At 34.4% G+C, this 69,869-nt stretch overlaps 9 protein-coding genes and 2 pseudogenes across 13 annotated transcripts in view; 7 read left to right on the top strand and 4 right to left on the bottom strand.

The window, feature by feature from the left end:
* The window catches only part of LOC115978866 (26S proteasome non-ATPase regulatory subunit 10-like), a 3,879-nt gene extending 1,051 nt beyond the window's left edge, over positions 1–2,828 (top strand). Inside the window, exons 3-5 of the mRNA XM_031100745.1 lie at positions 664–788; positions 949–1,095; positions 2,451–2,828. Coding sequence (XP_030956605.1) covers positions 664–788; positions 949–1,095; positions 2,451–2,585 — 407 coding nt within the window. The 3' untranslated portion in view covers positions 2,586–2,828. The remainder of the gene's footprint in view (positions 1–663; positions 789–948; positions 1,096–2,450) is intronic.
* Positions 2,829–2,932: 104 nt separating this feature from the next.
* On the top strand, positions 2,933–5,112 carry LOC115978864 (UDP-glycosyltransferase 13-like). Its single transcript, XM_031100744.1, has one exon. The coding sequence runs from the start codon at positions 3,564–3,566 to the stop codon at positions 4,995–4,997; it is 1,434 nt and encodes a 477-aa protein (XP_030956604.1). The 5' UTR covers positions 2,933–3,563; the 3' UTR covers positions 4,998–5,112.
* A 9,543-nt stretch (positions 5,113–14,655) lies between these two features.
* Positions 14,656–16,052, top strand: LOC115981388 (annotated as a pseudogene). Its single transcript, XR_004089356.1, has one exon. The product of XR_004089356.1 is annotated as a UDP-glycosyltransferase 13-like (transcript).
* Positions 16,053–17,010: 958 nt separating this feature from the next.
* LOC115978867 (UDP-glycosyltransferase 13-like) lies at positions 17,011–19,543 on the bottom strand. Of its 2 annotated transcripts, none has more exons than XM_031100746.1 (2): positions 18,917–19,543; positions 17,011–17,549 (listed from the first exon to the last, which is right to left on the bottom strand). In XM_031100746.1, the coding sequence occupies exons 1-2, from the start codon at positions 19,445–19,447 to the stop codon at positions 17,427–17,429; spliced, it is 654 nt and encodes a 217-aa protein (XP_030956606.1). In that variant the 5' UTR covers positions 19,448–19,543; the 3' UTR covers positions 17,011–17,426. The 2 variants fall into 2 exon arrangements, with proteins under 2 accessions (XP_030956606.1, XP_030956608.1); XM_031100748.1 differs by having other exon boundaries at positions 19,082–19,543.
* Positions 19,544–20,948: 1,405 nt separating this feature from the next.
* LOC115978868 (26S proteasome non-ATPase regulatory subunit 10-like) lies at positions 20,949–23,052 on the top strand. Its single transcript, XM_031100749.1, has 3 exons — positions 20,949–21,266; positions 21,426–21,571; positions 22,709–23,052. The coding sequence occupies exons 1-3, from the start codon at positions 21,155–21,157 to the stop codon at positions 22,841–22,843; spliced, it is 393 nt and encodes a 130-aa protein (XP_030956609.1). The 5' UTR covers positions 20,949–21,154; the 3' UTR covers positions 22,844–23,052.
* Positions 23,053–23,372: 320 nt separating this feature from the next.
* LOC115978865 lies at positions 23,373–25,089 on the top strand (annotated as a pseudogene).
* Positions 25,090–28,453: 3,364 nt separating this feature from the next.
* On the top strand, positions 28,454–30,304 carry LOC115978863 (UDP-glycosyltransferase 13-like). Its single transcript, XM_031100743.1, is given in 2 exon segments — positions 28,454–29,662; positions 29,664–30,304. Coding segments are annotated over 2 exon segments (1,395 nt in total). The 5' UTR covers positions 28,454–28,718; the 3' UTR covers positions 30,115–30,304.
* Positions 30,305–31,215: 911 nt separating this feature from the next.
* On the top strand, positions 31,216–34,415 carry LOC115978862. Its single transcript, XM_031100742.1, has 4 exons — positions 31,216–31,638; positions 32,907–32,996; positions 33,085–33,181; positions 33,995–34,415. Exons 1-4 carry the CDS (start codon positions 31,404–31,406, stop codon positions 34,131–34,133), a joined length of 561 nt encoding a protein of 186 aa, XP_030956602.1. The 5' UTR covers positions 31,216–31,403; the 3' UTR covers positions 34,134–34,415.
* Positions 34,416–36,830: 2,415 nt separating this feature from the next.
* Positions 36,831–44,735, bottom strand: LOC115982380 (CSC1-like protein RXW8). 2 transcript variants are annotated; one of them, XM_031104959.1, is made up of 9 exons: positions 44,378–44,735; positions 42,972–43,106; positions 42,825–42,888; positions 42,503–42,700; positions 41,383–41,705; positions 40,504–40,792; positions 39,904–40,182; positions 37,434–37,667; positions 36,831–37,347 (listed from the first exon to the last, which is right to left on the bottom strand). In XM_031104959.1, the coding sequence occupies exons 1-9, from the start codon at positions 44,638–44,640 to the stop codon at positions 37,258–37,260; spliced, it is 1,875 nt and encodes a 624-aa protein (XP_030960819.1). In that variant the 5' UTR covers positions 44,641–44,735; the 3' UTR covers positions 36,831–37,257. The 2 variants fall into 2 exon arrangements, with proteins under 2 accessions (XP_030960819.1, XP_030960820.1); XM_031104960.1 differs by lacking the exon at positions 42,972–43,106.
* Positions 44,736–55,839: 11,104 nt separating this feature from the next.
* On the bottom strand, positions 55,840–56,361 carry LOC115981387. The gene has a single exon (XM_031103527.1). It carries the CDS (start codon positions 56,359–56,361, stop codon positions 55,840–55,842), a length of 522 nt encoding a protein of 173 aa, XP_030959387.1.
* Positions 56,362–60,831: 4,470 nt separating this feature from the next.
* LOC115978861 (probable LRR receptor-like serine/threonine-protein kinase At3g47570) lies at positions 60,832–65,646 on the bottom strand. 2 transcript variants are annotated; one of them, XM_031100741.1, is made up of 4 exons: positions 64,844–65,645; positions 62,876–63,229; positions 61,553–62,029; positions 60,832–61,162 (listed from the first exon to the last, which is right to left on the bottom strand). In XM_031100741.1, exons 1-3 carry the CDS (start codon positions 65,571–65,573, stop codon positions 61,554–61,556), a joined length of 1,560 nt encoding a protein of 519 aa, XP_030956601.1. In that variant the 5' UTR covers positions 65,574–65,645; the 3' UTR covers positions 60,832–61,162; position 61,553. The 2 variants fall into 2 exon arrangements, with proteins under 2 accessions (XP_030956601.1, XP_030956599.1); XM_031100739.1 differs by having other exon boundaries at positions 62,876–65,646.
* Between the last annotated feature and the right edge of the window lie 4,223 nt (positions 65,647–69,869).

Below are 69,869 nucleotides of genomic sequence, written 5' to 3'. Positions count from 1 at the left end.
TGTATGTAAGGGGATAAGATTGCTGGCAAAGAAATGAATTGAATTTGAATTAATGTAAATTGGCGGACAAAGGACCAAATTGCATCAAATTTTCTTTAGTTTCCACTTTATTTATACACAAAATGGATTTCATGTATGTATTGGCACTGGCATGGTATACAGTTCTTGTTCCCAAATTCTTTTCCCCCTTATCTTCTTCATGTATAGGCCTAAATTTGTAAGCTTCTGAACCAACATAGCATTTCATCTAGGAGGAAGATATGTGGGGCAGTTTAGGCTGTATTAGAGGCGAGTGGATCACCATTCCACCCATCAATCTGCACCATTTGATCGATCAAGAATTTTTGGTTTGATTTATTGGCAAAAAATAACCTGGGCTTAGGTAACTGTGCCATTACTTTGCTCACTCTAAATCTTAAACAAGCATATGTGCTATTATTTTATAGGGAGATAATATGGGGAGCTATTTAGTTGGTAAGATTTTGTTTAATACCTAAGATTATATCCTTCTTGATAATAGCGGTAGCAAAAGAATAAGTTAGCACATTTTAGGGGCTAGTGCCTTATACTGTTTACCTCTTTTTATTTTTTAACCTTCCTGTTTGCATTTTGGGAAATTGCAAGATGTAGAATCCCATATGTTCTGATTTTTGCATTTTACAGGAGCTGATATTAATATGAAAACTGATGGTGGTCGCACTGCCCTTCACTATGCTGCCAGTAAGGGATGGATGAAGATTGCTGAAATTTTGATCTCTCAAGGGGCAAAGATTAATCTGAAGGACAAGGCTTGTAACTTCACACTAGAGAATTTTACTTGATATCTCAGAGCTCTGTTTTATATATATATCTTCATCTTCACGTGCGCATATCATGCAAATAACATCATTTTTAATGTTTGTGCATTTTCCCTTATAACACTAGTTGTATGACATTCATTGCCTCCAGGTTGGTTGCACCCCATTGCATCGGGCAGCTAGCACAGGGAACTCAGAAGTGTGTGAACTTTTAATTGAGGAAGGAGCAGAGGTTGATGCTGTTGACAAAGCTGGTCAAACTCCTCTTATGAATGCAGTTATTTGCTATGACAAAGAGGTAAGCTTTGTCGGAGTTGCCAGGGAAGATATCTTTGTAATATTCGCCGGAAAATATTTTTTTTAAGTAAAAATTAATTTATTAATACCTTCACTTTTGCGTGTTTGAGGCCTATCTTTTTCCTCTTCTCTGTGTTGGGACAATGCATTGTTGAGTGGCTTGAGCCTACTTTGCCTATGCTGTGTCTGAGGCCTCATCATTTTACTCATAGTTAATATATAGCTTTCTTGCTTTTCCTAGCAAAAAATAAAGCTGAAAGAAGGATGCTTGGGAAAAGGATTAATTTTAGCAAGTGAATGCTTGGTGTTTAGTTTAATCGTTCACATTGGCCAAAAACTTCCTGGATGAGAAGAAATTTCATTTTTCCCCTCTAGAAGAACATCTATGCAATGTTTTTTCTTAGATTGAGCTTGAACCAAGCTGTTCTTTCTCTTATAAATCTTCGTTTGATTTGGTTTTATCTAAGCTTAAGCTCCTTCATGAGCTTTGCCAAGTTCAATGGATCTTTGTGTTAGAATGAACAATCTTACATGTTGACATACATATATAATTGGAAAAGTTCTCAGTTTGTTAAATCTTGCTGGTTTCTCTAACATCTGAATCTTTTAGAAGTATTTTTGTGGTTAAAAACTCAAGTGGTTTTTCTAAAAATAGCCGCATTATGCTTATGGGAACTGTTTTCAAGCTTAAGCCAAGCATGGTGTTGCTCTTCATTGACTTATTATATTATTGATTTGAATATTGAGCTTTGGCCTGGTTTGTAGATCCTGTTGAAAAAAGTATTGAATGAGCTAGGGTTGAGCTGTTAAGTAACAGTTGGTATATACTTCATCATTTAATAGTCAGTAGCTGCTTCTCCATCTTTTTCTTATTATTTTTCCTGTCTTTTCTTTTGTGTGTGGGTTGATAAATTTTTAGTTCTCATAAAAGTGGCATTTTGTCTGAGGTTTTATTAGACATATCCCCAATGTACCAAGAAACTGAGTAACCTTCTCATTTTATTTATATATATAAATAAAGATATTGTCTTTTGATCAGGGAAGTGAGATGGATTTTTCATATTATCGATGAACTTTTACCATTCATAATTGTCTAATTAAATTCTTTCCTTTGGGGTGGATATATTTAGAATTGTATGCTTCTTTGTGCAGTATTATTTGTTTCTTTAAGGTGTCTATTTGAAGTCATGTGCATAATAAACTTGTTGATTTACTTGAAGCTCTTGTATCTGATTTCCCTCTCATTTCAAATGCATCACAAAAGATGATTTAAAAATCATGTAGCTGATATGAGGCAGAATGAATCAATGCAATTTTTTCTTCCCTGATAAATTTTGATCTGTGTTTGTTTAACAGGTAGCTCTACTTTTAATAAGGCATGGAGCAGATGTTGATGTGGAAGACAAGGAAGGATACACTGTGCTTGGTCGAGCTTCAGCTGATTTTAGGCCAATTATAATTGACGCTGCCAAGGCCATGCTAGAAGGATAAACTTCAGAATAACTAGCAAATTAGAAGGGGGAATCCTTTAGGTGAGGCTGAAGTGCGCTTTGTTGAAGAATTGTACTGTGGTTAAATTCCTATCAAGTCATGCAAAAAGTGTGAAATTCACTGTTCAGAGATGTAAACAATCATCATCGTAGTCATCAAGAGCCTATAGAGACAATTGAAGGATCTATAAATTTTTCTTGATTTAATCATAACAGGGACTATGTTGCTAGCTATATTTAGGTAGAGATTACTTGCAGTTTGATTAAATCAATGACAGCAGGGCTTAGTAAGTAGAATTTCAGCAAACATGTGGATTTTGTTCTATCTGGAGATCACAAAAAAGAAAAAGAAAAGCATTGATCTTAAAGCGGTTAATGGTATTGTTTATAAATTGTTGATTCCATGTGACTTTTCAGAATTAATATATTTATACAATCCGCTCGTATGCTGTGCTTGAAGGCACACACACACACATGGCCCGGGTGATCAAATTGAAGGATTGGTGACCTTCCTTTCTTAATTGCTAACCAACAACCATTCTTCACTTGATTATAAATCAGTTCCCAAGTTCCTCCTCGATCTGGAATTTGTGCCATTAATTTTGTATAATCAATTTCTGAATGAGAGATACATATTCTGCATTGGATGCTAGTTGTTATTAGTGTCAGTGTGTTGGTTGTTCTCTAACTGTGAATATATTGTGGTTACGCCTGTGCTTTTGCCAATTATGGTAGAGGATAGTTATATCTGTACTTGGTAGACTTGTATGATTGTATCTCCCTCTCATAAGTGATGAAACTTGTGCGGGGTAAGTTAACTAAAAGTTCTCAAAATAATAGAGTATTGGCACGCTGTAGCACTAGCAGATACGTAGGACAGAATGGGTAGGTAAAACTGTAGCACGAGCCTTGAGAGTTGACTCTCTCTTTTAAAGTTTCATCGTCTAGAGTTTAGATCACCTCCACTGCTCTGCCAAACATGTCAGCTTGTGATGATCTTCTGCATCCTCATCCTCATCCTCATGTAGCTCTTCTCCCTAGTGCGGGCATGGGCCACCTCACACCCTTCCTTAGACTCGCTACACAGCTTGTTCACCACCATTGCAATGTCACCCTCATCACCACCCACCCAATTGTCTCACTTTCTGAGTCTAAGCTAATCACCCACTTCCTCACTGCTTTCCCTCAAGTCAACCAAGTGAAATTCAATCTTCTCCCTTCGGATCACACCACTGCCAACTCCACTGACCCCTTTTTTCTTCATTTTGAAACAATTCGTCGCTCAGCTCATCTCCTCTCTCCTCTCCTTGCTTCACTTTCACCAGCACTTCATGCTCTTGTTTGTGATGTGACCTTGATTTCCTCTGTTATTCCTGTTACTGAAAGCTTACATCTTCCTAACTACATTCTTTTCACTTCATCAGCTAAAATGTTATCCTTCTTTTCATACTTCCATATTTATGCATCCAAAGCTGGTGATGATGATCCTGCTATGCTTGGTGATGTTGAAATTCCAGGCCTTCCTTCAATACCCAGATCTTCAATCCCTCCATTACTTCTAATACCAAATAATATTTTTGCAAATATATTCAAGGTAGACAGTCCCAAAGTTACCAAGTCAAATGGGGTTTTGATCAATACCTTTGAGGGGCTTGAAGCACTGTCACTGGAGTTGCTTAATGGTGGAAAAGTAGTTGAGGGGATGCCTCCTGTGTTTGCTGTTGGTCCTCTTGTGCCATGTGATTTTGAGAAGGGAGAGTTGGGTAATAATCAATTGAAGTGGCTCAATGAGCAGCCAGTTGGGTCAGTGGTGTATGTCAGCTTTGGTAGCAGGACAGCCATGTCCAGGGATCAAATAAGAGAGATAGGACATGGGTTAATTAGAAGTGGGTGTAGGTTTTTGTGGGTGGTGAAGGACAAGAAAGTTGACAAGGAGGAAGACGAGGGTTTGGAAGAGGTGGTGGGGCATGAACTCATGGAGAGTTTGAAGGCAAAGGGATTGGTGGTGAAGAATTGGGTGGACCAAGGAGAGATACTTGGTCACAATGCTGTGGGAGGCTTTGTGAGCCATTGTGGTTGGAACTCGGTAATTGAGGCTGCTTGGCATGGTGTGCCAATTTTAGCATGGCCACAGCATGGGGATCAGAAGATTAATGCAGAGGTGGTGGAGAGAAGTGGGCTTGGGATGTGGGTCACAAGTTGGGGGTGGGGTGAAAAGGATATGGTGAAGGGGGATGAGTTTGTGGAGAGAATTAGAGAGATGATGGGTAGTGAATTGTTGAGAGGGCAAGCTACACACATTAGAGAAGAGGCAAGGAAAGCTCTTGGAGATGGTGGAAGTTGTGAGATGACTTTTAAAAGACTTGTTGCAGAGTGGAAGATGAAAAGTGGTTGTGTTTCTGGTTCTAAATGACAGCTTTGTGCTTTGATAGACTATTCTCCAAATTATGTTTGGAGGTGGAATATTAGAGTTGTAATTTGGAAATTTTTATTGTTAATTTTCATTGTTTGGATTTACAGGACAACAATTTCAATAAGTCAATAAAATTTAGAACCTTGGAATTTTAAAATACTAAAATCTCAATTTTTTTCAGATTTTATCAATGTTATCATATAAACAAATCCACAATTACTCTTCACATAGACACCATCCATCATCATTACTATTAGTTGCCGCCAACGTTTTCATCACCACGACACCACCACAATCAGCATCATCATTGTCATCGTTATATGTCACCACTCATTGTTGCACCACCACCACTTTTACCATGCATCACAACCGCTACCACCAGCACATGTTATGACCATCTTTACCACCGAGCTTTGCAACCGTTACCACCATTTTCACCGTTACAATATTTTACAAACACCATTGGGCGTAGCCAGGAATACATACTTGGGGGGGCCGGGTTGTAGTGCAAGGTAGACAATATAACGCATCCATTGAAGGTGAGTATTCCAACCAATCCTTATGTGAAACAAACCATGAAGGTTGAAATCGACGACGATGAGTATCATCATTGTATGGATAGACTATATTTTTAGGTTGGGATGGACCTTCTATGAGATAAGCTCGTCGGATTTTATCTTGTTTGTTGATAGGAAATTCACATATTTGTTTACATGTTCCTAGATCACGATCTATCTCTTCACATATTTATTCATCAGGCATCGAAGTATTAACATTTGTTTCTACAACTACAGGTGTCCTAATTTCTGAATTGCTAACATCTTTTTTCTTAAAGAATGCATCAATTGTTTATCGTTTGCTCATAATTTTTTTAGCTTTAAGAATATGACTCAAAAATTAACCTAAAAAGAATTTTAAAAAATAAAATATTAATTAGAAATTTTTATTTAGTTATATGAATGTTATTCATACTCAAGAAAAAACAAAATTTCCACTATAATTTAAACAGTCAACCCATTTTTAATACAACTTTAATTAATAATAACCCCTCAAACAAAAACAAAAATAATTTAATTAATTTGTCTTTTATAATATATTGGTTAATTTAATTATATAGGTTTAATTATTGTTGTTTAGTGTAACAATAAACTATATTGCTTTAATTTATTTATCATTAATTATACTGTTTTAATTTGTTATATTGTTTAGCCCCTTGTACATATTACATTAAAAGAGCTGAACATTATACATTCCATGTGCAGCACAATAATTAAAGCAGTGTAATATGTTTCACATTATATTGCTTTAATTATTGTTTACCTGGCCCCATGAGCCCATCTACCCCCTCCCCACCCCACTCAACAGACAACAGACAAGCACAACATGCGCCCCAATCACAATAGCCAGCTATAATCAAAAAATTTCGCAATGCCAATCACAAATCACAACACAATAAACACACGTTACACTAAAGACCAACACACTGACTTTTAGCAAAAAAAAAAAAAAAAAGACCAGCACACTGACCAACAAAAAGGGAAAAGATAAAGCCAAATTAAAAAAAAAGAAAAAAAAAAAGAAAAAAAAAAGAAGGAAAAGCCAGCCAATAAGAGGCTGTTCAAAAGAGAGAGAGACTTGCTGAGATATGAGATCAGATAGTTATTAAAGTTAAATAATAAAGAGAGAAACGTTCATAAATTACCTTTCATTTTTTCATTCAGTATTTCAGTGGGATAGAGAGAGAGAGAGACTGAGAGAGAGTCAGAGAGAAAAACCTTGAGGGAGGGCCGGATTGCCAGAGGGAGCAACCGGCAACGAGCACCGCTGCACCGGAGTAGAGGCAGAGTCGATCTCTGATGACGATCTACGATCTGTGGCCGTCTGCAAAAATTTCATATCATATTCTCATTTTTTCATTTCAGTGAGAGAAAAAGAGAGAAATATCTTGAGGAAGGGCCGGAGGGAGAGCACCAAGCACCGGAGCAGAGGCAGAGGCGCAGAGCGATCTCCAATCTGCGATGAGGGGCGAGTGACGACGAGCTGCGGCGTCGCGGCAACGTGACCGTTGGTTTCTGGGTTTGGTTTGCTGGGGCTTGGTTCTGGTTTGTGTATTGGGGATTTTTTTTTTTTTTTTTAGATAAACACCTCTGTCACTCTGTGAGTCTGTGTTTGGTTTTGCTTTGCTAGAGTTTGATTTAGTTTTGCTAATTTGCTCTGTATAGGCAATAATATTGGGGTTTGATTTCTCTGGCAGGGACGTGACCAGCGACGTGATGGGTATTTTCTGATCCTCTGTATTGATTTTTTTTTTTTTTGTCGAGAATCCGTGGGCTTGCCATGAGCGAGCCAACTCTGTCATCTATTGGGCTCACCGTGGGCTTTGCTTGCCGTGGGCTGGGCTGGGCTTTGTTAAATTTTTTTTTTTTTTTTTTTTTTTTGCTTGAAAGTAGAACAGATAATATTATTATTATTTTTTTTTTAATTTGAGGGTGTTCCTAATTTTTGATTGAGGGCTGGGAGAATGGGTGAGAAATGGGTAGGGGGGCCGGCTGTCTAATGTTGGGGGGGCCTATTTATTTTTTCTTCATAGTCTAATGGGAAAAAAAAAAATTGCAGGGGCCACGGCCCCCCCAAGCCACTATGTGGCTCCGCCCCTCACACCAATACTTTACCAATATACCGGTATCCAGAAGGAATACCATTAAAAAAAAAAAAAATTAGTCATGGCCAGAAGAACCTCATGAACGCTAAATAACTACTAAAAAGTCTTGCATGTTTAATTAAGTTATGAGCTATAGCATTTCAACACCATCTTGTTGTTTAAATTTTATACCCAAATAATGAAAACTATTGTTAAAATTCTCCTTTCCAAATAAATACAACTTTATTATAGTTTGCACAATTCACGGCTTCAAGGAAATTCAAATTCTACCACTTTTTTTTTAATTAAAAAAAAAAAAAAAAAAAAGCCGCCACTTGTTTGAAAAAAAAAAAAAAAAAAAAAAAAAAAAGGCCGCCTCTTGTTGGTCATTGCATTTAAAAGTCTCCACCTGTTTATGACATTTTCCAATAATTGCTTATGGGACCAACCAAGTGCCAACCCCCTTTCCCATTCTTTAATAAGGACCTCCTAACTCACTCCTTAAAAAAAAAAACCAATCCTATATATTGTGGACCTGAGTTTAATACTTATTTATTAAAATGGAGAAATATGGTTTGCTCAAGAAACATTATTGTATACCCTCAAAAAAAAAAAAAAAAAAAAAACATGATTGGATATGAAAAGTCATAGCAGAAGCTTCGCAAGATTGTGAGGGAACAAGCTCCCAATTTGTGTTTTCTTATGGAGACACAGCTAGATAAGGATGGTTTTGAAAATTATGTATGGTGATTATTGCCTTGATCATAGCAGAAGCTTCGCAAGATTGTGAGGGAACAAGCTCCCAATTGTGTTTTCTTATGGAGACACGGCTAGATAAGGATGGTTTTGAAAATTTGTATGGTGATTTTCCTTATCAAAATAAAATCATTGTGAAGAAACCTGATTCGGGTGGAGGGTTGGCTTTATTGTGGAAGGATGATATTAGGATGGACTTGATCAATTTCACCAATAATCATGTGCTGACAAAAGTGAAGGAGGAAAACGGGTTTGAGTGGTGGCTGACATGCTTTTATGGATGGCCGGAAGCGCAGCAAAAACATAAGTCTTGGGAGTTACTAAACCATTTAAAGTCTTTTGTAGAGGGTCCTTGGTTATGTATCGGAGATTTTAATGCTTTTCTCCAATCTTCTAAAAAGCTCAGTAAACGGCCAGCACAAGTATGCCAAGTTGAAGATTTTCGGGCTGCAATGGAGGAGTGTCATTTGGAGGACTTGGGCTTTAAGGGATATCCTTATACTTGGAATAATAAGCGACCAGGAGAGGCAAACACCAGAATCCGGTTAGACAGAGCTGTTGCAACGAGGGAATGGAAAGAAAAATTTCAGCTAAGTTCAGTGGTGCATTTGGCTCCTCATGCTTCAGACCACTTGCCAATTGTTCTCCACACACAGAAATTTGAGAAGAATAGTAGTCAAGGAAGGAGAGGATTTAAGTTTGAGGAAACATGGCTGCTTTGGGAGGAATGTGAGGCTATTGTTAAAGAAGCATGGACATTGGAGCATAATGGAGGGCATGGGTTGGTAGATATCAAGCAGAAAATTCAAAACTGTGGGGATCACCTACGAGCTTGGGGATCTTCTAAGGCTAGGCCGAACAATGAAGACATCAAACAGCTCCAAAAAAGATTGGAAAATTTGAACATGGGGGTGACCACGGAAGCTTCAAGGGCAGAATTCTTGGAGGTGAGCAAGGAGTTGGATGATTTATTGATGAAGCAGGAGATTTTTTGGGCACAGAGATCTAGAGTTTCTTGGCTTAAGCATGGAGACAAGAATACAAAATTTTTTCACTCTAAAGCGTCACAACGACGGAGGAGAAATTATATTCAGGGTGTAAAAAATTCTGATGGTGATTGGGTGGAGGAGGTGGAAGATATTTCTCAGGTAGCAATAAATTATTTTGAACTTGTTTCATGCAGGTACTTGTACTCAGGTTGTTGATTGTCTTAGCACAGTGGAGCATAAGGTGATCCCAGATATGGAACAGATATTGTCCAGTGATTTTACTATTGAGGAAATTAAGATAGCGGTTTTCCAAATGGGACCAACAAAGGCGCCTGGACCTGATGGTATGAATGCTCTTTTCTACCAAAAGTTTTGGCATATAGTGGGTGATAATGTAGTTAGTGCAGTGTTAGACTATTTACATTCTGGTGTTATGGAGCCTGATATAAACCACACTAATATTGTTCTGATACCTAAAATTAAATCTCCTAAGAGAATGTCTGATTTTAGGCCAATTAGCTTGTGCAATGTAATTTATAAAATTATTTCCAAAGTTCTGGCTAACAGGTTGAAACAGATTCTGCCATTTGTTATATCTCCCACACAGAGTGCTTTTGTGCCAGGGAGGCTTATTACTGACAATGTGCTGGTGGCTTATGAAGTTTTACATTCTATGCATTCTCGAAAAAAAGGAAAAACAGGATCATTGGCATTAAAGCTTGACATCAGTAAAGCATATGACCATGTTGAGTGGAATTTTCTAGAAGGCATGATGATTAAATTGGGATTCCCAGACATATGGATTCAGTGGGTGATGGGGTGTATAACTACTCCCCATTTTCCATTCTTATTAATGGAAAAGAATATGGAAATATCCGGCCAACTAGAGGAATCCGGCAAGGGGATCCCCTTTCCCCATACCTGTTCTTATTATGTGCAGAAGGCTTCACTTCATTATTAGAGAAAGCAGAGCTGGAGGGGCGTATCAAGGGAGCTTCTATATGTTGTAGGGCGCCTAGAGTATCAAATTTAATGTTTGCTGATGATTCAATAATTTTTTGTCGAGCCACTAGTGGAGAGGTTGGAGTGATTAATGAAGTTTTACAAACATATGCTAATGCTTCTGGTCAATGCATTAATATGGAGAAATCCTCGATCTATTTCAGTAGTAACACTCAAGAAGGGAAAAAAGCAGAGATTGTGTCATTGTTAGGGGTAAAGGTGGTGGACAGATTTGAATCATATTTGGGGCTACTTACACTGGTGGGAAGGGCAAAGTATCAAACTTTTTCCTATCTAAAGGATAGAGTTTGGAAAAAATTACAAGGGTGAAAGGGCATGATGTTGTCAAGAGCAGGCAAGGAAGTATTAATAAAGGCAGTTATACAAGCAATTCCTACATATACAATGGGGGTTTTCCAGTTGCCAGTTAAATTGTGTGAGGAACTGAATGCTTTGTGTGCTAGATTTTGGTGGGGATAAGTAGGTAATGGAAGAAAGATTCATTGGAAGAATTGGGGTAGCCTAACTCAACCAAAGGCGGATGGAGGGATGGGATTTCGGGATTTGAGGTTGTTCAATCATGCTATGCTAGCTAAACAAGGTTGGAGGTTAATGCAGGACCAAAATTCTCTCTTCTTCAAATGTTTCAAAGCTAGATACTTTCCGAGATGCCACTTTTTGGATGCTGCTGCGTCTCCCAATTGTTCGTATGTATGGAGAAGTATTATGGCTGCCATGCCAATTTTGAGAAGTGGATCTTGTTGGCATGTGGGAAATGGTGAATCTATAAAAGTTTTGATGGATAAATGGATTCCTAATTATCCATCAAATAGGGTGCTGCATCCGGTTCATGAGGGTGTGGAGGATGGAGGGTTTCGGATCTTATAGATTTGGAATTACATGGGTGGAGGAGAGATACCATCATGACACTATTTAATAGAGAGGATGCGGAGGCGAAATGTAAAATTCCCTTAAGCCATAGGCGTGTGAATGATGTTGTGGTGTGGTTGCATAATAAAGAAGGTGTTTACACAGTTAGATCCGGGTATCATGTGGCTAGAAAAGTGCTTAGGGAATGGGCTGAAAGTTCAACAAGTTCTGGGCAGCAACTATGGAAGAAATTGTGGAGAGTAAGGGTACCTAACAAATTGAAGGTATTTGTGTGGAGGGCTTGTCATGAGATACTGCCAACCCGAGTAAATTTGGCAAGAAGAAATATTATCAGAGAGAATTTATGCCTTTGCTGTCAGCGAGCTCCAGAGACCGTGATTCATGCTCTTTGGGAATGTCCAGCAGCCCAAGATGTGTGGGCTGGCAGTTCCACTATGATGCAGAAATGTGCTACTAACTTTCATGATTTATGCAGCTTTTTGAGGTTTTGATGAATAGATTTGATGCAACTGGGCTGGAGCTTTTTGTGGTGCAAGCTTGGACTGTGTGGAATCAGAGGAATACGATGGTGCATGGAGGACAGATAAAGAATCCTTGCTGGCTGAACAGACGTGCAGCAGACTACCTGGACGAGTTTAGAAAGGCGCAGGAGCAGCTGGTTATTTCGAATACAGCTTCAAACGGACACCATTGGAAGCCTCCACCTCAGACTATGTATAAGTTGAATTTTGACGCAGCTGTGTTCACGGAGCAGCAGAGTTCTGGAATTGGAGCAATAATCCGAAATGCACAGGGGCAAGTAATGGCTGGAATGTCAGCTAAAGGGCCCTATGTCAGAAATAGTGAAGAGGCAGAAGCTTTGGCGTGTCGACAAGCAGTTGTTTTTGCCTTGGAAGCTGGATTTTTAGAGCTTGTTATTGAGGGTGATAACAGCACAGTAATGAAAGCCATCTCGGGTTTGTCTTACCATAATTCCTTGCTTGGGCATGTTTATGAGGATATTTGTGCTTACCTAAATGGGATGCAGCTGGTCTCAATAAGTTGTATTAGGAGAGGGGGGAATATGGTTGCGCATTCTTTAGCAAAGTATGCAAAAAATATTAGTGATGTAGTCTATTGGTTAGAGGACTCACCACCACCTGCGGTGGAGGCTTTGTACCAAGATTCTTTACATGTTAGTGATTGAATGAATGCCTCGTTTTCAAAAAAAAATATCAATAATATATCAGAATATGAGAAAAGATAAAAGGAAGTGGTAAATTATACTAAATTATTCTCCTTAAAAAATGCTCCTACTAATTTGTAAAAATTACAAGAGGGTAGTTTCATTCCTTCTCACAAATCTTTAAAGGAGAGTGTCATTTCGTCCATGGTTTCAAATTTTTTTTTTTTTTTTTTGAAAAAAAAAAAAATGAAAGTTCTATTAGGATAGTCATAGTGTGAGAGAGTATAGACTTATTGCATGTTGCATTTATACAAACCTTAAAAAGGGAGTAGATGTTTGAGGTAATGTCATTTCATAAAACCTAAAGAAAAAGGTTAGTGTAATTAGGCATAAAATTATAAAACAAATTCAAGACAAAAGGTATTAAAAGGCAAACTATAATTTAGACATTTAATTGGGGGAATAGGTAAATTTTTGATGAGCAATCGGTGCAAGAGTCCCCAATTTAAATTAGATTAAGGCTTAGTTAAGCTGAGTAGGTGAAATGGTTTCATTTGTTTATATGTAGGATTGGCCTAATTTGTTACAATAAGAATAAGGATACAACCATTTTTAAAATTGCTAACATGATTTGTTGGATCGATGCATGCTGAAAGATGTATCAATGGTGGATTTAGATCAAAGTAATATCAATATGACTTCTTCTAATTGAAGCAACATCACTTTTATTTAAGTCAACTACTGACACTACTTTTATTATATATCAATAATAAGAAATGGTAATGTTAATAGTTATGACAAAATTTTGAGTAATTTTTAGGTATTTTTCAAAACACAGTGATATAATACTTCATTTTCTCAAATTTATAATTGACCGTACTAATTAAATTTATGACAAGATTCATCATAAATATGAGAGCAGAAAACGTTACATAAAGGTCATCAATACACTATAAGGAGATGTGGTTTGTCTTAAATTGCTTTACCAGTTTCCTACTTTCCTTGTCTGGGCCACAATGTCGTTAATCATTGATTGATTTTCATGTGACACCCATATTGTGACAACGGTGCAACTTCTATTCTAGATATGGGGTATGCCCATGACTCAATTTTTGTGTGGACAAAAAGGAAGATGGAATTGATGTTTGAATGTAAAACTTTAATTACAACGCAGTATATTTATAGCTCCTGTTTGTAGCGGTGTTGGTCGTTTTCTCAAGGTAAAGTTGACTATAAAAGGTCACATCTTATAATTTCTGTTCCACTTTTCTTGTTCCACTTTATACTCCACCAATAAAAACTCATCATATGTTCACCTAATTAATTAAATAGTAGTTAAAATGTATTTAATGATAGTAGTATTTAATTAATTAGGTGAACATGTTGCAAATTTTTATTGATGGAATATTGAGGGATCAGGAAATGTGGGATAAAAGGTTTGAACTCGTTATGATGAGGTAGGTTAGAATTAGTTTTTTTTTTTTTTTTTTTTTTTTGAGATAGAGTTATCATCAGACCAAGGCATCAATCAGCTTTTGGTGTAAACGGAAATTAAACTCCAGAGCTCTTATTTAACTATCAAAGACTTTACCAGTTGAGCTAACAAGAACCCACAAGTTAGAGTTAGTTTTCGTAAAATATTCTCTTACACTCATTTTACATTATATTCATAATTTATGTATATATTTTAAATGGCAAAAAAAAAAATCACATTTAAAATATGAGAGTGAATGTAAGAATATCATTACCCTATTAGCATTAGCGTAGGTCAATAATTTCAAGGCCTTCCGGCCTAGTGCCCATAGATACTGATAACACTTCATTGTCCATATAGATTGGATCTAAGACTTAACATATGCACATTTTACTTCACACACACACTCATACACTTGAATCCAATTCAATGTAATTGGATTCATTCAATTTGAGGAATCACATAAGTCATACAAAGCTCCACCAACCATGTTAAAAGCTTAAAGACTGAAAAAAAAATGAATGTAAGAGTATCATTATCCTGTTAGCAACTTAACAACCATGTTCAAGGCCTACTAGTGTCCATAGAAACAGGTAACACTCTTTATTGTCCATAGATATTGGATCTAAGACTTAACATATACAATTTCACACTTATACAGTCCAATTTAATCTAACCGGATTCATTCAATTTGAGGAATCACATACGGTCATACACCACAGCTTCAAGCTCAACCAACCATGTCAACTTGTAATGAGCTTTCACAGCCTCATCAACCTCATGTAGCTCTTCTCCCAAGTGCTGGTATAGGCCATCTCACACCCTTTCTTAGACTCGCTACAAAGCTTATCCACCATCATTGCCATGTCACTCTCATCACCACTCACCCCACTGTGTCACTCACTGAGTCTCAATTCATTAGCCGCTTCCTCTCAGCTTTCCCTCAAGTCACACAATTGCAATTCCATCTTCTCACTTTAGACCCTTCCACAGCCAATTCCAATGACCCTTTTTGGCTTCGTTTTGAAGCTATTCGTCGCTCAGCCCACCTCCTCTCTCCTCTCCTCACTTCACTTTCTCCACCTCTTGATGCTCTCATCTATGATGTAAGTTTGATTTCCTCTGTGATTCCAGTCATTGAAAGCTTACATATTTCCAACTATATTCTCTTTCCTTCATCAGCAAGAATGTTCTCTCTGTTTTCACACTTCCCAAATTTTGCATCCAAAGCTATATTTGGTGATGTTCTTGAAGTTATTCCAGGGCTTAAGCCAATACCCAGATCGTCAATCCCTCCTTTGCTTCTTATCCCAGATAGTCTTTTTGCTAATATAGTCAAGGAAGACAGTCCTAAACTCCCAAAATCAAATGGGGTTTTGATCAATACTTTTGAAGGACTAGAATCAGAAGCACTAGAAACATTTAGTAATAGAAAATTAGTGATTGAGGGGTTGCCACCTGTGTTTGCTGTTGGACCTTTGGTGCCATGTGAGTTTGAGAAGGTAGAGTGGGATGAGCCATTGAAGTGGCTCAATGAACAAGAAGATGGTTCAGTGGTGTATGTTAGCTTTGGTAGTAAGACAGCTATGTCTAGGGACCAATTAAGAGAAGTAGGACATGGGTTACTTAAAAGTGAGTGTAGATTTTTGTGGGTGGTGAAGGATAAGCAAGTTGACAAAGAGGATAAAGAGGGTTTGGATGAAGTGGTAGGGCATGAGCTTATAGAGAAGATGAAGGAGAAAGGGTTGGTGGTGAAGAAATGGGTGGACCAAGGAGAGTTACTTGGTCACAGGGCTGTGGGAGGGTTTGTGAGCCATTGTGGTTGGAATTCAGTGATTGAGGCTGCATGGCATGGTGTGCCAATTTTAGCTTGGCCACAAGGTGGGGATCAGAAGATTAATGCAGAGGTGGTGGAGATGAGTGGGGTTGGGATTTGGGAGAAGAGTTGGGGATGGGGTGGAAAAGATGATCAAATGGTGGTTAAGGGGGAAGAATTGGGAAGAGAATTAGAGAGATGATGGAGAAGGAATTTTTTAGAGTGCAAGCAGCTCACATAAGAGAAGAGGCAAGGAAAGCATTTGGTGTTGGAGGGAATTGTGAGAGAATGTTCAAGCAATTGGTTGAAGAGTGGAAGTGAGCAATAGGAGCTTTGAGCTTTGATTATCAAAGATCAGTCTTCTTCCAATTGTAACAATGTCTGCAGTTTCAACTGTTGCTTGGAAGTCCCATTAATCTGCCTTTCATGTCATTGCAATTTAGTTTAGTTGGTTTTAATTGAGTATCTTGTTATCTTCAATAATGGACAATTAGTAGAGTTATAGCTATTGTTTTTTTTTCCTTATATGATACGAATAGCAATTTTCATTTCATTTGTCGAAAGGGTGTACATCACTGAGAATTTGATGGGTGATGCCTGGAGGAATCTCTGTTAACATTTTTGTTGTGATTTGTAACTTTGTATTTCAAGGTTTTTCCTACATTGATAGTTTACAAAGCCTCTTTTGGACCTCTAGAAAATTATTAAGTATTTTCAGAGTATGGTGATATGGTGTTTACTCAACTTACATTCATGATAAACTTCACCATAAATTTAATTAGTAGAATTGATCACAATGCTACTAGAACAGTGAGAAACAATCTTTTACCCTATATTTGGTTCGAGGAAAATGAATGGAAGAGGAGAAAAAGAATAAGGGAGAAGGCCAAATGATAGATTTCTTAACAAATTTAGTTCATTTTCTTTTATCTCATGTTATCCAAACAATGGAAAAGATTAAATTTATCTTCATTTCCTTCCTTTTCCTCTCCCTCCTCTTCCTCTCAAACCAAACATAGTGTTAGTGAAGCTTGAGAGACAGAGACATAGACAGAGACAGAGAAGTGGGTTGGCTTGTTTGAGATTGGGCTTGAAAGGGCTGAAAAGGCTGCTGTTTAAGTATTTTGTAACTAGAAAGTTGGGCTTTCTTGTGAAAGAATTGCATTTGAAACTTTTGTGAGTTTTTTTTTTTTTTTTTTGTGGATTGTGGCCTGATTTGATAAAGCCCTCAAACCACAAAAGTTCCAACAAAAAGATGCAAAAAAGCACAAGGTTCAACTTCAACATATCTTTTTGCTTGATTGCTTGTCTTTGAAACACGCACAACTCTTTACTGTTTTATATCTATAAAGTTCCTACTTCCATACATTGACATGTTTTACTTATTATTAACTTCCACCTTCGGTCTTAGACACTCTTGACCATTCAAATGCAAATCGTAACAAAACATGTAACCAATAAACGCATGCCACGTATGAGAGCATTCTTACAGCATCTCTAACCGATTGTTATCCACCGTTAGTTGCAGCAAATTCTATCTCCCTCCCTCTCTTCAGCAAGGGAGTGTGAGAGAGAGAAAAATGGTTTCCTCTGCATTTTCTCCTCTCTCTCAATTTTCATTAAGCAGCTTCAATGTCTGTGAGAAACCCACTAACCATAAAATTAACAAAATCCCAATTGGGTGCACTATGAAACTCACACGTTCCTCTGGTTCTTCAACTTCTTCACCATCTTGTCAAGTTCTTCACAAGTCTCTTCCCTTGGCTGCTTCAGTTGTTTTTCTTCTTTGGTCAAATCCAGGTAATCATCGTAGATCACCTTTAACAAAAACCATGATAGATAATTGGCATAATGCAAGGAATAGTGCAATAGAAAACTGGCATGTAAATAATAGTAGAAAAGATGATAGAGAACTAAAAGCAACTGAAAGACCTATAGCTATAACATATAAAGACAATAAGAAAGACTTTGAGAAAGATGACTTAAAGAAAAAAAATTTGAAGACACTAAAAATTACTCCGATAGAAAAGAAAGAAAGTAGTGCTATAGAAATAATGTAACAAAATAATGACATAGAAAGACAAAAGAGTAATAATAAGAAAGATGGCCTAATAATGGAAAAAACAACACGTATAGAAAATAACGGAAAGAATCTTAGTGCTATAGAAACAATGCAAAAGAAGAAGTTAGACATAATGGATAAAGACAAAGAAAAAGGAATGATAAGGAAAGGCACAGTAAAAGAAATGTTAGAGAAAATTGAAAAACAAAATGATGAAAAGATAAAAGTCATTCGTAGGAAGTTAGATATAAAAGAAGAGATAGAAAAAGAAAGACAAAAGAGCACTCTTGTAGAACTAGTCAACAAAGGATGGAAAAATAATAATAATGATAGTTTAAAAGAAAAAATTGATGAAGGACTAAAATCAATTGAAAGATCCATGATATATACCCAAAATGATAGTTTGGCAGAATTAACTAAAAAGATAGAAATTTTAAATACACCTTTAGATATTGATAGAAAAAGAGATAAAACAATTTTAAATACTACTAAGTCATCAGATAATGAGAAAACTGACAGACATATTAGAAATACTATTTGTCATAAATGTAAAGAATATGAACATACTAAAAAACAATGTGATAGACATAATAAAGCTGTTAAACAAATCAATCAATTAGAATTTGAAAAAGATATAATAGATGAATTAATGGGAATATTTAATGTTCATAAAAAAGAGATAGATCAAGTTAAGAAAAAGACAAAACTAAAATCAACCAACCCACTTAAAGTCAATAAAAGAAAAAGGAAACAAAAAGACAATATAATGAAATTGATAGATAATCTACCCAATCACTTAAAAGATAAAAAAAACTATTTACTAAAATTGAAAGATTCTATAAACATATCTATTGCTTGTATTAAGTATAGGAAACATGGACACCATGTTACGGAATGTGGAAAAGGAGAAAAAGCTAAGAAAGAAATAAGATGGAGTAGATATAAAATCAATACCTCTACAAGACTTAATGACAGAAGCAAAAATAGTAAAACAAGAAAGAAAAGAAATTAAAAAGGATAATTTCACAGATATAAATGAACAAAATATTACAGAAATAATAAACTTGATAGAATTTTCTAAACCCATGACAGACCCCCTTCATTAGAAAAAAAAAATACTCACAATAGACAAAAAATTTTGAGTCAGAACATCACCAAGTATAGCTTTGGATGCAAAATTTGGGAAGTGTGAAAATAAAGAGAACATTCTTGCTGATGAAGGAAAGAGAATATAGTTAGAAATATGTAAGCATTCAATGGCTGGAATCACAGAGGAAATCAAACTTACATCATAGATGAGAGCATGAAGAGGTGGAGAAAGTGAAGAGAGGAGAGGAGAGAGGAGGTGAGCTGAGCAACGAATAGCTTCAAAACGAAGCCAAAAAGGGTCATTGGAATTGGCCATGGAAGGGTCTAAAGTGAGGAGATGGAATTGCAATTGTGTGACTTGAGGGAAAGCTGAGAGGAAGCGGCTAATGAATTGAGACTCAGTGAGTGACACAGTGGGGTGAGTGGTGATGAGAGTGACACGGCAATGGTGGTGGAAAAGCTTTGTAGCAAGTCTAAGAAAGGGTGTGAGATGGCCCATACCAGCACTTGGGAGAAGAGCTACATGAGGTTGATGAGGCTGTGAAAGCTCATTACAAGTTGACATGGTTGGTCGAGCTTGAAGCTGTGGTGTATGACTGTATGTGATTCCTTGAATTGAATGAGTCCAGTTAGATTGAATTTGGATTGTATAAAAGTGTGAAATTGTATATGTTATGTCTTAGATCCAATATCTATGGAAAATAAAGAGTGTTCTCTGTTTTTATGGGCACTAGTAGGCCTTGAAATTATTGACCGAAATTAATGTTGAGAAGTCCCATTAATCTTCCTTTCATATCTTTTCACTTAGTTTAGTGGGTTTTAATTAAGTTTGTTGTTATCTTCAATGATGGACAATTAGTAGACTTACAAGTTACAGCTATCGTTATTTTTTTTTTCCTTATATGATATGAATAGTAATCTTCATTTCATTGGTCAAAAGGGTGTACATTTGTGAGAATTTGATGGGTGATACCTGGAGGAATCCCTGTAAACATTTTTGTTGTGGTTTGTAAGTTCTAACTTTGTATTTCAAAACTTGTCATACATTGAGAGTTTAGTTTACAAAGCCTTTTTGTGGGTCTCAAAGATAGAAAATTATTAGGTATTTTTAGAGTACTATGATTTGGTGTTTGCTACTCTCGAATTCATGATGAACAAAAATAAAAAATAAAATAAAATAAATAAAAAAAGAGAAGTAGAATCGACTGTGATGCTACTAAAAGAGTGAAGAACAGACTTTTAGTGAAGCTTGAGATAGAGAGAGAGAGAAGTGGGTTGGCTTGTTTGAGATTGGGCTTGAAAAGGCTTAAAAGGCTGCTGCTTAAGTATTTTGTAACTAGAAAGTTTGGGCTTTCTTGTGAAAGAATTGCACTTGAAACTTTAGTGAGTTTGTTATTTTGCGGATTGTGGCCTGATTGGATAAAGCCCTCAGACCAAAAAAGCTCCAACAAAAAAGATGCAAAAAAGCACAAGGTTCAACTTCAACATATCTTTTTGCTTGATTGCTTGTCTTTTGAACCACGTACAACTCTTTACTGTTTTATATCTATTAAAGCTCCTACTTTCATACATTGACATGTTTTACTTAGGGTCTGTTTGGATAGAACTTATTTTGTTAAAATTGAAAATTGAAAACTGAAAACACTGTAGTAAAATAATTTTTAAATGTGTGAATAGTACCGTAGGACCCATTTTTAATAAAAAAAGTTGTTGAAAAGTGTAATTTGTGGGTCCGTAAACAGTGCATATATACACGGTTCATGTAAAAAGTCAACATTTGCGGTTACTGTTCATGTAAACAGTAACCGCATAGCTCCAAAACAAAACACGTGAAAAAAAAAAAAAAACAAAAAAACAAAAACAGAAACAGAAACGCAACGCAGAACCCAAACACACACTTTAATAGTAACTTCCACCTTCGGTCTTAGCCACTCTTGAGTCTTGACCATTCAATGCAAATCGTAACAAAACATGTAACCAATAAACGCATGCCACGTAGAAAGCATTCTTACAGCATCTCTAAGTCCCTAACCGATTGTTATCCACCGTTAGTTTCAGAAAATTCTATCTCCCTCCCTCTCTTTCAGCGAGAGAGTGTGTGTGAGAGAGAGAGAGAGAGAGAGAACTATGGTTTCATAATACCATAGGGGCTAGTGCCTTATACTGTTTACCTCTTTTTATTTTTTAACCTTCCTGTTTGCACTTTGGGAAATTGCAAGATGTAGAATCCCATATGTTCTGATTTTTGCATTTTACAGGAGCTGATATTAATATGAAAACTGATGGTGGTCGCACTGCCCTTCACTATGCTGCCAGTAAGGGATGGATGAAGATTGCTGAAATTTTGATCTCTCAAGGGGCAAAGATTAATCTGAAGGACAAGGGTTGTAACTTCACATTAGAGAATTTTACTTGATATCTCAAGAGCTCTGTTTTATATATATCTTCATCTTCACGTGCGCATATCATGCAAATAACATCATTTTTAATGTTTGTGCATTTTCCCTTATAACACTAGTTGTATGACATTCATTGCCTCCAGGTTGGTTGCACCCCATTGCATCGGGCAGCTAGCACAGGGAACTCAGAAGTGTGTGAACTTTTAATTGAGGAAGGAGCAGAGGTTGATGCTGTTGATAAAGCTGGTCAAACTCCTCTTATGAATGCAGTTATTTGCTATGACAAAGAGGTAAGCTTTGTCGGAGTTGCCAGGGAAGATATCTTTGTAATATTCGCTGGAAAATATTTTTTTTAAGTAACAATTAATTTATTAATACCTTCACTTTGCGTGTTTGAGGCCTATCTTTTTCCTCTTCTCTGTGTTGGGACAATGCATTGTTGAGCGGCTTGAGCCTACTTTGCCTATGCTGTGTCTGAGGCCTCATCATTTTACTCATAGTTAATATATAGCTTTCTTGCTTTTCCTAGCAAAAAATAAAGCTGAAAGAAGGATGCTTGGGAAAAGGATTAATTTTAGCAAGTGCATGCTTGGTGTTTAGTTTAATCATTCACATTGTCCAAAAACTTCCTGGATAAGAAGAAATTTCATTTTTCCCCTCTTGAAGAACATCTATGCAATGTTTTTTCTTAGATTGAGCTTGAACCAATCTGTTCTTTCTCTTATAAATCTTCATTTGATTTGGTTTTATCTAAGCTTAAGCTCCTTCATGAGCTTTGCCAAGTTCAATGGATCTTTGCGTTAGAATGAACAATCTTACATGTTGACATACATATATAATTGGAAAAGTTCTCAGTTTGTTAAATCTTGCTGGTTTCTCTAACATCTGAATCTTTTAGAAGTATTTTTGTGTTTAAAAACTCAAGCGGTTTTTCTAAAAATAGCCGCATTATGCTTATGGGAACTGTTTACAAGCTTAAGCCAAGCATGGTGTTGCTCATCATTGACTTATTATATTATTGATTTGAATATTGAGCTTTGGCCTGGTTTGTAGATCCTGTTGAAAAAAGTATTGAATGAGCTAGGGTTGAGCTGTTAAGTAACAGTAGGTATATACTTCATCATCATATAGTCAGTAGCTGCTTCTCCATCTTTTTCTTATTATTTTTCCTGTCTTTTCTTTTGTGTGTGGGTTGATAAATTTTTAGTTCTCATAAAAGTGGCATTTTGTCTGAGGTTTTATTACACATATCCCCAATGTACCAAGAAACTGAGTAACCTTCTCATTTTATTATTTATATATATATATATATATATATATAATGCATCACGAAAGATGATTTAAAAATCATGTAGCAGATATGAGGCAGAATGCATCAAAGCAATTTTTTCTTCCCTGATAAATTTTGATTTGTGTTTGTTTGACAGGTAGCTCTACTTTTAATAAGGCATGGAGCAGATGTTGATGTGGAAGACAAGGAAGGATACACTGTGCTTGGTCGAGCTTCAGCTGATTTTAGGCCAATTCTAATTGACGCTGCCAAGGCCATGCTAGAAGGATAAACTTCAGAATAATTAGCAGATTAGAAGGGGGAATCCTTAGGTGAGGCTGAAGTGTGCTTTGTTGAAGAATTGTACTGTGATTAAATTCCTATTAAGTCATGTAAAGTGTGAAATTTACTGTACAGACATGTAAACAATCATCATCATAGTCATCAAGAGCCTATAGAGACAATTGAAGGATCTATAAAATTTTCTTGATTTAATCATAACAGGGACTATGTTGCTAGCTATATTTAGGTAGAGTTTACTTGCAGTTTGATTAAATCAATGACAGCAGAGCTTAGTAAGTAGAATTTCAGCAAACATGTGGAATTAGTGCCATCTGGAGATCACAAAAAAGAAAAAGAAAAGCATTGAACTTAAAGCGGTTAATGGTATTGTTTACGGTTAAATTGTTGATTCCATGTGACTTTTTAGAATTAATATATCTATATAAGGTATGTTTGGATTGAACTTATTTTTGCTGAAACTGAAAACTGAAAATATTGTAGCAAAATAATTTTTAAATGTGTGAATAGTGTCGTGGGACCTATGAATAGTGTGTGAACAGTACATTAACAGTGTTTTTTGTCCTTGCACAGTAAAATCATGTGATATTACTGTTCACGTGCAGGAAAAAAATAAAAATAAAAAATAAAATAAATAAAAAAGCCAGAAAACGTAAACACCCAATCCAAACCCCACCACAATACACTCATATGCTATGCATGAAAACACGCGCGGGCGCACACACACGGCACAGGTGATCAAATTGAAGGATTGGTGACCTTCCTTTCTTAATTGCTAACAACAACCATTCTTCCCTTGATTTTAAATCAGTTCCCAAGTTCCTCCTCAATCTGGAATTTGTGCCATTACCCAATTTTGTATAATCAATTTCTTAATAAGAGATGCATATTGTGCATGGGATGCTAATTGTTATTAGTGTCAGTGTGTTCGTTGTTCTCTGAAGTGTGAATATATTGGGGTTACGCCTGTTCTTTTGCCAATTATGGTTGAGGATAGTTATATTTGTACTTGTTCCTTTGTTCACTACCGTGAACTCTGTGTTTCTCTTGCTTATCTTTTATTAATAATATTCTCTTCTTACTTATCAAAAAAAATGTTGCTTAATAATATTCTTACTTATTAATAATATTCTCTTCCTAACTACGTTCTTTTCACTTCATCAGCTAAAATGTTATCCTTCTTTTCATACTTCCATATTTATGCATCCAAAGCTGGTGATGATGATCCTGCTATGCTTGGTGATGTTGAAATTCCAGGCCTTCCTTCAATACCCAGATCTTCAATCCCTCCTTTACTTCTTATACCAAATAATATTTTTGTAAATATATTCAAGGTAGGCAGTCCCAAAGTTACCAAGTCAAATGGGGTTTTGATCAATACCTTTGAGGGACTTGAAGCACTGTCACTAGAGTTGCTTAATGGTGGAAAAGTAGTTGAGGGGATGCCTCCTGTGTTTGCTGTTGGTCCTCTTGTGCCATGTGATTTTGAGAAGGGAGAGTTGGGTAATAATCAATTGAAGTGGCTCAATGAGCAGCCAGTTGGGTCAGTGGTGTATGTGAGCTTTGGTAGCAGGACAGCCATGTCCAGGGATCAAATAAGAGAGATAGGACATGGGTTAATTAGAAGTAGGTGTAGGTTTTTGTGGGTGGTGAAGGACAAGAAAGTTGACAAGGAGGAAGAAGAGGGTTTGGAAGAGGTGGTGGGGCATGAACTCATGGAGAGTTTGAAGGCAAAGGGATTGGTGGTGAAGAATTGGGTGGACCAAGGAGAGATACTTGGTCACAAGGCTGTGGGAGGCTTTGTGAGCCATTGTGGTGGGAACTCAGTGATTGAGGCTGCTTGGCATGGTGTGCCAATTTTAGCTTGGCCACAGCATGCGGATCAGAAGATTAATGCAGAGGTGCTGGAGAGAAGTGGGCTTGGGATGTGGGTCACAAGTTGGGGGTGGGGTGAAAAGGAAATGGTGAAAGGGGATGAGTTTGGGGAGAGAATTAGAGAGATGATGGGTAGTGAATTGTTGAGAGGGCAAGCTACACACATTAGAGAAGAGGCAAGGAAAGGCCCTTGGAGATGGTGGAAGTTGTGAGATGACTTTTAAAAGACTTGTTGCAGAGTGGAAGATGAAAAGTGGTTGTGTTTCTGGTTCTAAATGACAGCTTTGTGCTTTGATAGACTATTCTCCAAATTATGTTTGGAGGTGGAATATTGAGTTGTAATTTGGAAATTTTTATTGTTAATTTTCATTGTTTGGATTTACAGGACAACAATTTCAATAAGTCAATAAAATTTAGAACCTTGGAATTTTAAAATACTAAAATCTCAATTTTTTTCAGATTTTATCAATGTTATCATATAAACAAATCCACAATTACTCTTCACATAGACACCATCCATCATCATTACTATTGTAGTTGCCGCCAACGTTTTCATCACCACGACACCACCACAATCAGCATCATCATTGTCATCGTTATATGTCACCACCATTATCACTTCTCATTGTTGCACCACCACCACTTTTACCATGCGTCAAAACCGCTACCACCAGCACATGTTATGACCATCTTTACCACCGAGCTTTGCAACCGTTACCACCATTTTCACCGTTACACTATTTTACAGACACCAATACTATTACCAACACTGTTTTTATGATACATGGTATCCTTTTTCTATATCAATACCATCCCTTTCTTTTTTTTAGAAGGAATACTATAGACTTTCATTAAAAAAAATTAGTCATAATCGGCCAGAAGAACCTCATGAACGCTAAATAACTACTAAAAAGTCTTGCATGTTTAATTAAGTTATGAGCTATAGCATTTCAACACCATCTTGCTGTTTTAAATTTTGAGTAATGCTACAGATACAAATAATTTTACAACATTTTTACAAACTGCTGATGTGACTTTAGTAATTTTCAAATAATTATTGGTAAACATAAATGTGATGTTAGTAGTGGACCCATATTAGAACCAATATGAATTTGTCATATCAATAGTTTGTAAAAATATTGTAAAATAGTTTATGGCTGTACCATTACTCTTAAATTTTATACCCAAATAATGAAATCTATTGTTAAAATTCTCCTTTCCAAATAAATACAACTTTATTATAGTCTGCGCAATTCATGGCTTCAAATAAATTCAAATTCTACCACTTTTTTTTAATTTAAAAAAAAAAAAAAAAAGGCCGCCTCTTGTTGGTCATTGCATTTAAAAGTCTCCACCTGTTTATGACATTTTCCAATAATTGCTTATGGGACCAACCAAGTGCCAACCCCCTTTCCCATTCTTTAATAAGGACCTCCTAACTCACTCCTTAAAAAAAAAAAAACAATCCTATATATTGTGGACCTGAGTTTAATACTTATTTATTAAAATGGAGAAATATGGTTTGCTCAAGAAACATTATTGTATACCCTCAAAAAAAAAAAAAAAAAAAAAAAAAAACATGATTGGATATGGAAATCATAGCAGAAGATAGACCAAATATCAATATATCAGAATATGAGAAAAGATAAAAGGAAGTGGTAAATTATACTAAATTATTCTCCTTATTGAAATTTTTATAAATAGAACAATTAAATATATGCTCAAAATTTTCTCAAAAAAAAAATATATATATATATATATATATGCTCAAAATATTCTATTTTTAAAAAATGTTCCTACTAATTTGTAAAAATTACAAGAGGGTAGTTTCATTCATTCTCACAAATCTTTAAAGGAAATTGTCATTTCGTCCATGGTTTGAATTTTTTTTTTTTTTTTTTTTTGAAAAAAAATGAAAGTTCTATTAGGATAGTCATAGTGTGAGAGGGTATAGACTTATTGCATGTTGCATTTATACAAACCTTAAAAAGGGAGTAGATGTTTGAGGTAATGTCATTTCATAAAACCTAAAGAAAAAGGTTAGTGTAATTAGGCATAAAATTATAAAACAAATTCAAGACAAAAGGTATTAAAAGGCAAAATATAATTTAGATATTTAATTGGGGGCTTAGGTAAATTTTTGATGAGCAATCGGTGCAAGAGTCCCCAGTTTAAATTAGATTAAGGCTTAGTTAAGCTGAGTAGGTGAAATGGTTTCATTTGTTTATATGTAGGATTGGCCTAATTTGTTACAATAAGAATAAGGATACAACAATTTTTAAAATTGCTAACATGATTTGTTGGATCGATGCATACTAAAAGATGTATCAATGGTGGATTTAGATCAAAGTAATATTAATATGACTTCTTCTAATTGAAGCAACATCACTTTTATTTGAGTCTACTACTAACACTACTTTTATTATATATCAATCATAAGAAATGATAATGTTAATAGTTATGACAAAATTTTGAGTAATTTTTAGGTATTTTTCAAAACACAGTGATGTAATACTTCATTTTCTCAAATTTATAATTGACCACACTAATTAAATTTATGACAAGATTCATCATAAATGTGAGAGCAGAAAACATTACATAAAGGTCATCAATACACTATAAGTCGACATGGTTCGTCTTAAATTGCTTTACCAGTTTCCTTGTCTGGGCCACAATGTCGTTAATCATTGATTGATTTTCATGTGAGACCCATATTGTGACAACGGTGCAACTTCTATTCTAGATATGGGGGGTATGCCCATGACTCAATTTTTGTGTGGACAAAAAGGAAGATGGAATTGATGTTTGAATGTAAAACTTTAATTACAACGCAGTATATTTATAGCTCCTGTTTGTAGCGGTGTTGGTCGTTTTCTCAAGGTAAAGTTGACTATAAAAGGTCACATCTTATGGCTTCTGTTCCACTTTTCCTGTTCCACTTTATACTCCACCAATAAAAATTCATCATATGTTCATCTAATTAATTAAATAGTAGTTAAAATGTATTTAATAATGGTAGTATTTAATTAATTAGGTAAACATGTTGCAAATTTTTATTGATGGAGTATTGAATGAATCAGGAAATGTGGGATAGAAGATTTGAACTCATAATGATGAGGTAGGTTAGAATTAGTTTTTTTTTTTTTTTTTTTTTTTTGAGAGAGTTTCAATCTATTACGTCCATTCTTGAAAATAACTCTTTATCATCAGACCAAGGCACCAATTTTTGGTGTAAACGGGAAATAAACCCCAGAGTTTTTATTCAACGTCCATTCTTGAAAATAACTCTTTATCATCAGACCAAGGCACCAATTTTTGGTGTAAACGGGAAATAAACCCCAGAGTTTTTATTCAACTATCAAATACTTTACCAGTTGAGCAAATAAGAACCCACAAGTTAGAGTTAGTTTTCGTAAAATATTCTCTTACACTCATTTTACATTATATTCATAATTCATGTATATATTTTAAATGGCAAAAAAAAAAATCACATTTAAAATATGAGAGTGAATGTAAGAATATCATTACCCTATTAGCATTAGCGTTGGTCAATAATTTCAAGGCCTTCCGGGCCAAGTGCCCATAGATACTGATAACACTTCGTTGTCCATATAGATTGGATCTAAGACTTAACATATGCACATTTTACTTCACACACACACTCATACACTTGAATCCAATTCAATCTAATTGATTCATTCAATTTGAGGAATCACATAAGTCATACAAAGCTCCACCAACCATGTTAAAAGCTTAAAGACTGAAAAAAATGAATGTAAGAGTATCATTATCCTGTTAGCAACTTAGCAACCATGTTCAAGGCCTACTAGTGTCCATAGAAACAGGTAACACTCTTTATTGTCCATAGATATTGGATCTAAGACTTAACATATACAATTTCACACTTATACAGTCCAATTCGATCTAACCGGATTCATTCAATTTGAGGAATCACATACAGCCATACACCACACCTTCAAGCTCAACCAACCATGTCAACTTGTAATGAGCTTTCACAGCCTCACCAACCTCATGTAGCTCTTCTCCCAAGTGCTGGTATGGGCCATCTCACACCCTTTCTTAGACTTGCTACAAAGCTTATCCACCATCATTGCCGTGTCACTCTCATCACCACTCACCCCACTGTGTCACTCACTGAGTCTCAATTCATTACCCGCTTCCTCTCAGCTGTCCCTCAAGTCACACAATTGCAATTCCATCTCCTCCCTTTAGACCCTTCCACAGCCAATTCCAATGACCCTTTTTGGCTTCGTTTTGAAGCTATTCGTCGCTCAGCTCACCTCCTCTCTCCTCTCCTCTCTTCACTTTCTCCACCTCTTCATGCTCTCATCTATGATGTAAGTTTGATTTCCTCTGTGATTCCAGTCATTGAAAGCTTACATATTTCTAACTATATTCTCTTTCCTTCATCAGCAAGAATGTTCTCTTTATTTTCACACTTCCCAAATTTTGCATCCAAAGCTATATTTGGTGATGTTCTTGAAGTGATTCCAGGGCTTAAGCCAATCCCCAGATCGTCAATCCCACCTTTGCTTCTTATCCCAGATAGTCTTTTTGCAAAAATAATCAAGGAAGACAGTCCTAAACTCCCAAAATCAAATGGGGTTTTGATCAATACTTTTGAAGGACTAGAATCAGAAGCACTAGAAGCATTTAGTAATAGAAAATCAGTGATTGAAGGGTTGCCACCTGTGTTAGCTGTTGGTCCTTTGGTGCCATGTGAGTTTGAGAAGGGAGAGTGGGATGAGCCATTGAAGTGGCTCAATGAACAAGAAGATGGTTCAGTGGTGTATGTTAGCTTTGGTAGTAAGACAGCTATGTCTAGGGACCAATTAAGAGAAGTAGGACATGGGCTACTTAAAAGTGAGTGTAGATTTTTGTGGGTGGTGAAGGATAAGCAAGTTGACAAGGAGGATAAAGGGTTTGGATGAAGTGGTAGGGCATGAGCTTATAGAGAAGATGAAGGAGAAAGGGTTGGTGGTGAAGAAATGGGTGGACCAAGGAGAGTTACTTGGTCACAGGGCTGTGGGAGGGTTTGTGAGCCATTGTGGTTGGAATTCAGTGCTTGAGGCTGCATGGCATGGTGTGCCAATTTTAGCTTGGCCACAAGGTGGGGATCAGAAGATTAATGCAGAGGTGGTGGAGATGAGTGGGGTTGGGATTTGGGAGAAGAGTTGGGGATGGGGTGGAAATGATGATCAAATGGTGGTTAAGGGGGAAGAGATTGGGAAGAGAATTAGAGAGATGATGGGGAAGGAATTGTTGAGAGTGCAAGCAGCTCACATAAGAGAAGAGGCAAGGAAAGCATTTGGCGTTGGTGGGAATTGTGAGAGAAAGTTCAAGCAATTGGTTAAAGAGTGGAAGTGAGCAATAGGAGCATTTGAGGGATCATGGATAGCTTTGAGCTTTGATTATCAAAGATCAGTCTTCTTCCAATTGTAACAATGTCTGCAGTTTCAACTGTTGCTGGGAAGTCCCATTAATCTGCCTTTCATGTCATTGCAATTTAGTTTAGTTGGTTTTAATTGAGTATCTTGTTATCTTCAATAATGGACAATTAGTAGAGTTATAGCTATCGTTATTTTTTTTTCTTATATGATACGGATAGCTATTTTCATTTCATTTGTCAAAAGGATGTACATCACTGAGAATTTGATGGGTGATGCCTGGAGGAATCTCTATTAACTTTTTTGTTGTGATTTATAACTTTGTATTTCAAGGTTTTTCCTACATTGAGAGTTTACGAAGCCTTTTTTGGATCTCTAGAAAATTATTAAGTATTTTCAGAGTATGGTGATATGGTGTTTACTCAGCTTACATTCATGATAAACCCCACCATAAATTTAATTAGTAGAATTGATCACAATGCTACTAGAATAGTGAGAAACAAACTTTTACCTATATTTGGTTTGAGGAAAATGAATGGAAGAGGAGAAAAAGAATAAGGGAGAAGGGATAAATGTGAGCCCAAATGATAGGTTTCTTAACAAATTTAGCTCATTTTCTTTTCTCTCATGTTATCCAAACAATGGAAAAGATTAAATTTCTCTTGCTTTCCTTACTTTTCCTCTCCCTCCTCTTCCTCTCAAACCAAACATAGTGTTAGTGAAGCTTGAGAGAGAGAGAGAGAGAGAGAGAGAGAGAGAAGTGGATTGGCTTGTTTGAGATTGGGCTTGAAAGGGCTTAAAAGGTTGCTGCTTAAGTATTTTGTAACTAGAAAGTTGGGCTTTCGGGTGAAAGAATTGCACTTGAAACTTTTGTGAGTTTGTTTTTTTTGTGGATTGTGGCCTGATTTGATAAAGCCCTCAAGCCAAAAAAGTTCCAAACAAAAGACGCAAAAAAGCGCAAGGTTTAACTTCAACATATCTTTTTGCTTGATTGCTTGTCTTTGAAACACGTACAACGCTTTACTATTTTATATCTATAAAGTTCCTACTTCCATACATTGACATGTTTTACTGATTATTAACTGCCGCCTTCGGTCTTAGACATTCTTGACCATTCAAATGCAAATCGTAACAAAACATGTAACCAATAAACGCATGCCACGTATGAGAGCATTCTTACAGCATCTCTAACCGATTGTTATCCACCGTTAGTTTCAGCAAATTCTATCTCCCTCCCTCTCTTTCAGTAAGAGAGCGAGAGACAGAACTATGGTTTCCTCTTCATTCTCTCCTCTCTCTCAATTTTCATTAACCAGCTTCAATGTCTGTGAGAAACCCACTAGCCATAAAATTTACAAAATCCCAATTGGGTGCACTTTGAAACTCAAAAGTTCCTCTGGTTCTTCTTGGACTTCTTCTTCAACTTCTTCACCATCTTGCCAAGTTCTTCACAAGTCTCTTCCCTTGGCTGCTTCAGTTGTTGTTCTTCTCTGGTCAAATCCAGGTAATCAGATACACCACCTAACTTTCATTAGCTCTATTTCATGTCACTTTCTAATATAAATATCTCCTATAATATAACATTGTTTTATATTATGTATGCACTAGAAACTTTAAGCTTGATAGCATGTATTAATATTTTTAACAAAACTTAGGTATAGTTGCTTAGATGTTGTACATTAGGTTTCCCATTTAAATTCAAACACATGGTTGTATTGATCAATGAAGCACAAATAATATTATTTTTTTGGAGAATAATTTTATTCCATGCAGCTATGTGTTTGAATTTAATTGAGGACATAATTTACTTAATCTAAGTTTTACCCTAATATTTAATATCAATATCATTTACATGAACAATATAGTTTACTAAGCAGTTTGTCCAGTGGATTGGAGGCTAAAGGAAAATGCTGCAAATTCTATTTTGAAAAATGAATAGGGTTCTCTGTTGTAAATGGTGTATATTGTATGATATGTCCCTTTCTGTTGTTAGACAGAGGCTTGGTTAAATGGTTTGTTAGTTTTTTGAGCTTGTGTGGCCTGTAGATTGGGTAGTTCTGTTTATTGTGCGTTGGTTGCTGTAGACTAAATGATACCAAATTGCTCTAGGGGTTTTATTTTTGTAGCTATGTTGATTGAATTTAAGCAATGCTAGAGACACCAAAAAGGTTCACAACCTATAATATCACTTTCACATGGGCTCATTACAAATCCCACTTATGCACCAATCACAACAGGCCATATTAATAATTGTGAAAAAAGTTGTGAAACATTTTGTATCACTAGATTTATGCTCTTTGTTTGGTTAGGTGTCTAGTTGCTGTTACAGTGTGCTGTGGGTAGTAGCTATGATGCTGCTTGATTGAGTTGTATTGTAAATTTCTTCTTAACAATATTTCTAATCTCCAAAAGAGAGAGAAAAAAAAGTAGGAAAGTTTACTTAGCAGTGGAGAAATTCTACTAGTTCACTAATCAGATTCCATAGTAATCTGCCAGACTACACATTTAGAGCTATATGCAAGTCAAGTAAGTACTAATAGTAAACTTTAGCCAGTTGAGCTTACGTGGTTGAATATCCTCTCTAGGCATGCATTCTGATGGAAATTATTCATGCTATGTTGTTCTATATTTTGGTTTGTTGTTTGCCCATATGTGGGGACATACATTAAAAGGCAAAGCAAAAACTAAGATTTTGGATCTTTTTGACTGAAATTTGATTAACAAAATGAAAATCCATAATAGAACTGATTGTTTGTGCTTTGAATTCTGCAGCAAAAGCTGGATTTCTATCAGGATTCCCTGGAATAGAATCAGTTCCTGGACCTAAGTTGCCTGAAATTGAATTTCTCAATCGCTTCAACGGTTTGATACTCACTAATGATTATCATTATGCTAACAGTCAGTTCAAGCTTAATATGTCAAATGGCTTCATACTGGCATTCTTTTACAGAACAAAACCAGAAGAGGTATGCAGAACTTGATGACAAATTCAAATCATCTCCTCTGCTCAAGGAATACCTTGAGAAAACCAAGTTGAACAAAGAAAAGTAAGTTTCCGGTCAGTTACCAATTTTAGCATTAAATTGAGTGTCAAACAACTTCTGGCTTAAACACCCAGGATTCTACAGCTTAGTAACTTGTTTTAGAATATCATAAATGTAATGCAGGTAGTAAGATTTATTGAAGTTAATTACCTAAGAAAAATGAATATTTAGTTAAAGGAGCTAGAATTAGATTTGATTTCAGTTTATGAGTTATGCATATAAAGGACTTACTCCAGGCTCCAGCTACCTTAGGGAAAGTAAGACTTTCCAACTGATTAATAGTGATCTATGCGCGCCTCTTGCACATAAAAGATGCTAATTTTCTTGCCATTGAGTTTTAGCTCAAATGGTATTTTCTGCCAGAATAGATGGGCAGCGAGATCGTGAGTTCAAGGGCTATATAAGTAACTTACTGATTGAAAAAATGCTGAGTACTTATTCCTGAAATTGGAGTTATCTTATTGCTGTCCAAATTTATAAGTACTCTGTCATGCCCTTACTCATAATTGGAATGATATTGTTCTCATTGGGAATGACACAGCCTCATCCCTCAAGGTTTTAAAAGGCCTCATACCAATTAATGTCCAAGGCATTTCATTTTGAGGACAATATCATGCTTTGTATGGAATCACATGGACCCTAATAGGTATGAGGCCTTTAAAACCTTGAGGGATGAGGCTATGTGTCACTTTCAAAGAGACAATATCATGCCAATAATAAGTTGGGGCAAGAGATACTCATTGAGTTGGATGTCTCCTTTTTTTATTAGGTTTGAGAACTTTCATTGTAATGGACTCATATTTAGGAAATTTTCAGGAATCGCCAAGAAACTCAGGACAAGTACTGCTTACGTGGAGCAGAATGGGGTGTTGGAGATTGTTCAGCAGAGGGAATGTCAGCTGAGGATAAAGAGAAGTTCATTGCGGCTTTGAAGCAGAAGGTTGGAGTGAAATAAAAGGAGCTTTAGATAATGGTTTCTTGGCTTAGCATCATGGGTAAATCTACCATGTAAGATCACATTTTGGAACAGTTTCTTTCAACAGGATAGCATTTGTAGCCTTTCTTCTTCCTATTATTGTTTTGAATGTAATATGAATTAGCCAGGCATAGGTTGTAAGCTTATAACAAGGTGTTCAGTAGGTAATCCAGTAATCTATGTTATATTAAATTGTTTCTTAGGTTGGTTTTGACAGTAATTATAACTAGGTTATAAATGAACCAAACTATTTATGAATAGCTCAAGCTCAGCTCAACAAAAGGTTTGTTTATATCCGTTTATTTAGTAAACAAGTCAAACTCAAGCCCAAGTTTAGGTTCAACTACTGAACTAGCCAAGCTCAAACATGATGATATATTTGTGAACAAGCTCATGAATTTGGGGCTTGCTTAACTATCTAAAATATTATAATTCTATATATATACTTATCTAAAAAATTACTTATATTGACTTGAGGATTGTATAAGTTTGTAAATAAGTTTATATGATATCAACTTATTATTTGTAGTTTATTAATAATATATACAATCTCTTCATAGTAAAAATTCATAAATTTATGAAGTGGTAAAAAATTTTAGTCATGATTTTACTATATATATGATGTAGAACAAAGTCAAGCACATGCTTTCTTGAAGCAATAAGGGCGCCAGAAGTCACAATGCAAGATCAAAAGGGTGCCAGTAGAGGCCATTGGACCGACAATGTTGGAATTGCATGAAATTTGGTAGGGTGAAAGAAAATAGCATTCTAATCCAAACTCATATCAATTGTCATGAGCATCGCCTAAATTTAGGCAAATTCCTTTATTAAGGCCTTGAAAACAGTGTTTTTGCTATTTATAGTAATATTTATTTTTCTTTAATAACTTTTAGTTTAAAAGTCAAAATAAGGCCCCGTCTATTTTTAAACGTCTCTTAGAGACAGTATTTTCAATTTTTGCAATTATCTCAATTTTTCTATTTTTGGCAAAAATCACTATTTTGCCACCTAATTACGTGATTAGCGTGAATTAGGGTTTTTGGACGTTGCCCTAGCCGCCTTAGGGTTTCTTTTACTATTTAAACATATTGTAGCCTTCAGGGTAATTTAGTTTTTAGATTTATAAACTACAGACTTTGTCTATTTCTCTCTGGTAGATTCCAGGACCTTATCACCTTGTGGATTCAAGGGACCCCTCGTGGATTCGAAATTTTCATTCAAAAGCTAACATGTTTAGTTTCTTTTTCCATTAAGAAAGAAACATGTTGGTTTTCTTGTAACTTCCGTAACATCAATATAGGAAAAAAAAAAGTTATGCAAGTAACTTGTGAACAAGCACGAGCATGTTTGACAATAAAATGAATCAAGATTGAATGTGTAATCTTGTTAGGGATGAGTTTGAGCTCAACCCATATGTGAAATAAAATTAAATGAGCAAACTTGAATTTTTAATACTCGACTCAACTTAGTTCGTTCACAAGCCTAAAGTGTAACCTATGTGGCTAAACATGTTGTCTTGAGGCAAGCTTTGTTCAAGGCCTCATTTGAGTATAAAATTCTTTTTGAAGGTTGGATTTTATAATGGTTTAATTGGGCTGATTAATTATCAATGTAAGAAAATAAGTAGAACTGTTTTAGAGTATACTTGTACTTTGAAAATTGAGAGGAAAAAAAAAAAAAAAAGGAGAGAGAGAGAGAGAGATTTTAAAAAGTTGTACGTAAAAGCTAAAAAGCAAAAAATTAGCTTATAAACTAGTCCCAAACACACACGAAATTTTCCAAAAAGCCATATTTTGAATCTTTTAGGAGCTAGCGGGCTAGGAAAAGAGGATTGACATAGGGACATTGGAAGGAGAGAGAGAAAGAGATCATTTTTCCCATGGTTTTAAAACAAATTGAATCATAATCCAATCTAGTTTTCTTTAATAATCAGAAATTCTTAAAAAAACAACAAAAGTTGGAAATTGCCATTTCAACGATGAAAACCAGGAACCAAAATGATTCAATCGGTTCTAAAATGGTTGAGTAAGGATGTCAAAAAGCGGTCGTTTTTGTAAAAAACTAAGGTTATTCTTTAGTAATAATTTTTGTTTTTTGTTTTCTAAAACTTGTTTTGAGAATAGAAAGAAAAAAAAAATCATGTATTTTCAAAATCAAAAACATGTTTAACTAATTGAATTTAAAAATAAAAAATAAATAAATAAAAAACTGAAAAAGTACTTTTAAAAATAGAAAAGTTTTTTTTTTATTATTCATTTTGAGTTGTCAAACAAGTTTTCTAATCTTAAAAATAGAAAATTATTTTTGGAAATAGAAAATAGGAAAAAAAAAACAATTACCAAATATACCCTAAGTCGCCTCGAATAGAGAACAGCCCATTAATTCTTCCTTTCCTTGTAGTAAAGGACAATGGACAATTAAAAAAAAAAAAAGATACAAATGTGCAAAATTGAGAGAGAGAGAGATTGGTAAGGTATTTTGATGACAATTTCTCAACTCCAATTTGATGTACAACATTTGTACATTCTCAACTCAAATAAATTTTTGCCCCTGATCTTGACAAAGAATTAGAATGATATCTTGACACAACTCACATGCAACTAATAATTGCGCAAAGAAAGCTCTGTTAATTTACAAAAAGAACATAGCTTAGTGTAACTGATATGTTTTTGAAAATTTAAGTGATGGTTTAGTCGATTCGAGGTGACTAATCTATGAGAAATAGAGAAAAGAGAACAGAATTTGGGTTGTAATACTAGTTGTTCTTATTATTCACTGCCCACTGATTAAATACAGTGCTGCTCAACGAATTCAACAGACATAAGGATAAAACAAGCCTAAACGAACTGAAAAGGACTCCTAAATAAACTCACAGGGACATTTAAAAATAATCTCCTACTAATTCTTCTAGCCTTCCTAAAATGTAAGAAGTACTTTTATTTGATAAAGTCTGGAATAACATATGCAGATAAAGCCTCTCATGCAGATAATGACTTCATCCTGAATCGCTTTCCCCTTCAGTTACAAACCTCTTATCATCATCTGTCAGCATCACAACTATATAACTTCGTAATGAAATCATAACAAAGTTGCTTAGAATGCATTATTTTTTATGATAAGCCGATATCAAAAGTTGATGAATCTGTTCCACTTTTCCACTCTGCTCATCTTTCCGATCCATCTCATTAAGAATCTGTAAAAACCCAACCATCAGGCTAAGAATGAGTGTGTGTGTGTGTGTGTTCAGAGAAAGAGAGGGAGTCCATTTTAAATTGCTACCTGTGCATCATTGTTCTTAAATATTGGGAGAAATTGCCGCCTACAATACTCGTTGAATATAAGAGTGCAGATAATCAACGGAATGGTGAAACCTGAAGCCACTGGTGATTGTTTAATTCCGAAAGCCCCAAGAGTGGTTATTTGTGTTATTATCAATGAAAAGATTGTTGTGTTGTGAACAACAGGCCAAAACTGTCCTCCAGAATCATGTTTTGAAGTATATACGTTGACTATCTGAAAGATACATTTGAATATTGTAAAATGCATTCCTTAATAGAGCAAGAGAAAAATCACAAAATGCCAAACGATGAGAATAGATCAATTTCTTTAGTGAAAAAAATAAAAAACAAATAATAAAAAGAACAAAGTCTTAGTCCCAAAATTTAAAGGTTGGCTATGAAAACTAATTAGGGTCAACCACACGTATTCTTCTCCGTTATTCAATCCTATCATGTCACCTCATCAATTAACATATCCTTTTTAACAACTAACATATGGAGTTACTTTCTGGTAGGAGCATAAAAATAAAAGCAAATGCAATACTTAGACACACGCTACTTATAGTCAGTCTAAACATTTAAAACTATCAGTTATATATATTCTACAAGAACACCAAATCCATTGCCTATCAATTATCATAGGCTATTTATCAGAAAATAAAGATGCCATAATCTTACAAGGATCAATTATCAAGAATCAGCACTAAGAGATTACAAAAGGATTGGCATGTATCATATCCCTAAACATTTATTTTATAAACTCCAACCAAAATATAATTAAATGCATAGGCTTTTTTCCTGGTAATGCGCTCCAACTTAGCACCAATTTTACATTAAACTTTTTCAATTTCTATGTCTGTCGCATTTTAGAGCTCATGCCACCATTGGCGATTGTCCAGACTTAAATCTCTACAATTGGTCTCTATCTCTCTCATGTATTTTACTGACCTATATGAAGAAACTAAAGAGTTCAGAACTTGGTGGAATGGCAAGTGCACTCTGCCTAAACGTCACTCGTTTTGAGTCTAGAAACCAGCCTCTCTGAAATTCGGGTTGCATAACAACCATCTTAGAACCTGTAGAAGGAGAAGCTTTGTACAATGGTACAACCTTTTTCAAGAAGACACTAAACTAAGAGCAAACAGATGCAGACTGCCAATAACTAGATACAACTACTCTACCAACCTATGGTACCAAAGTTGTGTTTCCCGAATATGTTGCCTTGTACAATAAAATATACGCCAAAAGAGACATACAGACATCTAGGTGGTACCAGAAAAACTCTGTTATTCAGTTTGATATATAATCTCAACAATTCAATCGCATTATAAATCCCTTCATTGCCACAAAAGCTAATAGCAGGCAGCATCATCAATCATAAAGATAAGCAAAAGCTTAATGTATTAGAAAAGGGAACTGATTTTTTTTTTTTTTTTAATATATAAGGAGCTTCTACAACTTTATAGTGCAGCCATGGAAAAGGAGCTTAGTTGCAGTTTGTATGTGCATTCAATTTTGGAAGTCTAGAATATTTATTTGCGGGGCTGCATGCAATGCCCAATGAAAGCGAATTCTGCATGGTAAAAACTAAAAAGTGTGTCTTGTAGTCCAAAGTGTTCTTTCTCGGTCCTTGAGCTAATAGGATTATTACGTAATTTTTATTTTGCTAGCACTGAGTCTGATTTTGATTTCACATCAGCTTTCTTACTAAGTTTATCAAACTCTTTAATTAAGGTCATTGTGATCAAGGTGTCGAATAACTCAGACACATAAAAACTTTAGAACTTAAAAAGGAATTTTTTCCTATAATGTGCACTCTCTCTCTCTCTCTCTCTCTCTCTTATTTTAGTCTTAATTTATCATTGTGCTATTCTTCTCTGCAAATAGTACTCGGATTGCTGTTTAACAAAATTTATGCATTAAAATGTTAAAATCCGTAATAAATCAATTTCCCATCACCTAAGAATCATTCCACCACCCTTCCATTGTGATGGCAGCCCCCAAGCAGGAAATTCCCTAAGCTAGGTGCTTCTTTTCAAGCCTTAATTGTGGCCCTTCTAATTATTTCAAAATGTACTACTAAGATTGAGGGTGCTAAGAACGTTTAGTTTCTAGCAATAAACCTATTACCAAGTTCAAGAGAACTGAGATCAAATATTGGAAGAGTGAAACATAATATCAAAATCTAATTGGTGGTTGGATAAAAAAAAAGGAAATACCACCGGCTTACAACTCAACTGAATGCATTGTTCAAACATATTTTGTATCTATGATGGAAAATTGAAGAACACACTGTAAAGAATGCCTTATTTAAAAACATTTGATAACTACAATGGACATGGAAGAACAAGCTCACCATTGACAAAATACAATCAAATCACTAATTAAAGAACTTGGCAAAGAAATAGACATGCCAAAGCCACATTAACAAACAAGGTAAAGAGGGACAAATCACTAATGAGAGCACTTACCTGATTTCGATACACAAAGTAAGCAAGCATAAAGTAAGCCAACACAAAGGCCAATATTGAGGGTGCCAAGATAGAACATATGAATCCAAGGAATCCGAACAAGAGGAGTCGTGGGACTTCTTTGTGGTACGGGAAAGACAAGGTTTCATTAGAGGAATCATCCCTAATTCTTTGTATGAATCTTTTACCCAGGTTGCGAAAAAGTACAGAGATTTGTATCGCTTCACATGCCAAACTTATCCAACCATACATTAAAACAAAGGTTGTGAAGAAACCAACCTGCAACAATTTGTAAACCACAATTATGATGAAAATATGATGTCAAAATTTCTATATTTGCCTGAAGAAATAAAGGAAAACTGGAAAAATATTTCTTTTCATGAGAATTTGGAAACTAGATAATGAATTTAAAATGTGAAACATTCGTCATGAGGGATTATTTTCACAAATAGAACTCTTCATTGTAAAGCCTTAGTATAATCAATAATTGGAAATTAATACTGCTCAAAACTCACACAAAATTATATAAACAGTTTGCATAAAGTAGCATAGCTAGAAAAAGGTAAATAATAAACTTAAATAAGAATCAAAGAACAAAACCTGTCTCGGAACTGCTATGGCAAGTTCTGCAACTATGTCTTTCACATTAGAAGAAGCACTCCATTGGTTGATATAGTAGCCAATAACAAACCTTACAAAAACACTGACAAAAAAGACATTCCAAATTGTGAAGTACAAGACTTTGCAGCATGCGTTCATTTGCCTCCCACTAAGAGAAATAGACCCCTCTAGTCTTGAAAATAGCATCATAGTTGGTGGAACGGCATATAGAGCTAAATTCAAAATTAGACTTGGAAGGTAAGCTGTTACCAGTTGGGTCATATATTTCCTGCATCAAGGCACATAATAAATTTACTTGTAAATCAGCACTATGCCCATGCAATGCATAAGTTAATCAAAATCATTTATAAATTAAACAACGATAAAAGAAGATACAATTATTTAGATTTCATAGCAAACATTGTGTAAGCCTGAGTTTATTATTTGAAACTTTAATTTGATAATTAAGTTGTAATTGGAAATAAGCTACTCTAGACAGTGTTAAACTTGTGGTAATTAAGTTGTAATTAGAATTGAACCTTTTCATACATTGCTACGATCTAGATAGTATTAACCTAGAAAACTATTTAAAATTCAAAATTCAAGAACAAATTTAAGCTTGAGGCTAGTAAGTAAAGGGGATGGATGATTAATAACTTCATCTAATATCTATGCAGTTTAAACAAAAGCATTTATATCTTTTATAAGCAAATGTGAATCACATGAGGGAATTAAGTAAGACTAAATACCATGTATACTTATATTTATAAAAATATGCATGTTTATTTTATTAAGAATAAGCCACGGAGAACTTACCTAACATAATTACAAAAATAACACACACATAACACAATACAACTCTATCATCACAATACTTACATCTTTAGAAGTTCTCCCAAAAATGGAAATGCCTTTTGTACTAGATATGTTTTTTCAAGCTCATCTAGCTGAGTCAAAACTTGAACAAATGCCATAGGATAAAGAAACACAAAAATGAAGGCAATAGTAGCCACAAGTGTTCCCATCTTACGGATCCAAAATTGTCTGAATGGTATATCAAGGTTTGACCAATCTACATCTTGTGGTTCTGGAGCCATTTTTGTCACCCATAACATAGGATTTGAAGATAGCTGAACATGTCTAGCAGCAGCAGCAGCATAACGAGTCTTGAAAGAAACAAAAGCAGATGCACCATCCTGAGTCTTGAAAGAAACAAAAGCAGATGCACCATCCATGAGAAAAAAGCCATATGGCCGAATCTTAAATATACACTAGTAGAAAATATTTTCAAATTAATTAGTGGACTAAATTACATTGAATTAAAAAGACAAATGGAGTTGCCATAAAAACCTTATGTGAATAGTCAGAGATAATATCTAGGTAAGACATGCTTTCATATATACTAGTTCATCCACTATTTCACATACATATCCACATTTGATATTTTAAAATTTTCCGTATTTTACAGCATAAGAGTATATTTGAAAAAAGATATGTTATGTGTGTGAGAATCAAGTCTATGGCAATTAGTCTTGTGCAATGAAGCAAGTAACAAGCAATGTATGAAGAAAATGGCCTTGAAAGGCAAAGACAAGGCAAAAAGATATAAATTGCAGGAGATAACTTTCAATTTCATAGTATAACTTTGAATAAAATAAAATAATTAACCAATGCAAATGGTAGGAATGAGGAATTGCTGTTCACTACGATCACATTGCATCATCTGCTAATCATTTGGTAATCAGTACAATACAAAATTCAGTGTCCAAATTACAATGTTAATTAGGTCCACATGAAATAATGAACCATAATATTTCTGAAATTTCAAGAACATTAGCCAAAATTGATTGTGCTCTCATACTGAAGGAAAGTCATGCTGCTTCATTATTTATTAAGTAAAGAATAAGCCATAAGAAAATCAATTGACAGACATGCAAAAGATTTAGAAGTGTATAGCTGAATATAAACAACAAATTGTAAATTAAAGACAGATGCACACCATCGATTTCTCAATTCTTTCCGGTTGGTACACCATTTGGTGTGACAAGTAATAATTTGTGAAATTCTTTTTCACAGAATCACTGTATGATTCTTCTGAAGACCAAGGAATAGCACGGACAAGAACTGTAAAATGACTTGGATTTGTTGGTGATCCAGTAAGATGTGCTCGCCTCATCTTGGCAATGTTCTTATACTCCTAGAATATGTAGAAAAAGTTTCTATAAGAAACTTTGAACAAAAGATAAGCTATACATTAATAGAATATGCAAATAAATTTACATACTCTATAAAAAATATATATATAAAAATTACATACTTACAATGTAAAGGAGAATGCAAGCTGAGCAAGTTATAATGTATAATCCGAGACAATAAGTCCAGAGCCTGAAAAGGCACAATCCAAAAAAATAAATATAAAAAATCAGCATTTTAAATTATCTAATCATCAACAGTATATGTCAACGTACCATCTTGAACCTTCTTTAACATTCTCGATGGTAAATACTTTCAGAGAACGGTCATGACAATTTAGTTGCTCAAAATAATTCACTTGAAACACTAGAATACCGCCAAAGACAGTAACTACGGCAAAAATTTTGATACTGCAAATAAAATTTAAATGGCACCCGTAAGAACTTGAAAAACCAGCAGTACATTTTTTCTACAAATATGTAAATGAGATGGAAAGGAAACTATGAAACATATTTTGCTAAAGGATATATTAATACATGTGCTTAAATTGGAAAGTGCATATTCACTGCATCAAGAGAAAACTTCCACAAGTGTAATATGAAAATGGGCCACAACAAAATGAAAATTTTAAATGAAAAACAACCTAAGGAAAAGCTCTAGTCAATGCACTATACTCCAAAAGAACTAATCACAATTGAGGTTTCTTGTAATTATTATATCCAAAATCATATTTTCTACCATCTCCGGAAATAACATGTTTTCTCTTTTACTACTTCTACTTGTGCTGTTTTAGGATTCTATCATATTTAAAGTCTATCATCTCCTTAATTAACATGTCTTTCTCTTGTGCTATTTTAGGTTTTCCTTGTTCACCTAAATCAAATTAGCCTTCCTAACCGGTGCATTAATTACTCTCTTTTGCATATAATCTTTTTTAATACTTCTACTTGTGCTATTTTAGGATATCACTATCATTTTCAAAATCACCTTAATTAAGATGTCTTTCTCTTGTGTTATTTTAGGTTTTCCTTTTTTCCATTTAGTTCACCTAAATCAAATTAGTCTTCCTAATTGGTGCATTAATTACTCTCTTTTGCATATAATCAACCATCTTGACTGGCTCTCCCTTGAATCAATAGAGAACCTTTTCTTTTGTATATGTATGAATAGATATTATTCCATTCCAATTCCTTCCCGATACCTCCCAAGGAAAATCCTGAATTGGATCCCATATTGACGGGTTAGTGTGAGCTTATCCATGCGGTTATGCACTCTTTGTATAGGAATTCATTTTCTAAAAGATATGCTTTAGTGGGTCTCCGAGATCCTTTCGATGTCCTATGTTCTTATTTAGAGTCACCCCTATTTTTAAAACTTTACAAATTTATAACATATTTACCAAAAGCAATAAAGGTTGACCATATGTGAAAGCATAGGGAACAGATCGACTAGAAACATCATCCAACCATAAAAGATTTTTTTTTTTTTTTTTAAAAAAAAGAAAAAGAAAAAAGGATGAATCAACTCTTATAATTCCAATAGAGATATCCAGAGTAAATTATCAGCCAAAAAAAAATACAATAACCACGCCAAGCCATTGACCAAAATAAAAGCAATCATAATCTTTATTACATTAAATATAGACACAAGCTATCAGCCTTCAATAACAGTTAGTAATTACCTGAAAACAATTATCCTGTGAAAAACCAAAGCATCCATGCCACCCACGCGCAACAGTTCTTTTTCATTTGCTGCAAATGCATCAACTATCCAACTACGTGAGGGAACAAACCTCTCAAATGTCCAGCACCTTGAAGCAAGTCTCCCTCTAAAGTAGACTCTTACATTGCTTGGTTGTTCTCTTAATATAGAATAGAGTAAAAAAATGACCCCACACAGAACCAAAGTGATTATTTCAAAGTCTGTAAGAGCATAACTGTCCATTGCTATGTCTGCAAGTTTAGAGAACTGACAGATTCAAGGATGGGACCAAATATTTCATCCACTTTCTCACTCTCAGATCAGGGTTGTCAACTGGCTCAGATCTGTGTTGTTAACTGGGGTTCTGTAACGTGCATGGATTGCTTATTTATGGATGGAAAAACCAGATAAGTGTATAAGCGACAGAGCTCGTACGTGTGGGACTAGGAGTTGGATTAGTTGTTATCTTATCACAAAATTTTTGTTTCAGTATTTTTTCGATAACTGTAGTTTGTTGGTTGAATTGTTCACTTATCAAGATATCATAGCCCACGTTGGGCTGAATACAATACATATCCTCTGTACCTTAGAGAATACATCCGAACTAGATATAGGACCCTATAAAAAATAAAACAATAGATACCTAAAATTAAATGAGAGAGATAAGAGTAAATAATATTTGAGTTGCAGTGGTGTTTTTTTTTTTTTTTTTTCTATAAGATTTCTGTGTAGTCATCATCTTTTTTCGATCAGAGATATCAAGTGGGTTATTATATTCACACTTCGAAAAATGTATAGATAAAAACAACTTCTTATTTGTTCTTATCAACTATTGCTTTATCACTAATTTTTAGATAAATAAAAAATAAAAAATAAATAAAATAAAATAAAAACCAACGTGCATAGTTAGGAAGAGTTAAGCCCATGAATGAGTTGGAGAATTATATACTTATATCTATTTGATTATTGAGATAAAGTCAATCTTCATTGTGAATGAGTTATAGTATAATAGTAATTCCAAATTAGTGTCCGTAAATGGGTAATCGATAATGTATATTTATCTAATATATATATCAGCTAATAAAAAAATTGGATACACAGAGTAGACTCTAGGATGATTATGTCATGGAAGCATAGAAAAAGCACGCACGATGCTCTTTTGATAGAACAGAAACTAAACTATTAGCTTCTGGTAGTAAACCTCGAATCCACGAAGGGTTTCCCTAAATCCCCAAAAAGAAAAACTGGAATCCACTAGAGAAAGAATTTCCACAAGGAGAAAATCTGGAATCCACCAGAGAAAGAATTTAACAAAAGTCTGTATTTATTGATAATAATCTGATTTGCCTCTAACGGCTACAAAACATATAAATACTAAGAAAAATGTCTAAAACCCTAATTTGCATTAATTATGCGATTAGGGGACAAAATACCGAAATTTACCAAAAAAGGCAAAATTGAGTTAAATGTAGAATCATAAACTACTAATCTTAACGGTCGTCCCAAAACAAACCGAACCTTATTCTGACTTTTAAACTAAAAGTTATTAAGAAAAAACAAATATTACTATAAATAACAAAAAAAACTATTTTTAGGGCCCTAACGAAGGAATTTACCTAAATTTAGGTGATGCTTATGGCATCATGAGTCTGGATCAGAATACCGTTTCCCTTCAACCTGCCAAATTTCTGACACTATCGCTACGATGGCCTCTACTAACACCCCCTTTGATCTTGCGTTATGACTTCATACACCCCTGATACTCCAAGAAGGCATGTGATGTTTGTTCTACATCAGATGATGTATATATATATATATATATGCTTACAAACTCATGCAATCACAATAGGACGAAGAGGAACACGAACTCCTTGGAGCTTAGCTAGCCCATCATCTGAGCTTAGTAGTGTATATAGAATAGATGGGCTAGCAACTTAACTGGATGCAATCAAGCAGCTTCACAAGATGTACAATCATGCAACAAGAGACAACAAGAGCTTATTTATTTATGATGCCATTTTGTTTAACAAAGCCTCTTTTGACTTCAAGCATGAATCTATATACACTACTAGCCTCTAAACATGCATGAGGCTCTTCTATTTTTGGGGTAAAAGTTAATAATTTGCATCTATTATAATTTAAAAATATTTTTTTATTTTTCAAAAAAAAATAAAAATGATAAACTTTAGAGATAAACAATAACTGCAATTTCTTTTTTGAACGTAAAAGGAAAAAATCTTAAATTTTAGGAGTTCTTTTTTTGAATTCAAAATAAAATTTGTTATTTGACATTTATGATCATATTTTTAAATGAAGTTACTCTTCATTAATAAGGGTATTTTTTAGTATTTTTGAACCACATAAAAGTCCAATTGAGTATGCATAGAAACCCATTAATAATTTTAATATTTGGTACAAACGCATAACACTCATCACACCCTCTAGGTATTTTGGTGATTGGAAAATGTAGTAATCCTAATTTATAATGAATGCAAATTATTAATCTTTACCAAAAAAATATAGAGGAGGTTAGTATTCCTTCTCAAAGCCTCTTCTATTTTTTTAGGAAAAAGTTAATAATTTGTATCAATTATAATTTGGGATTACTCCATTTTCCTATTACAAAAAAACCTAGGGGTGTGATGAAGAATTATTTCACCTGCAAAAGCAACTTATATTGCATATACATTTTTTTTTTTTTTTTTGGTTACTTTTTATCTTTAATCTTAACAAAAAAAATTAACTGGAGAAAAGGAAGAAATAATGATAATGTAAAAAAAGGGAGAAAATTGCACTGTAAAATATGTGAATAATGTTTACCTTTGAGTTTACAAATAATAATAAATTAGATTAATCAAATGTATTTTATACAGTACAAAGAAAAAAAAAAGAAAAGAAAAAAGATGACTCACTCTTGTAAATTCCAAATACTTATTAAACTTGCATGCTTTCAATATAGAAATCCAAATGTTTCAAAGGTTCTACACATTCATTTTGTCACATTTTTAACCCATGGTACTAACAAAAAGATAAAGTACCAAAAAACATAGAATTTCATAAAGGTAATCGATCACAAAAAAAATACATATAGAATTTCATAGACTTTAAAGAGTGTGTTATCCTTCAAATCAGTGCATATACATTGAAACAAAGACTCATGTTTTTAACCACATCCAACATTTCTCATGATTTATAACAACTGTATAACTACCACCTGCCATCTGTCCATATTTCTCGATAAGTTGGTTCAACTTAAAATGCAACCCTACAAACAAAGATTTAATGGTGTCATTGGTGTTTTAGATACAATTTGATAGTAAATACATAAAGTACGCATAAAGTAAGCTTAGAACAAACAATCATCAATATTCAATAGAAACCTACCAAGAAAGTCACTAAAAATATGATTTTTTTTTTTTTACTGAGTAACTAAAATATAATATAGATTCCGCTAATGAAAAAATCCTTGTTGTAGGTGCCCAATTTGTTACGATCCCAAGACAGTGCTGGGTTCGTACGAAAAGAGGCCCTCACAATATCATTTGTAGAGAGTGGGCTTCGAAGGTATGACCTTGGGCATAGATGAGCTGTTTAGTAATTGTTCCTACGGGAAATACTGCATGGGCGGGCTCGGTTTCCCTAGCTAAACCCCTTTTCTTTCTTTTAGCCAGAGTTCCCCCCCCCCCCTTTTTGCGTCCACGTGTTGATTTTACTTTTGGAGTGCAGGCTTGTCCAGTCGACCCATACCTAGAGTGGTTGGGAGTTGTTGGAAAAGCACATGGTCATGGGTATGGGTTTGAGTACGAACTTGTCAGACGCCGAATCCCGCGTTACTGTGTTGGCGGCTTTTTCCCTTGCCCTGCCCCTACACTCAGTGTGCTCCTCTCGTTGGGCATTTAGTGAAGTGCCGAGCAGGAGGTCGTCCTCGACAATGGCTCTCCTCGGCTTGGGCCGCGGGCCCTAAGATAAACTGGGCCTGGGCCAGAGCCACACTTTCTTTGGCCCCACACTTGTAATCCTTAAAATATCATTTGCTGGAGGAGGAATATCAAGACACATAAAATACTTCCAAGACTTATAAATGAGATTCAACTCAAGATGCTTTCTGCAATTTCTATAACACCTATAACAACTATTGTTTTTTTTTTTTTTTCTTTTTTTTTTCCTTTCTTAGACTTTACTTTTTTTTATTTTGAGAAAGCTCTTTGACTTTACTTTATATCTCTTTTTTTCATCTTTTGATTTTGGCAATTTCTGACTTTATTAATAATTAAAGACATGAAATTGGTGACATTGGAATAAAATCATATAACCAATTGCAGCACAAAAATAAAACTGGCAATGTCATCTTCATCTAACACATATATTAGGTAACTTTAATACAATGCTTTATTATGTTAATAATGAAAATATTTACAGTGCTAACAAAAGAATTATAAAAAAGATAAAGATAAAGATATTTTAGAAGAAAGCAAACCTAAAAGAGAAAAGACTTGAAGCAACATAGAGATAAGTTGCTCAATTACATGCTCTTTCTAAGGATAACGCCATCATTGATCTATATTACAGCCAGAGTAAGTCTCTCTCTCATACCCTCTAATTTCATAGTGATTATAAAATTAAGAAAACAATTACAATATATGATGTACATTATTAATTACATAAAAAAAGTAGAAAAATATAAAATAAATTGATACAAACCCGAAGGAGAAAGAAGCCAATGATTTGAAATATTACTGATCATTGCCAATGTAGATAATGAACTCTTTAGATGGTAGGGTATAGGGAGAATTATACACATCAAAAAAAAAGAAAAAAAAAAGAAAAGGCAACGTGATATATGTTAGAGAGTTGGAGATGGGAAGTAATTTGATAAGATCATAACTGCTTAATAATTGCTTAATGATAATGGGGATATTTAAAATTTCTGGGTAGAAGTTTGGAGTTGTGTGTGACTAAAACGTGGGTGTACATTTTTTTTTTCCTCTAAGTAATGAGTATTTTTTATAGAGTGAGAATGATATATATTTTTGTCTATCTTCAAGATTTTCATATCTAAACTTCAAGGATCATGTATTAAGGTGTGGATCTTCAAGATTTTCGTAACAAAAATGTAAGTATCTTTGATGACCTCTATTTAGATGCCTCATGAGCGTTGGGTTCTCTATATTACAACAAATTAAGTTTGCTTTTATGAGGTGTCATTCAACATTTGCTTTCCAGTATTTGGTTTATATTTGATTTCCTTACTTTGTTATCATTATCCTTCTCCTTAATCTCATCTCACATTGGTTTTTTTTTTTTTTATTCAAATATCTTTGTTTTGAATTTAAAAAATAAAAAAATAAAATAAAAAAACACTCATGCGTTTGGGTGTTCTTCATTTTCTTATTTCCTTATGATTATCCTCTTTTCTTTTCTTCTTTTTTTTTTTAATACTTATGTAAGCCTTTTCTTTCTTGTGTTAAGAAATGCATTTTCTATGGGGCTATATTTGGAACTCCCAACAGTTTCTCTTCCTTATTTTATGGACATCAAGGTGAGGATAAATCCCTCAAGATGTTTTGGAAATTAGTTTAAAAATGACCGGTGTGTTATCATGTCCCATAAATTCGGTGCATAGAGAGCACAGTTGTAGGTACTCTTTCTTCTTCTTCTTCTTTTTTTTTTTTTTTTTTTTTTTTTTGAGAAAGAACTTGATTACCTTTTTTTAATGTAAATGAGTTACATCCAAATGTAAAAACGAAACAATATGAGAAGATACATCTTCCATCCACACTTGAAAATCTGGTATGCTTATAGTATGTTTCGCCAGATTATGAGCTACACTATTGCCATTGCTCTTTATGTGAGAATACAACACTTCTAAAATGATTCACATAAACTTTCACATCCTCCACCAGCAAACCCAATGGGCATAGTTTCTACTCTTGTGACTTCAAAGCTTGAATCAAACCAAGAGCATCACCTTCGATTATGACATTTTGGAACCCCAGCTCATGTGCGAATGTCAAGGCTTTCAAAGCAGCCAAGTCTTCTATCTCCTCTGCCTTATACGCCTGAAAAATCTTCTCTGAACATGAAGCCAAAACATCACCATTGTTATCCCTTATTACAACTCCAACACTTGACTTATTTGAGTCACCAAAGACCGCTCCATCAAAGTTAAACTTTCACAAAACCAGCTTGCGGTGCTATCCATCTGTTTCCTCATTTCCATTGCTCCTCACCTCCGTACCTAAAGCTTCTGTGTTTGCTCTGTATTGCACCAACAATGCAGCTGTTTGTTCAGCAACTTGATGCAGCAGACTAGCCTGTAAATTGAGCCTCACTTTGTTCCTTTGATTCCAAACATTCCAGGCCGTGTATGCTAGCAACTCCAAGGACTTTCCTTCCTCTATCATCCATGACAGCAGCTCCTTTACACCTATGAAATCAATTTCGCACCTAAACCCCCATTTTTCCTGATCAGCCCACACTACATCCAACTCCGAACATGACCACAAAGCATGCATCGAGTCCTCTACAGCCTGCTTACACCTCTCACAAATTGGGTCCTCTAAAATTTTCCTTCACATCAGCGCTTGTTCGGTTGGAAGTACATTACGGCAGGCTCTCCAAAGAAATTTTTTTATCTTTGGTAGAACTTGCATCTGCCATACTTCCTTCCAAACCCGCTTATCACAGATTGGGGGTGTTTGAGGATTTAATTGCAGCTCCTCTTCCTCTTTAAGGAACATGTATCCGGACTTGCAAGAGTAATTTTCAGAGGTAGAATAAGGCCAATACAAAACTTCTTCTATTACATGTTGACTAAGTGGAATTTTCTTGATCAACTTAGCATCCTCTTCCACAGATAATCCATCCACCATCTCTTCATTCCATCTTCTTGTGCTTGGGTCAATAAGTGAGTCTATGGTATGATTTTCAAAACTCTCCAAGGGGCAAGTAGGCTGCTATGTTGGGTGTTTTCTTGGCAACCAACGTTGCTGCCAAATGTTTACTTTTTCTCCACTTCCTACCTTCCATAATGCCCCCCTTTGAATGATGTCTCTTCCTCTAAGGATACTCTTCCAAACATAAGACCCCATCCTTGAATTGGGAGCCTCCATAAGTGATGAATTGGGGAAGAAACGAGCTTTAAATACTTTGTAGAAGAGTGAGGTTTTATTATGCAAGAGCCACCATGCTTGCTTTGCTAAGAGGGAATCATTGAACATAGCAAGATCTCGAAAGCCCATACCTCCAATAGTCTTAGATTTTGTCATCTCTTCCCATTTAACCCAATGGATTTTCCTACAATCACCCCTTTGGCCCCACCAATTTTTTTTAATTAGAGCCTCGATTTCATTGCACAAACTCGCCGGTAATTTGAAACATCTCATAGTGTAAGTGGGGATGGCTTATATGATCGCCTTTAAGAGCACTTCCATTCTGGCTTGGGAAAGTAACTTTGCTTCCCACCCTTGAAGTTTCCGCCAAACCTTCTCCTTTATGTAGTTAAAAATTTCTTTTTTTCCTTTCCCAACTAAGGAGGGCAGCCCAAGGTATTTTTCATAGTGCAAGATTTTTGGAACACCTAAAGCCGCCTTGATTCCATGCTTCACCTCCTCCGGAATAGACTTGCTAAAGAACAAGGAGGTTTTACTCCTATTCATTTTTTGACCCGAGGCTTCTTCATACTCTTTTAGTATGTCCAATACATTGTCACACTCCTCCATTATTGCCCTGCAAAAAATAAGACTATCATCTACAAAAAGTAGATACGTTAGTTTTAGGCCCCCCTACAAAGGGAGTAGCCATGGATATCAACTTGTAATTCCACCTTTTAATTAAACCATTCAGCCCCTCTGCACAAAGAAGGAATAGGAAGGGGGAAAGTGGGTCTTCCTGCCTAATCCCCCTTGTAGGAAAAATCATCCCACAAAGTTCTCCATTTACCAAAGCAGAATATGATACTATTTTCACACAACCCATTACAAGATTTATCCACCTCTCCCTAAAACCCTCTTCCTCATTATCCCCTCTAAATAATACCATTCCACCCGGTCATACGCTTTACTCATATCCAATTTTAGTGCCATACAATCATAATTACCCCCCTTATGGTTTTGTAAACTATGCAAGGTCTCAAAGGCCACCAAAATATTATCTGAAATTAATCTACCCTTAGTGAAGGCTGATTGGTGTTCTGTGATAATGGATGGAAGTAATTTTTTGAGGCGATTTGCAAGAACTTTGGCGTAAATTTTGTAAAGGACATTACATAGGCTGATTGGGCAAAATTGGTGTGCATATTCAAGAGAGTTTATTTTTGGAACAAGTGTGATAAAAGTATGGCTTAGGGGAGTAGGTATAGTACCTGAGTTCAACCATGACAATATGGATGAGGTGACATTGAGATTTATGAAGAGAAAATATGGAGTGAAATCACAAAAAAGTATTTGAAGGAATTGACTATTACTGATTAAAATAAAAGGTTCCCATTCAATTGAAAAGTTTTATTGAAGGAGTTTTATGACTAATTGGATTCTAGAGCTAACTAGCATGGTTTTATCAAGTGAGTTAGTAAGTTCTCATTCGTTTGGGCATTGTGCCTCTAGATATTTTTTTAAAGATTAGGATATTCCATTTACTCTCAACTAAGGTTTATCGCATTTTAGGCAATGTCGTTGGTGAGATTTGACGTATATCCTATTCAGCTTTAATGCTAGTCTGAAGTTGACACTGTTAGTTCATGTTAGTTTGTGTTTCATTAACTTGTTCCCAACTTAAGGAGTGGATTAAAGAATCACCAAAATAAAAATAAATAAATAAATAAATATATATATATATATATAGAGAGAGAGAGAGAGAGAGAGAGCTTTTTTTTTGGGCAGAAAGATGTACATAACTTTGAGTACTACTTTGTACCAGTTCCCACATGTTATCATTTGAGACAGTCAGAGCAGATGGAGAAAAAAACAACTTTATAATTTTTCTTAATTTAGGATGTTAATTGAAAAAAAAAAAAAAAAAAAACATAATTAAAAATTGGTTCACCAAAAACATAATTAAAATTGAAGTATAAATCCACCAATGTTTGTGTTTTTCCCCAGAAATGTTTGCAAATTTCTACAAAGATTCTTAATAAACTCAAGAACAAACTTCCTCAGCTTAGAACCAGGTTCAAGATGTCTATCATTTTCTAAAATCTCACAAACAATGTCAGAAAAAAGCAATACAAATTTTCTTTTACTCCAGATTAAAAATTTTTATCAAACACCAAGATGCCATATATTATGTAGAAGCCTTTGAAATCATACTTCTCAACATTTAATAAATTTCGCTCACATATGCTCGCGCAACCATATATGAGTTAGCACTGATTCGTTCAAAGTTTCCAAAATCTTAAAAATATTGAAAGCAAAGGTATAGGTTATATAAACTAATAACATAAATGCACACAACAAACTAACATAAATGCACACAATAGAAGGGAATGAGGTACCTTTTACAGCTTTTAAACTCTTTACCAGCGTTCTTTAAAGTAGTATTGATTATCCCCTGTTTACCTCTTTCAATTTCCTTCTTCCAAAAATGGTACAAGCAATTGAGCACCAACAAGTAGGGTGATAAATGGGCGGGTTTGGTCGGTTTTGGATGGATTTAGATTTTCTAAAGTTCTTAAAGTACTTTATGAAGTAGATTTCTTTATATTCTTACATCTCATTTAATATAATAGTTTAAAATGTTGCCACCTCATCAATTCACTAATTTACTTTTTCAAAACCACAGATTAAGCTCTCGTTAGACAATCCTGGGCAAAATCATTCAAGAAGAAAACCCTTTTCTTTCTTTCTTTCTTTTTTTAACTCTCTTTCAGATCTAAAAGTTTCAATATTTTCAACCATAAATGATGGATCCATTTAGCTCAATCCCTTCAAATCGCAAATGGATGACCATTGAAAGCCCAAGAAAGGCCAGGTATGTCAGATTGTCAGCCATCCTACTCTCTATAGTCTTTGTTCTCTCTATATTTGTCTATTGTCTACTATGTTTCTTTTTTTCTTTTCTTTTTTCCTTTCTTTATTCCCAGCATATGCTAGATATTAGCTTTTTTGTTGTTTTGCAATTTCTCTACTGCGTCTCTGTTTGATAATTGTTCAAGAATTTTTTTTTTTTTAGATGAGGATAATGTATATGGTTGTCAAAACATACCGTGAGATTAATTGAGCCTAACAAATGTATTGGACCCATAGAGTGCATGATTTTTTTTTGTTTTTAATACAGGCACTTTGTTCCCCAAAGCTCTATCAAAGATGTTCATTGAATATCCACACAATATAATGGAGCATTTGAACATTCATGTTGTGGTTCTTGAATGTACAATGACTGAATCTTTTTTGTTGTTGGTTTAAATCTGTCACTATTATTTTAGTAAATCTGATTGAATGTGGAAAGCAGTCATGGGATTCTAAATTTCTCTCTGATTTTGTTTATTGGTTATTCTTTTTTTTTTTTTTAGCACAATTTGATCAGTATATTAGAATTGGTTTGATATTTAGTTTGAGTATGTTAGTAATGGGACCTTTGGTATATTTGGTTAAGTTGTTGGACCTTGAACCCCAAGTGAAAATGAAGCATAACACCAGTACTTTGATTTGCTGAGATTGACTATTGTTTATTTATTTTATGAATTTACTATAAGAAAATTGCCATTTCTTTCAGGTTGTCAATTCGCTTTGTGTTTTTGCTAATTTTTCTGATCATTTGTAAGCTGTTGGATTTGGTAATCTGCTTTGATGCTTGTCTTTCATGTCTATTGGGTTTTGCTATTGCTATGGTTGTTTCAAACTTACGTCCCTCACTTGCATATTGTTATCTTCAGCTTGATTTTTTTGGCATCTTAAGCGCCTGTTGTTGCTTTTGAAAGTATTTTGTACCGAGTTTTGACTTTTGAGGAAAGACAGTTTTTGTGTTAGGTGCTTATCATATACTTACCAGATTATGATGTAATTGATTTTTGAATGCTTGCAACATGTTTTAATTTGACTCTGTACAGTTTATGCACCGCACAAATTTTGGAAATATTTTCTGTCTCTCTAATATATAATGCGGACCAGGAAGCACTATTCAGCGGGATAATAACAGGACCAAAATAACAAAATATTGCAAATCAAACCCAAACTCACTTTTAACCAAACCCAGGGATACAGATGGCCTTCTTATTAGTTATAACAAACCTTTTAGCTCAAATTCCAGCCAAACCAAAATAATAGAACATTGCAATCAAGCCCAAACTCACTTTTAACCAATCCCCATGGACAAACCCTTAAGCTTTTACTAAGAAAATTATTGTATACATATTCTGAGAGTATGCTCCCTCCTTCTCCCGGAGTATGCAATAACAACCCTACCGGTTCAAGAAGACCAAATAAGGCTGACAGAGAGGCAATGGTGTCAACAAAGTCTATCCTTAATGTCATCCCAAATTTCTCTTGCAAACAAAACTAAAGACGGTACAAGAAGTGCGATAAACAATAAGCAAGTATTAAGAGGTCCATGATCTGGCAGCACAGCCATGACTGAAGCACTGTAGGTGGCTCCCATGAAAAATAGGGCAACCCGCACCAATACTTTAAAGCTTCCTGATACTTCGACCAGAGATCCAATCATGTAACCCGACGTAGAAAACTCTGCAGTGTTGCAGACAATATAAACGCCATAGGATATCCTATTATTAGCTAAAATGGACTTTCCAGGTTTATGTGTATCCCTATAATTAGGAGGGCTGAGAAGGCTTGGGTTCGTATTGATAGTAGTAGCAGCAGGAGGAGGAGCAAGATCGGGGGGTGGGTTTTCTTGCCAAACCCCACCAGGAGGGTTGACTCCCGCTTGGAAGGTCACGGAAGCAATCAAAGTAGCCACAACTGAAAGAGCATTTCTTGTATTACTGTCTTGGTTGGGCTGGTCTTGATTCATTTCGCAAGAGCATTAATTAATTTGAGGCTATCTAGCTACGTGAGGGACTGAGAGGGTGAGGCTCTATAAGATTTGCATGCTCCCTGTAAAGCTTTAAATGGGGGATTAGGGACCTAACTAGGGGGTGGGACTTAATTTGTAAGATGTTACTAGGCGAGCTGCCAAGAAAACAGTGGATGGAAAATGAAAAATCAATACGATATTATTATTGACACGACATTTATGGTTGGTGTTGGTTTGTGTAAAATTTCTTCAATGTTTTAGAATAAGTATCTATTTTGTCTATTTTAACTAATCAAGACTTCCTTCTCAAAAAAAAAAAAAAAAAAGTTAATCAAGACTTATGTTCACAAGTTTTGTTAAAGTCTTTGATAATTGTATAAAAGATTTGAAATTTAATCTCCAATTATATCAAAAACTGATTGATATTTTGGTTTGATGATAAATAGCTATTATTAAAAGCGAATGTCGTAAGTTGAAACTCTCTCTCTTAAAAAAAAAAAAGAAAAAAAAGAGACTTATGCTCACTTTACTTTTATTTTATTGACTTTACTTTTATTTCTCACCAATAAAGCTTGCCACTTAAAATATATTAAGAAAATATTGTAAACATAACATTACTTAAAAAAAAAAAAAAAAATACTCACATCTAATTGTATATTCCAAAACACCATTTCATATAATTATTCTTTTTTCATTAGTTTTTTTTTTTTACTCTTCAAAACATTCATGCCTACTTTTCAAAAATTGAATAAAGTATTTATTTGGGGAACTTACCATATTGTCCACCATATTGTCTCATGTGAATGGTGGATTCCCTTTGTGGATCCCACGGATGAGACAATCCAAGAAATGAGTCGATCCATTTAGTACTTTCCCCAAATATTTTAGACATTTTGGTTTGGATTATTATTGACTTATTCTCCAATTTGACTGCTGACTGGCCAATAGCGGAGCTCTAATTACACGATGCAAGCAAATTAAACCACATCTTGTAACATAGAATAGGACACAAGTCTTTGTAAGAGCATCCACAGCAGTAGAGCTAAAAATTTAGCTTTTTAGCTCTATCAAAAGTTACTTTATCTATTTTACCTACATACATGCTGCAGCAGTGAATCTATTTTAGCTTTTAACACAATAAAATAATATAAACATCACAATAAAATAATATGTCCATTACAAAAAAATAATATATCCACTACAATAAAATAATATATCCTATATAATAAACAATAATCACAACCACCGCCACCACCGCCGCCGCCTTCAACCACACAACAAATTCCTACAAACAGAAAATTCTCAATACATTCCTCCATTCAGATGTTATACCCAACAAAAACAACAACAAAAATAACACCATTTGCCCAAAACAACATAGCGACAACACCATTTTTCACCGCAAAATAACACCACAAAATAATACTAAACCCAGAAAAATTAAGCCAAAACAACAAACACCCAAATGAAAAAAATTCACTACAAAAGAAGAGAGAGCACTGACCTGAAGTGGATCAGCTGGGATGGTGTGGGCTGGGACGGCGACGGTGTGGGCTGGGACGACGACGGTATGGGCTGGGAGATGAGAGAGATGAGAGAGATGAGAGCTTAACAAATGGCATGGGCTGGGATGGCGTGGGACGGCGACGACGTGGGTTGGGATGGCGATGGCGTGGACTGGGAGATGAGAGAGATGAGAGCTTGACAGATGAAAGAGATGAGAGCTTGATGAGAGAACTGAAGAGAGCTTGAGAGTGATGATGAGAGAGAGCACGATGAGATAGAATAAAAGAAATGAAAAAAAAAAATAAAGGAAGTTGCATTATTTTAATCGGAGGTTGAATAAATTTTTTTTTTTTTTTAGATGTTTGTTACAGTGCACATCTATAGATAGATGTGCACTGTAGCAAATCAGCTAACAATTATGACTTTGCCTCCACTGCTGCAAGGCTTTTTTGGTATATTGGTGGAGCTAAAATGGCATTATAGCTTTTTAGCTCCACTGCTGCAAATGCTCTAATTTAGTTTCGTCTTTGAAAATTATTTTACATGCATGGCAACGTGGAAAAGTAATAGCAATATAGTAATTGGTTTGAAAATTAGTCATATAATCCAAGATATCATTATTGAGAAATGTAGGCCAATTATCACGTATGAGGATGATATCGATCGGAGTCAACCACCTAACAACATCTTGTAATTTTTCCTAATTTGGGAGATAATGAGGAGCCGTCGTCGAAGACCAAGACTCAAAGTCTCAGATTCAGTCGTTGTGGTTTGGATTGGATTAAGGATCTGTTTAGTAAGGTGTTTTGGGAGATCAAAATTTATAAAAGCATTCTTAAAACTTAAAATTCTATTTTGTAACTATAACTCCTTCTAGTTTTTTTTTTAAATGTTCAATTTAAATTCAAAACACAGTTTCCTAATAATTTATAAAAATGCACCCTTATGACAGGATATTAACAAATTAAAGTAACGACATAAAAATCATCTCTTCTAATCAGTGGTGGAGCCAGAATTTCAGTTTAAGGGGGGCAAGATTGAAAAGCAATACTGAAAACAAAATTAATCTAAAAATATTAATCGATAATAAAAACAAAATAAATAGACAATTATAACCACAAGTATATATTTCATATTAATAAAACAAAGAAACAAAAATAATCAATCACAGTTACTAACAATCAAAGTGAGAAATTAATTTAAATACATAAAATTTAGACATAATTTGATTACTAAAAATAAAAAAATAAAAAAATCAATCTACAAAAGTTAACTATAGAACCTACTAATTGAATTGTCATACAAACACAACTTTTTCACAATAAATTTTATAATTATTAAAATAGTGGACTGTGAGTTGTGAAGGAAATAAAGTAGTGGATTCATCAATGTAAATTGTTCACGCTTTATAATTAACTATTTTCACAATTGTGAAATTTATTGTGAAAAAAAATTATGCCCGTACTTTATAGCATTATAATTATAATAAGAAAAGAAAAATTAGAATAGGGAAGAAAAGTACTTAAATAGTATGGATGGGACTAGATCAAAACTACTTGAAATAAATACTATTTAAGAATAGTAAAATTGGTGAAACTGTGATGGTGTGAGAGAATTTAAAAGCTTTTTTTCCATTCTTTCTTGCTATTTCATAATAGTAGGAGTGCTTCTAATGTGAGTGTTCTTATCTATGTTCTATCAACCATAACCTAATATAAAATTTTCTTTTATTTTATTAATAGAACAATTCAAGTTATTCAGCAAAAAATAATAATAAGACACATGATATACAATATGGAATTTAAAATGAAATACTTCTAATGCCAACGAGATTTTCATTACGCGTCTTGTAAAGTAGGACAATAGTCTTGCCTATTATGGGGTGTTAAAAAGTCTTTGAGTCGAACTGCTGTCGTTTCTCAAAAAAAAAAAAAAAAAAAGACTGCTGCTGTCAAGCCTGTTATTTGGTTTGGGAGCAATCAAATAAAGTGAAGCTAATAATTAATGCAGTAATGCAACCCGATGGTAAAACCCACCGCTACAAGGCATCGACTTTCTTTGCAAGACTTTGGAAAGTGACCTGTGAGTTAGAATTGTGAACTTCATACAACTTGTCGGGACACACCATGTATCTATCTTTTCTTTGTTCATCAATGTAATTTTTCTTCTTTTATTTTCTTTCTCCTCATGATTACATTGCTCCTAAATATGTAACTATTTATCTAAGACATCTAATGTACAACATGACTACTTTAGTTTCTATATTCTTGCATCTCACTTTCGCGATATATAAAGGAGATGCTACTTTTTGTAAAAGAATCGGTGAATGAAAATATAACTTTCTTCTATATTAATATAACCTTCCTTTCAGATAGCCTTTTGTGTTTGTGTAAAATTTAGATATAGTTTTTTAACTGTAATATCTTAAAAGCCCAATTAAAATCAAACAAATGGTTACATTGACTAATGAAGCACAAATAATGTAAGAATTTTACTTAATTTTTTTCTCCTTGGATACGTCCATGGTTTTTCAATTTCACATTGTTATCCAAATAGCTGTGTCAATCTTTATCGCATTATTGGTTATTTGGAAACATATTTTACTGTGGTAAAATAACCGGAAATTGAATTTGATCATTTAATTCCTTAATGTGCAAAGTTGATTTAATTCATTTAAAATCAATCAACATGGTCTAAATTCTTCTTTCAGTTTTCTTATTCCATTTTCTCCCTTTCTTTTGGTTCAAATGCCTTAATAACCATGTTTGGAGTGCCAAGAGCTTTATATTCAGTGGCATTGCCTCTATTTTTTGTATGAGGAGAATCAGGTTCAAATCTCTTCCCTCATTTGTTGTAAACTATCAAATTATTTTAATTAAAAAAAAAAAAAAAAAAAAAATCTATGATTGGAGAAACTTGGATGCATGCAAATTTAAATAAAAGCATGTCACCAATATTCCCAATACAAAAAGGCTTTCAGCAACTTTATAAATTATCAATAGAACACAAAACCCATACATACACAACACAGTATACTTTTTATTTTTTATGCTGAATAGTGAATAGTGAATACATATACACCATACCAGAACCTGTAGTAGAAGTGTTCAATGCACTTGTACTATCAAGATACACATACACAAGTAGGATTGTCATCTGAAAGAAGAAAATACCTTGAGGAAATCATTCCCTGAATGTTTCTACAAATGAGATTGAACTAGCAAGCAATGACACAAATACTCAACAGTGACACGAAAGAGGTTTTATTGATCTGTTTTGGTAGTTTCATGCTCTGCAGTCCAAGGAAAAAGCTAGTTATATTCGTTATTTCCAGGACTATATAAGAAAAAACAAAGAATGTACACACAAGAACAACAATTGCATCTGCATGAAACCATTTAAATAAATGAATATGAAAGAACCATTCGTAAGGTTGTGGGTCTTAAAAGGTGAAAATGTTAGCCGGAAAATCTAATTTGACAATTAAGATCATTTATCAAAATAATAAAAGACGTCCACACTAGCATTTATGCAGAATTAATAGGAATCAAAAGAAATATAACTTAAATGGTCAATTCATAACTCTTAGAATGGTCTTCAATAATTTTATGAGATAACTGATGACCGTCATTGATGATTTTATTATTTAGGCAAAATCAAATTTAAAAATATATAAAAGTACCTTAAACTTGGATTCTACCAAGTCCACCAGGGAGTATACCAGAACCAAGAAAGGCTTTTTTGATCCTATGCAGTTCGCTGGTAACTACCTTCATCCTCATTCTTTCTTTTGGTGACTCCATTGAACAAGCAAGTCCAATCTCAAGGATTGAGACTAAGCACTTATGCACATTGGCATCCATTTGACACAGGTTTGCAATATCTTGAGCTCCTTCATCTACTTGAATTTCGTTGTCATTATTATCTTCTCTAGCTGCCACTATCGCTGTCTGCACAACATCAACTTCTCTTGGTAGAAGGATTGGGTCTACAATTTGAACAACTCTTTCTGGCAATCCCATCTTAGCAAAATTGTGGAGATTGAGACCAGCTTTAAACATTTCATCGGTTGGTCTCTTTCCTATGAACATCTCCAATAGTAATATTCCATAGCTATACACGTCCCCTTCTATTGATGCCTTATCACCCATGCCATACTCTACAAATTATGATTGTAAGGAAATTTTGCAGTTGTTGTTCATAGTGATATTTGGAATTTAATGCAACTGAAATTTCATTTGATTCATTAAAAAAGCATAAAGAAATTGAAAACAAGAACATGAAGATAGAAGCCATCATTTCAAAATTTCAAGTTAGAAGCATTCATCATTTGTACAATAGAAAATTACTTTAGGGTTGTTGGAAGGAGTCAAGGAGGCAACATTGATGATTTATACGTAGCACGGAAAATATGGTTAATGGTTGGATTTGGATAATCTAATCAAATTATATTTTGTAATTGTTATGGACTTGTTGGACACCATAGGTATGAATGCCTTGGCAGCTCCCATGTTCAACTAAACTTATGGTTCTTATTCTTTTATTCAAGCAAATAATAATAATCAACGTAGTTCCTAACTTCTTATTGTTGTCTGTTACTTGAATTGTCTGTTGACAACTTGTTCAGTATAGGACACATGAATAAATGTCACAAAACTTATATAGCACAAATCTGTTTTGTCTGTGACCAGCTCTACTTATTTTGCTATAAAAAATTGACAAGCTATAATCAGTCTTTACAAACATATGGTTTTGGGGAAATAAATGCTTGAAAAACAAATATACAAAGCTTAGTCAATGGATAGTCAGCACTCAGTCTCAGCGCTTCTATCGGTGCAAATTAAGCGAGAGAGAGAGAGAATTTAAGTATCCTCTTTTGATAGTAGTACAGTAATTGCCAAAAATAATACATCTGTAAAGAATTGTAAAGATATAAAAAATGGTAAAGAATTTAAAGATGTTTAAGCCTTTAAAGATATAGCTAGAAGAATTGTAAAGATATTACCTGGAGCAGCATAACCAATTGTTCCCTTTATCCCAATTGTACTAGTTTGCTTTTCAGAAGAATCATCAACAGTTGAGAGGAGCTTCGCTAAGCCAAAATCGCTTACATGAGCAACCATGTCTTTGTCAAGGAGAACATTGCTTGGCTTTAAATCACAATGAATGATTGGTTGCACAGAATGGTTGTGAAGATAATCTATTGCAGAAGCCACATCCAATGCAACATTTATTCTTTGAAGAAGGCTCAAGTTCCTTGATTGATTTTCATTGTCTAGTTCAAGATGCAGCCAAATATCTAAGCTCCCATTTTCCATAAATTCAAAGACTAGAGCTTTGAATTGATTCCCACTGTAATCTGTGCTAGAGCAACATGTTAATATCTTAACAAGATTTCGATGCCGAATAATTCGTAATGCATTGCATTCGGCCATAAAACTTTTGAAAGCTCCCTTGTGTTGAAGGTTAAGGACCTTTATAGCAACTAGTTTTTCTTCTTGATCAAGAGTTCCTTTATATACTGAGCCAAAACTTCCAGATCCAATTAAATTATCCGGAGAAAATCCACAAGTTGCATGATAGAGGTCTTGATACGAAACACTTGGAAGGAGGTCCATTGTTGAAAACATAGAAGGTGATTTCTTTTTTGATTTTTTCATCCAATAGATAACAAGAATTGATGAAAACAAAAATAAAAATAGAACAATGGAAATAATTACAATTGCTAGCTTGTAGCCAAATGATTTTCTTGGTTTCATGACCTCTACTGGGCATTTTGGCAATTGAAATTTTGGTATACCACCACAGAGTTTAGTATTTCCAATCAATGATGTTGCACTTGTGTTTCTGAAAACTCCTTCAATTGGTACGTCACCCTCAAAATTATTAAATGAAAGATTCAAATTTTCTAAATAAAGAAGCTTCTCTAAACCCTTTGGAATGGATCCTGATAGGTTGTTTTGTGAAACATCTAGATGTTGAAGACCTTTCAAAGAAGCCATAGATGATGGTATTGCTCCTTCAAAGGAATTCCCATGTAGGTCAAGGAGTTCCAAAATCAAACAATCTCCTATAGATGTAGGAATTTCACCAGACAGATTATTGTTAGAGAAATCCAAAATGTGTATATTTTTCAAATCACCTACTTCAAATGGTAGTTTGCCAGTATACGAGTTATGTGACAAATTGAGGTATATTAGTGCAGGGGAAGAAGGACCAATAAGCTGTTTGGGTATGGATCCACCAAGGTTATTTTGTGCAATGTCCAGGTATTGCAAATTTTGGCAGTTTACTATAGTTGGAGGTATAGTTCCTTCAAATTTGTTTTCATCTAAATCAAGTTCAAACAACCGAGTAAGGTTGCCTATGATGGTTGGTATTTCTCCAGACAATCTGTTTCTTCTTAAATCTAATAATTGCATCTTTTGAAACTTCCCAAAATTAGTAGGAACAATTCCGGTGAAGTAATTAAAACTTAAGTCCAAGCTAATTAAGTTAACAAGATTCTCTAATGATGCAGGAATAGTTCCAGAAATTCGATTGCCTCCTATATATAATACAGTGAGTTGGGTTGACAAGTTGGATATAGAACTAGGCAAAATACTTGCGAAATAGTTTGTACCAATATCCAATGCATTAAGTTTACTACAATTTGTCAAAGATGTTAAGAAATGAAAACTCATTCCAAGATGATTGCGATTTAAATTTAGCCAGTAAAGATTCAACAGATTTCCCAAATTAGTTGGAACTGACCCTAGAAAATTGTTATCACTTAAATCAATCTTTTGAAGCTGAGTTGCATTACATAGTGAAGTAGGAAGTGGTCCATAGAACATATTTCCACCAAATAGAAGTTGTCGGAGATTAGGAAGAGTGAGGCCTATGTTGGCTGGAAGTGTGCCATTAAATTGGTTGCCTGGAACTGCAATCAATTGGAGAGAAGACACATTATAAAGAGAGGAAGGGATTGTACCTGACAATTTATTTTCCGTAACTGCGAACAATACTAAGCCTTTTAATTGGCCTATGGTATCTGGAATATTTCCCTCCAAATTATTGTACTCCACATTGAAAGCTTTGAGCGAAGAAAGATTTCCTAGAGAAGGTGGGATTCCTCCCGCCAAATTATTTTCAAAGATCCGAAGTTGTTGTAGTCTCATTAAAGAGCCTAGCTCCTCTGGAATTTTCCCTGTAAGCTTATTCACATCAAGAAGTATCAACCTGAGATTGGAGCAAATGGACAAGTTAGATGGTATTTCCCCTCCCAACGTGTTATTGTTGAGATAGAGTCGTTGCAGTCGGAACAAATGACCAAATTCTTGTGGAATTTTGCCATAGAAGCTGTTATTTTGGAGGTTGATGAACCTTAGAAAGGTGAGGTTTCCAATAGCAGGTGATATAGATCCACCTAAGTTGTAGCCCTGGAGGTCCAAGCCTGTGACCCTTTGGTGCCGACGGCCGCATGTGATTCCATGCCAATTGCAGAAGTGCATAGAGCCATTCCACGAACTCAATATCTTATATGGATCATGAGGTATAAGTTCTTTGAATTTGAGTAAAGCCAAACGATCAGTCTCGTTTGTTGGAGCGGTGGCAGTAATGGCCACGGGTTGCAGGCAGAGGAGACTACTTGCTGAAAAGAGAAGAATCACACGAAGGTAAATAGAACAAAATGCGCAAATTTTGGTCTGGTGAAGCGTCATTTGGTTTTGAAAAATGAAAAGCAAGAAGCTGGGGAAACAAGGAACCAGGTGGAATGGAGGCTAATAAACAAGGGACACGGCATATGCATTTATATTGAAACAAAATATCAACAACTACAACCAAAAAAAAAAAAAAATTTAGAGGTGAACAAAATATCAATTGGCATTATACGAGGAGACTTCACTTGACCTTAAAGTCTTTCTACTTGTTTTATTTCCACTTTTTGACTCTTCCCGATTTTAATTATTCGTCAACATCAAATTTCAAACGTATACCAGCTGTAAGCCTGTAATGTCGCCCAAAATTTTGATACAGAGAGGATTGCAGTGTCAAACACGGTGGAAAATTACCCTTCTCTTTTTCTTCCTATTTTTTTTAATAAAAACAAATCCATCAATATCAATATATAGACTAAACTTGTCACACACGTTCTTACAGTGCAATAATACTCTTTTTTTATTTTGATAAGTGTTTATTTGATTTAATATTATAATATTTAAAAGTGATATATAAATAACTGTATGTATTTTTTTTAAGAAATATGTAAAGTAATTTGAAATAATATTTAAAAATGAGATAGAGATATATATATATATATTTTTTTTTTTTTGGGAAACCGGACCTAAAGGCCATGTATTATTGAATGGAAAAACAATGAATCCCGAGCAACTAGAGGAGTTAAATCCTCAAGGATGGAATTAGACCAAACCTGGAGCTCATTACCAGACTTAGAAATTCTGGCTAAATAGTGGGCAACTACATTGCCTATACGTTTTACAAAAGAGAAACTACAAAACTGGAAATCTGTAGCTAGTGATAGGACATCAGTGATGACATGACCATATACTAGATGCGTCGAGTCTTTTTTCCAAATTGCTTTAAGAACAACCTCAGCATCACCCTCAAAAGTGCAATGCGTGATCCTAAAAATGAGATAGAGATAGTTTCCTAAGTTTTAGGCTGGATGGAGAAGATAAATGAAAAAACCTAAAACTTAAAAAAAGTAAATTATTCTTTTAACTGGTTTGTGTTTTTTAATTTTAAAATTATTTAACTAAAAGATAGGGGTATTTTAGAAAATTAAGAATTTGTGTGAGGGTACTTTAGTATGCAAAATATTGAAACCCAAATGGAGAATTCTTATGCGAGAAAGCATAAAGTACTGCCATGTGGCGCACTCTTTAGAAAAAAAAAAATTTAAAATACTCTTAAGTCATAAGATAAAGAACAAAAAAATAGAGATTTTTTTGTTTCTTTGGTTCAATGTTTCAAGATTTTTCCTATTAAAGAATAAGAATTCTTTATAAGGCTCTTTGTTTTCTTTAGTTCAATGTTTCAAGATAAATCTCTTGCACTTCTACTCCTTTATATATGACCCATAACCCTTCATGTATCTCATCTCAAATACATTCCTACCAAGAATGATGTCATTTATCTTCAACCTTTCAATAACACCTACCTAACTCCAACTTTATCGTCCTTTCTAATCTTAACCCGTATGAGTTAACTATACCAAGGAAGAGGGCTTGGTTTTTTTATTGAGTGATGACTGATTATAGTTTCGATGCTGAGGTCAAAAGTTATGGGTTCTGTATGGGTTCTGTAAAGGTTGTGGTTGCTTTGGGTGTTTGGTGTGGGAAAGCCAAAAATGAATTATGTTTTAGAACAAAGTGAAATACAAAGAAACCTTCTAATTGATTATTGATGAGATTAGGTTTTTTTTTAATAATGTTTTAGAACTCATAATTTATAAGTTCCTTTGTAGTTTTTTTTTTTACTGCTATTTAGTGCAATATCAATATGAGTCATGACGATAAAAGTAAAAGTCAATGATGATTTTAGAGTGTTTTTCATGGTTTTTTTTTTTTACATATATATTTTTTAATTTGGAAGCCTTGCTAAAGGAAATTAAATCTTAATAAATTAATGGAAATATTTTTAACAATTTTTTTTTAATTTTATCACATTTTCTATATGCCAGCACTTACAAATGATTTCCTTTTATTGAGATAATGAAATATTAGTTTGAGATATGTGGCTCGGTATTTGGTTGTGAAAATGGAATAGTAGAGAAAGTGTTTGAGAGGTTGCTTGAAATTTTTGTAAATTTAGGATATGAAAGTATTTTATGCTTTGAATTTAATTTTATAAATTTCAATTTTCAAAATCATTTAATCAATTTAAAAAATAAACTCTACAAATAATATAATATGGTTCTACAAATGTCGAAAAACTTGACTATTTTAACCTCAAAATTTTAGATTAGTAGAGTAATTCCTCTCAATATTTGGAAATCAATTTTATGACAAATTTTTTTATTAAATATAAATTAAAAAAATTGAGTTTCAAAACATTCAGTAATATTTTGGTAAAACATAAATATTATACAACAAAATGAGTATTATAAATAGGTCTTAAAAAAATTGATTTCAAATGAACTTGCAAAGTATCCACACATAGCGCGGGAAATTATCTAGTTATCTTGCAAAGTGAGTGGAAACTTAAAGTTCAACATGTGGGAAAGGCAACGTGATAGGGCAAGAAAATTTACTTTCTTGAAAAATACTGCATTTACGACATTTTTATAATAAATCTCAGGTGTCAATTCAATTGTTTATTGGTTCTTATTTGAGTCACCACTAATGTCATTTTTTTTTGTCCACCACTAATATTTGCCTCCGAATATTTGTTGTAAAAATGTTGTGAAATATTGTATTAATTCCCATTTAATACCTTATGAAGTGTCAAACATGATGAAAATTATCTGGTCCAAAGATCCAATGTGGAGCTGCTAAAACAGTCCAAGCATCTAAATATGGATTTCATCAAAAGTAATAATACAGACACAAACATTTTACAATATTTTTACAAACTGTTGATGTGGTTTTAGTAATTTTCAAATAATTATTGGTAAACATAAATGTGATGTTAATAGTGGACCCATATTAGAACTAATAAAAATTTGCCACATCAATAGTTTGTAAAAATATTATAAAATAGTTTGTAACTGTAGCATTACTCTTTCATCAATAAGCTAACAAGGAAATTTTGGTCTGTCAAAGCGTCGTTTGGTTTTGAAAAATGAAAAGCAAGAAGCTGGTGAAATAAGGAACCAAGTGGAATGGAGGCTAATCTATATATATATATATATAAAACCGAAGCCTTTGCTGGCACCACAATTTTCCACGTCAGCACAATATTTAAAAAATAAAAAATAAAAATAAAAACATTATTACACATTATAACTCAAAACCCTAGCAACCTTACCTCTCTCTCAAGTTAAGAAATATAAAGCCACAGTTTCTGCAAACTCTCTCTCTCCAAACATAAATATCAAATTCAACCCCTTTAATTTCTCTTTATATTTTTTAGGCTTCTATAGAGTTATAGTGAGTTATGCTGATTTTGTTTTGTGTGTGTGTGTATAGATGGTCATAATACTCCGGTATTCCAAGAAAGTTTGTGTTTTCGTTAATTGAAGGCCTTAGAGAGATAAGTGTTGCAGTTTGGAACATAGCAATACAAAAGACGATTTCATTGACAGCGGAAAGTAATTACTTTGTCTCATATTTTTGTTTTTTGAATTGATTTTGTGTGCTTTTTAGACCCTTTTGGATCAATTTTGTTAATTGGGTGTTTTTTTTTTTTTTTTTATAGGGTCCAATTGGGGAAGGTTCTTTCAAAGGGTTACGACGACTGCACTTGGTGTCTGTATACTAATAGTGGGGGGTAAGTGCTATAAATTACTAACCCTTTTAAGTGTATAATCTGTTTCTAAAATTATCTATAATATTTTGTCCTCCGAAAATTTTATCTCTTTAATTTTAGTATATTGTGTTTCTTAAGTTATAGACAGATTTTCTTTGTTTCTTATTTTCAATAATAAATCATTTTATTGCAATACCGGTAATTGTTTGAGAAATCCAATATGTTCATATCTCTATAGAATAGAGAATAGTAGAAGCCAATTTTATTACAACTACTTAAATTGAGTTGACTTAATTCCGTACAATTACAAAGTATAGCATGAAAGATAATGGAATTAATTGTTGTAATTTTTATTTTCTTTCCATGTTTTGAATTTCCATGTTTTTATTGTTGATGAGAAATTAAGGCTCAGTTGCACAATATGAGTAAATTCTTTAGAAAACTACTTTAAATAGTAAGTCAATGTGTCTCTTACATTTGGGTATTAGTTAGAATTATTTTCAAATGATTGTACCAATAAAAGTGAATGTGTATAAATTTTGTTTAATTATCCCGTGCATCGCACGGGTTAGCGACTAGTAAATAAT

The sequence above is a fragment of the Quercus lobata genome, chromosome 3, assembly GCF_001633185.2.
Source record: "Quercus lobata isolate SW786 chromosome 3, ValleyOak3.0 Primary Assembly, whole genome shotgun sequence".
Classification (NCBI taxonomy): domain Eukaryota; kingdom Viridiplantae; phylum Streptophyta; class Magnoliopsida; order Fagales; family Fagaceae; genus Quercus; species Quercus lobata.
The sequence above is the reverse complement of the archived record's forward strand: the minus strand, read 5'-3'. Positions and strand labels throughout refer to the sequence as shown.

Excerpts from the sequence above, each read along its gene's own strand:
- LOC115978868 (XM_031100749.1), top strand. The coding sequence starts at position 21,155 with ATGAAAACTGATGGTGGTCGCACTGCCCTTCACTATGCTGCCAGTAAG. Across the intron at positions 21,267-21,425 it reads GATTAATCTGAAGGACAAGG|TTGGTTGCACCCCATTGCAT; the intron begins GTTGTAACTTCA and ends ATTGCCTCCAGG. Across the intron at positions 21,572-22,708 it reads TTATTTGCTATGACAAAGAG|GTAGCTCTACTTTTAATAAG; the intron begins GTAAGCTTTGTC and ends TTTGTTTGACAG.
- LOC115981387 (XM_031103527.1), bottom strand. The coding sequence starts at position 56,361 with ATGAATCAAGACCAGCCCAACCAAGACAGTAATACAAGAAATGCTCTT.
- LOC115978864 (XM_031100744.1), top strand. The coding sequence starts at position 3,564 with ATGTCAGCTTGTGATGATCTTCTGCATCCTCATCCTCATCCTCATGTA.
- LOC115978867 (XM_031100746.1), bottom strand. The coding sequence starts at position 19,447 with ATGTCAACTTGTAATGAGCTTTCACAGCCTCATCAACCTCATGTAGCT. Across the intron at positions 17,550-18,916 it reads CTCAAAATTTTTTGTCTATT|GTGATCTACGATGATTACCT; the intron begins GTGAGTATTTTT and ends TTTTTGTTAAAG.
- LOC115978861 (XM_031100739.1), bottom strand. The coding sequence starts at position 65,573 with ATGACGCTTCACCAGACCAAAATTTGCGCATTTTGTTCTATTTACCTT. Across the intron at positions 62,030-62,875 it reads AATTGGTTATGCTGCTCCAG|AGTATGGCATGGGTGATAAG; the intron begins GTAATATCTTTA and ends CATAATTTGTAG.
- LOC115978862 (XM_031100742.1), top strand. The coding sequence starts at position 31,404 with ATGGTTTCCTCTTCATTCTCTCCTCTCTCTCAATTTTCATTAACCAGC. Across the intron at positions 32,997-33,084 it reads ATTTCTCAATCGCTTCAACG|AACAAAACCAGAAGAGGTAT; the intron begins GTTTGATACTCA and ends ATTCTTTTACAG. Across the intron at positions 33,182-33,994 it reads ACCAAGTTGAACAAAGAAAA|GAATCGCCAAGAAACTCAGG; the intron begins GTAAGTTTCCGG and ends GGAAATTTTCAG.
- LOC115982380 (XM_031104959.1), bottom strand. The coding sequence starts at position 44,640 with ATGGACAGTTATGCTCTTACAGACTTTGAAATAATCACTTTGGTTCTG. Across the intron at positions 43,107-44,377 it reads CACAGGATAATTGTTTTCAG|TATCAAAATTTTTGCCGTAG; the intron begins GTAATTACTAAC and ends TTTTATTTGCAG. Across the intron at positions 37,668-39,903 it reads ACTTTGTGTATCGAAATCAG|ATAGTCAACGTATATACTTC; the intron begins GTAAGTGCTCTC and ends TGTATCTTTCAG.